This window comes from Lissotriton vulgaris, chromosome 5 (genome assembly GCF_964263255.1).
Source record: "Lissotriton vulgaris chromosome 5, aLisVul1.2, whole genome shotgun sequence".
NCBI lineage: Eukaryota > Metazoa > Chordata > Amphibia > Caudata > Salamandridae > Lissotriton > Lissotriton vulgaris.
In genome coordinates this window covers 330,343,424-330,415,512 of record NC_141693.1, presented here as the reverse complement: position 1 = coordinate 330,415,512, position 72,089 = coordinate 330,343,424, and the positions used below count along the sequence as shown (strand labels likewise).

At 47.6% G+C, this 72,089-nt stretch overlaps 1 protein-coding gene across 1 annotated transcript; it reads left to right on the top strand.

The window, feature by feature from the left end:
- Positions 1–18,725: 18,725 nt before the first annotated feature.
- LOC147710832 (mRNA turnover protein 4 homolog) lies at positions 18,726–69,098 on the top strand. The gene is made up of 8 exons (XM_086921576.1): positions 18,726–18,917; positions 44,111–44,169; positions 44,275–44,378; positions 66,114–66,195; positions 66,983–67,050; positions 67,706–67,857; positions 68,174–68,250; positions 68,600–69,098. The coding sequence occupies exons 1-8, from the start codon at positions 18,890–18,892 to the stop codon at positions 68,741–68,743; spliced, it is 714 nt and encodes a 237-aa protein (XP_086777702.1). The 5' UTR covers positions 18,726–18,889; the 3' UTR covers positions 68,744–69,098.
- The last annotated feature ends 2,991 nt before the right edge of the window (positions 69,099–72,089 follow it).

Here is a 72,089-nt window from a genome sequence, read left to right as displayed (position 1 = left end):
AATTTAGTAAGAAGGAATCGGGATCCTCTCCGGGCTGATATTTCTGGAGAGAAATAGCGGGTGTTCCTTGAGTTATCGGCCTTTCAGTTGTCGCTGACCTAACGGTTGGGTCTACCCATATCTGTTCAGTCTTTCCTTCCAAGGCTTTCTTCAAAATTTCTCTATCAGCTTGTGCTGACGTTAGGTGCTGTTCGATTACCCATTCGAGTATCTCCTGGCCTTTCTCTAATTGATCAATTACGGTTTCCATCTTTTTTTCAGAGATGGTCAGACTGCCCGCATTCTCCACCACTGTGACGGGCTCAGGAGGAATAGGCAACCAGCGAGTCTTTGTTACCGTAGGATTTATTGATTTAAACAACAAGTCAGTACAAGTTTTCTTCCTGGGCAAAGTCCGGCGTGGTGAACGGCTCCTATCTGACCTCAGAGGACAGGACTTGGGGAGTTCGTCTCGACGAGTTCTCTCCCGGCTCCGTCGTCGCAGCACTTTTTCCGGTTCCGTCTTGGCTCTCGGGATAAACAAGACAAGAGAGCACTTGGTGAGTGTACTATTCTTTTAGCATTAGCGATACCAAGGAAAAGGGAGTGAGGAATTCGTAACCCGTGCTCTATTTCTCAAACAACGATCAAGTGATGGTAAGTGCTCGGGACGGGGAAAACACAGGGGTACGGGAATACCAAACTCATACACGGGAACCGCCCTTATGTCCGACCCAACCCCTGATTCGTTTGCGTACCTGGGCGAGCCATACACCTCCCCCGGGTGTATGGCGGGGCGACTCGTGGGACCATTGGCCTCCTGGCTTTCTCTCCTCGTCCTCCGCTGGTCGTCCTCTGGGCTTGGCTTCTTCCAAGATCTCCTCGTCCGTAACTCTCCTTCGCTCCTCTCCACTCCACTCGCCAACTCTCTCCCTCCTGGTGAACAAGCACACCTGTGGGTCGCGTTCGTCCGTATAAGACGTCTTCACGTCTTGTTGTAGGCCCGCCCCTTCATCAGCCGACTCAAAGTTAAAGGGCCAGTTCATCTGATCGTGCTCTTGATCCTGCGATTCCACATTAACGTTCTGTAGGGAGCAGAAAGAAGGGGAGGATGTAGGTGACAGCTGCGGGACAGTCTCAGTGTTGCACACCGGGGTATACGGCAGACCCACGCCGTTACACTAGGTTACTCGAAACTCTCCATGCTAGTAATACCATCTGGTTGAACAGTACCAGAGGATGAGGAAATCCTGCGGGATCCATGAGAAGGTCATGGAAACTGGGAATCCAAACCGAAGCTTGATAAGACATCTCCAGCAACAAAGAGAACCAAGACTGAGCTCTCCATAGAGAGGAGATGAGAATCAATTCCACCATCTGCCGTCTCACTTGTGATACCACTCTGGAAATCATGATGAAAGGGGGGCATGTGTAATCGAGATTTCCCTGCCAGAGCTGCAGAAAAGCATCCAAGTTCGCCACCAGGGGATATGGTCTCTGTCTAAAGAATGTCGGAAGTTGGGCATTCGGACGTGACACAAAAAGATCCACTAAATAGGGGCCTCAAATCAGTTTGAGTTGGTGGAAAATCTGTGGATGTAGTTTCCAATCCTTCGAATCCCTGAGGAATCAAGAGTTCCAGTCCGCTATTACATTCTTCCACCCCGAAATGTACTTTGCAATGACTGAAATCTTGTTCTGGAGAAATAAGTTCCAGAAATCTTTAGCAATCTGCGCCAGGGGACAAGACCCTCGTCTTGTGATATAATGACCCACTGACAAATTGACCATCTGCAGAGGAATACAGCATTGTGACCTGCGAGGGGACAGGGTCTTGAACGCAAACGATTCTACTTACAGTTCTAGGCAATTGATGTAGACCACGGACCCCCGCCATTATCAGACTACACCTCGCTCCCCAGCACCAAAGGCTGGCATATAATTCCATCATCATATCTGGAACACTGCCAAAATGTCCCTGCTATTTCATGCCTCCATATGATCCAACCACCAAGATATTTCCAGTCTGACCTCGTCAGACAGAAAAATCATCTATAAGTGTTACAACTCTTTCTGAAGATGGTGAATCTTCAATCGCTGAAAGGGCGTGACAGTGAAGGGGGCTTGGGAAATTGCCTGAATAGAGGACGCTAATAAACCTACAATCCTGGCCAGTGATCTCAAAGATACCATCGAAGATATACAACAAGATGTACCCCGGCACTCCTAAAGTTTAGAATTCAAATCTGACATTATTTAGTCAGGACTACTGTAGCATAAAGTGTACTTTAGCACAGGAAAACACCAGGGTTACTGCTTATCAAAAGAATATTCATCGATTTATTCGATACAAAACCCAAGTTTGGCTAAAAGCATTTTTAACAATATTTTACAGGACTGAGAAAACTCATGATTCTGACAGATGGTTACAAAATAAGGTATCTTATGTTGTAGTAGCGTGATCCAGTCCTTGTAGAAAAATGTGAAAACAGCCAAAACGTGTTTCGTCACATAGATTTAAATTCTAAACTTTAGGAGTGCAGGGGTACATCTTGTTGTAAATTGTTAGAAATGGGATCCCTGGCTGGCCAAAGCTTGCGCCAAAGTCAGAGACCACCATTCCCACGTCAGGGCAAGGGAGTTACACGCCAAGATAACTCCTGCTCACCCCCTTGGTAACGTGACATGAGCAGTAAGGCTAAACTCGGAGGCAATGTGAGTTAAGTGTTTGCACACACACCCCCAGCAACAACACCCAAGGCCCACCACAAAGAAAACTCCACACAAGGTTATATGTAAAATAGCCTTTGTATTATACAAAACACATTAGATAATAAATACACACTTTACAATGTGCCATGGGCACAGGCAGAATTTACAGGTGATTAGGGGCATGGGACAGGGCCACGGGCGCCACTGTCAGGAATAAACACTTTTAGAACTAGCACTTGGTAGAATTAGCACTTTGTAGGGATAACCCTCAACACATAGAACAATTGTAGAACCAGATAGAAAATAAAGCACACAACCAGTAACCACTGTGTGACGGAGTGGGTCAGTGTACAGGGGAACAAGAACACATACAGGACTGGTGGGTAGCTACCCCCCTCTCCCCCACTTATGTCCCTTCTCAACAGCCACCCACTCCGTACCATCAGGAGGAGTGGCATCAACTGGAAAACGAACCTCTCTGGTCTTGCAACGATGTAAATAAACAAGGCTCCTTTAACTGGGGATTCCAGCCTGACGAGGCTCCTCCCTTGGCAGACGTCACTACGCCAGCTACGACAAAAGAAGGCGGAATCAGGGAGAAGGCGGATGGCGTTTCCCCGGAGGACGAGAAAGGCGAAGGAGAGTGAAGAAGAGCGGTGCTGTGTATCAAGGAGGAAGAAGACGAGACGAACCAAGACCGAGACTCCTGCGCTGATTACATCAAGCCAGGAGGCCAACGGCTTCACGAAGCGCCCCACCACGCTCCAGCGGGAGGAGCGTGGCTCAATCAGGTACGGGGCAGAGTAGCGGGTTGGGTGGGGCGACGTAGCCTGCCTACTGAGCCGAATCCCACTTGTAAATAACTGTACAGTATAGTGTATAACCTCCAGAGACCCCTCCCTTTCACGAGCACTATAAGAACAAACTGTACTATATCACCGCCGCACTTGGTTTCCTTCACCCCTGGCCCCTGCGTGTCAAACCCCACGTCAGCCTTCTAATACCCCTCCATCTGTCTTTCCGGCTGCTGGATGGAGCGGAAGAACCTAGCTGCCACCAGATCTCCTCCCCACCCAGTCTGGATCCTAACATCAAGACGGACTCTGCAGCCTTTGCCAGAGAGAGACTGACGAGTCGGAGGCGAAAATCGTATATAAAAATAAAGCCATCTCTAAGATCCTTGTACAAGGCCTCTGACTCACTTCCTTCCACCCCTTCCATTCCATTACACACTGGTTACAGGTAAGTACCACCTACGCAACCCTAACCACCTTAGGAGAATATTACGCAGGGAACCAGGACCTCACTAACAACACCTGCACTAGAAAGAACAACCACCTAAGCATCACCATACATTTAGGGGTATAGGCATGAACACATTACACATGATGCATCACAACATTCAGAGGTGTAGGGAAAGAAACACATGATGCATAAATATACATTCAGAGGTGTAGGGAAAAGCACATGACACATAAAAACACATTCAGAGGTGCAGCAAAGAACAATTGCGCAGAAATTGCATATGCCACAACCTGTGTCTGTCCCAAATGTCAGGGAGGCCTAAACGGAGCAGCTGCCCACTAAGTGCTGGGCAGCTGGAGACAATGGGGCCAACACGTTGGAGCCTCGTGGCCCTAAACAAATGAATGAGCCCTTAGGAGCCTCTGGTGGGCTCTGATTACATTAAATGCGGCTTGGAGCCTCGTGGGCTAAAGAAATACTGCTGGAAACTGGGGGGAGCGGTCCGCTGCCAGCTGGGGCCGCTCTACCACCCTCAATGTCCCCAAGAGCTCTAAAGACAAATGCGGCGGCGTCGGAGCCCCCCTCCCCCTCTGGGGCTCGAGATCACGGAAATGGCCCCGGAGCCCTCGTGGGGTCTAAACAAGAATGCCAGATTCGTTGGAGTCCCGCTCGGGGGACTCGACAATAAAATGCCCCCTGAGCCTCGCAGGGCTCTCATCAATATTGGGCCTTCGTTGGAGTCCCGCTCGGGGGACTCTAAAACAATATGCCCCCAAGGAGCCTCGGGGTTCTAAAGAACAAAGTGCCCAGGACGAAGGTAGCATTCGGCAGGAGGGGGCGGGCACCGGCAATGTGCCCCGATGCCCCCTCTAACGACAATGGCCCCCGGAGCCCCTCGTGGGCTCTTAGGACAGATATGTGCAGCACTCTGGGGGGGAGCGGCCCTCTGCCTTCCGGGGACGCTCTCAATTGACAAACAAACTCGGGGAGCCTCTCAGGCTCTACGGACCTGCCCGGAGCTCTCCACGCACAGGCCCTCGCACTGAAGGAGGGGGGCGGGCACCGGCAATGTGCCCCGACGCCCCCCTCTCCTTCCGCAGTCACTCACTGGGTCTTGCGGTGGCTGCTCTGGTGCCACCGGCGGGGCTCCTCTCACTCTCCGGGGCTCTCCCACGCTCTTGGGAGCCCCGGGGGGTGTGGCGGCAGTAATCTCGGGCAATGCAGGAGCGCGGAGTAGGCTCCCGCCGCTTCCTGCTTCGTCTCTTCCTTGGGCAGCCAATCGCCGCGCAGGTCGCCCGGCGAGCCTCCCGCAGCCTCAACCAATGGCAGCGCGGCTCCCGGGTGACGTCAGCGGCTGCTCCCTCGGCTTCTCCTCGGCCCTGGTGCTGCGGCGGTGATCTCGGGGCTACCACGAGGGGTAGGCTCCCTCTATAAATTACTTACTCAAATTAAAAAGCAGTAAACACGGCAACATGCGGTGTGGGCAGCCGCGGAAGTGGAATAAAAGCGCTACCAAGCGCTTAGGGGCAAAATCAAGCGCGCCCAGGCGCTAGTGTAAAATAAAGTGCTCTCAAGCGCTAGGGGCCGAAATAAAGTGCTCCCAGGCGCTAGTGGCCCAAAAGTCAGCAACAAAGTTCTTCAGGAGATGGGGGGCAAGGCTGGGCCCAGAGCCAGCTCACAGGGTCCTCCTGGGCAGGGAGGCAATCCCCAGTGGCGGTCCTCCTGGCGTCCAGCAGCAGCCCCCCTCAGCAACAGGATCCAAGAAGAAAACCTTTGCAAGGGGACACAGCCCCTTTTTATACAATAAATCCCTTTGTCTCAGGGTGCAGGGTGGGGGAAAAAACAGTCGCAGCTGGTTTTGGGACATTGAAAGCACCACAGGGGGCGGAGCCAGCATTGTGTAGGGAAAACCCAGCCCTATTCAGGTCCCAGGTGCACCCCTCCCTCACATCAGCATGCTAATCTCTCCTCTCACCACCGGGGCAGACCCATTATGACTCATGGAGCCTGGCACACCAGCCAGCTCCAGCCAATCACACGCCAGCACATTCACTGCACAGGCAGGCACACTTCTAGAAGTGGCACTTCCATATTAGACACAAACACGAGTCCACACATACCAGACTCGAGCCTGCACACCCCACGCCTCAGGAACTACCAGGGACACATACATTCCCTATGCATTCCTATGGGAGGGCAGGCTAACCTCACCACACGGACGCAGAGTGCGCATGCACTTTCCACTAGGACACAGTGAAAGTGCGCAGAAACCAAAAATCACCATCACCAGGTCACCGTTAAAAAGCAAAAAGTTCAGGGGTGAACCTGCCAGAAGGGCCAAGTCCAACATAAATCAATTTCACAGGTCACCTACCTGTGTTTTTTTGCACCTGAGGTAGTGGAGTGTTTCCTACCCTGAGTGGCACCACTTCATACTTTTCGGTTTCCTTTGTCTAATTGCTCCATGTACTTAATAGCCCATTTGAGTATGTTCAATCATTGATGTGCGACATGTTTATCCACCACTACCACCTCTTGACCTGTATACCATCAAAGATGATAGGGTTTGTTTCAGTTTCTTCACGATCGAAGAAATCTTTTTGGTAGGAAGCCGAAGTAGAGCTTGAACAGAATCTGTCTGAATCCCTAAGAAATCCATCTGCTGAGATGAGATCAGACAGGACTTGGGAACATTGATGATGAACCCCAAGTCCTGTAACAACTGAAATGTCCATTGCTGGTGTTGGAGCACCACTTTGTAATCTTGTGCCATAATTATGAGATGGTCCAGATAAATAAACATCTGAACACCTCTTAGTATGAGGGACTTTACCCCTGGTCTCATCAGCTTGGTGACGCATCAAGGTGTTGAGGAAATGCAGAAGGGGGGGACTGCAAATTTGCACCATTTGTGATCAAACTGAAATTGAAGAAAATGTCAGTGAGGAGAAAAAATAGGAATTGTCAAATAAGAGTCTTTTAGATCGAGTCTGACAAACCAATCATTATCTTGCAGCAGGTGTCTTAGCAATTGAATGCCCTCCATCTTACAGTTGTGTTAAACTACCTAAAAGTTTAATTGCTTTAGGTTGAGGACCAGGCGTGCAACTCCTCCCATCTTTTGCACCTGAAAAATTGTTCTGATGGACCCCACCTTGGGATGGGTAATCATCTGCCTGATTGCTTCTTTGCCCAACAACTCTGAGATCTCTAAGTTGATAAAAGCTTTCTCTTGTTGGAAAAAAAGATAGGGGAAAGGGCCTGTCTTTTTGGAATAGGGTCCCGTAAAATTCTATTTTGAACCCCTGCAATGAATCCAAAATCCAAGGGGTGTTCGATAAGCACTACCAATATGGTAGGAAGTGTCTTACTCTGCCCCTAAAATCACCCCTGATGGAGGAATAATATGAGCCTCGCAGGAGCTGGATATGTGGGAGCATCAGCGTCCTTGTCTCTGACTGGTAGGATAGAAGCTTCCTTGAATGGAAGCATCATTGTAGCATCTGCCTCTAGGTTGGTAGCCTCGGGAAGAGGTCTGGGCAAATCCTTGACCTGACGCTGACTCCTGCAGCACCCAGCAATGTTTAAAAGGGGTGTGTGAAACACCCTATTAAGCAAAGTTTGAGCTTTGTCTAAGGTGAAAAAAGTGGGCACATATTTGCCTAGTTCCTTTAGGAATCTGTCACCAAAGAGCTGCCTATTAGCCAATGGCCCTGTTCAGAAGTTGCCAGCTCAGCCAATTTCAGATCTAGACTGGCCAGCAAAGCTTCATCTTGCAAAGTATCAGATTTAGAAGATGTAGAGAAAGCCTCACATGGGTCTGCTTAAGAAATCACTCTTGCAGTAGATGCACCAGGAGGGTCAAGAGCCCCATAACCGTAATTGATTAGAGTGTCATTGGCCATATGGTGCAGTGTCTCCTTATGTGGCTGAGGAGGGTGAGAAGTATTGGCAATAGATAGAGGAAGAGTGGTGTCTGATACTCCGTGATGCATTTAATGTGGCGCACAGCTCTTGAAGGGGAGTTGGAACTTATGCAGAGCCACAGCGAATGCTTTATTAACAGACTCCTGGGACAGAGTTATCAATGGATTTTACACGTTGCTCCACCAGCTGATACTCAGAGGTATCATCTTACTCATAGAAAACCACATACTCACAAACTCATCTTGAAGAAAACCTGCAGTTGCAAGTATTGCTGTAAGTGCCTTACAAGCATCCAAATCGCTCACAGGTGGAGGGCGGCAACCCCAGGCAGGCTGCACCACGAGTCAAGAAAGAGCGTTGCCGTCAAGAAATATGCTGAGGTTTGAATCTGGAGGTAGCAGCCTGCAGACCCCTAGAGCAGAGATCTCATGTAATTGTAAGCAGCCCCCAGAGGGTGTAAGGGAGCAAAGGTGTTAAGACTCTGTGTTGCACTTAACAAAACTTTCAGTGCTGATTATGTGCTGACATACTGCATGGCAAATGCTTGTTTGTGACAATGCTCAGCCTGAGTAGTGTACAGCTGTAAGGTGGTCTCACCGCAATCTTACCCACCATGTCTTAACATTATCCATGAGAAAATTCTATATCTTTTCCCTCCAGAAATCTAGAAGGGTGTTCCAGTTTCCACAATTGTACTTTCTCCCCAAATGCACTGGAACAGAACGGTATCCTCCATATAGTAATTGTAACATCACAATGTTAAGTGTCGCAGCCCATTGGCCTGCTGAGTTATTGTATAGGAAACCAACATCGTTTTGGTTCTTCAGGTCGTATCACGGAGCAGTGTACTACCTGACATAATTTTCACAATAATATATGTTGGTAGACTGTTTATTAGCAGTCAAAATTTGGAATCCACATGCCCTTTAATATTTAAAAATAAACCGTTGTTTCTTTTGTTGTTCCCACGCACATTTGGTGCGTGCAGACAACGATTAAGCTTGCAGTGATCAATCACACACGCAAACAAGTAGCCAGTGACACGGCTGCACCCACTTGAAATTAATTTGTCCAATTAAGGTTACAGGAAAAGTATAAAACCTTACCCATCCCACACAGAGCTAACATTTGAGACCAGAGATACCAGCAGCACTTTAAGGTACACAAAAACAAGGTTGCACATGTGAACCACGCAGCGACAATAAACACAAGAGCTAGTGTTCAGGCCAAAATTAAAAGATTTTAAAAAGAGTGCCCGCACTAACAGAAAAGCCCTGAAGCGAAATAACCCATGTAACAGTCACCATGGGCGTAATAAACTCACCAAAAGGAGGGACAAATGGCACCAATGCACCATACCAAAGAAAGACCGCTCAAAAGGTACAGGAAGGAACCTTTGAAAGGGGGTGGGCATGGCCATCGCCCACAAATTGAGACCACTCGCTTTCTCATAGCAGAAAAGGCCACTTTATTCAGGATATGTCTATTCATAAATTTCACAACAGATCATCAACATGTAAATTTAGCAGTTGAACCGAAACCATTTCTTTATTTATTTATTTCATTTCATTATAAATTTAGACTTTATACCGAAACCATCAAATAATCTCTTTTCTAGTATTGAAATCATCATAACTTCCCCAACATTTTCTTTCCATTTTTTCCCCTCCATTGTTCTGTATAATTCCCCCTATCTAACTAATAACTGGAGGAGCCCGCTCTAGACTCCTCCTCCACGGGGATTTTTCGCCACCCAGGAAAACCAAAGAGTTTTCCTGGCCCCACCCAAAGAAAACAAACTCCTTTTACAATTTTGAACTGCACCAAAGATTCACCTGTAGCTCTTGCGCTAGCATGTCTCTGATTTCAACTAAATAATAGGCCCTGCCTAACTGAGACAAGTGGACTCCGTCATCTCGAAAGAGATGACTATCGCTACTCGAGATATTGTCATGTTGTAAAACCCCAATCTTCATCACCTTACAAAACACCCTCATAGCTTTATTTAGTTTCCGTTTGGCCTTCTCAACTGCTGCATGTGACCTGGCCTGTCGCCAAGATTGTCTGTATATGAACTCTGTCCAAAACAAGCGAGTGGTCGACCAATTCCTCCTCAGCACCGTCAAATCAAGTTGCATTTGCTTGATGAGCGCGAGTCCTGACAATCTAACCAAATCATTCTCACCTACATGGACGATAAGGTGGTCCGGACAACCTCGCATGTGAAACATCTGTGTTAATGTTGGAAATAAATCGTCCTACTGCATGCCTCCTTTACCCTTCCAGACTACTTCGTGCTGCGCAATAGGAATACCCAGTGATTGTCCATAGATCTGCTCCTCTGCGAACAGGGCTGCCCACTTTACAAACGCATGGCCTACTATCCAAGTTTGCCGTTTAAACTTCGAATTTGCACCCCGCACAGTACCTGAAATGAAAGAAAAATTAGACCAACGCACCCCATCCAGGTAATCAAACAACAAAGTCATTTTCGCACATAACATTTATAACTGTTAGACTTCCACCTGCCAATGCGTTTTAGCACATCCAAACCCAATCCCAATCTTCCAGCCTCTGTAGCCGCCCCTATACGAAAAGAATGTGTGGCAAAAGATTTTGGATTTTCCCCCAAGCATGTCAGAGCCCTTCGCAATACTGCTAAAAATTGGGAACTAGTAATTTTTTCACCATTTTCATGAATGAAAATATGTCCTGTTGTCATCGGTTCCCTAGAAACAAATCGAACCCACTCCTGCACAGGGCAACAGTCGGCCATCCCACTACCATTTAGAAAAACCCACGTGCCTCGGCCTAGTTGATCTGTTTTAGACTTCCTCACCCATATCCCCAGTCTATTTTCTCTTAATGAAATCTCTGCACTGGACAGACCTCTATCACTTCCCACACCCGAAACCTCAGAAACCCTGAAAGCCCCAAAGAACATCCAAATCATAGCTAACCTAAAACGCCCAATCTCCCAAAGATTATAACAAAACAAACCTAACCTTCCTAACAACCTCTGCAACAACTCAAATGTGATAGGAGCTCTTGGCCGCAGCAAACCAATTGACCCCCTCTGTAAACCTCTCAACATTTTCTTTACCAGCTGATCATCCACCCGGTCAAAACCCCACAACAATTGACCATAAAAGGATAACCCAGACAATTTTCCTGCAATTGTGGTGTGAGACAAACCTTTATCTATTAAAGTCAACACAAAATCGCAAATACCACCTGTAACTTTCCCCACTGACTCTGATCCACCCAAACTCTGTTTGTAATGTAAAAACTCCTGCCATGCTTGCACATAACTTCTTCTAGTCGAAGGGGCAATGGACTGCTCGACTAGCTGAACGATCCTCACTCGCCTAGGGCCCAAATGTTGTGTGGCACTTCTGTTTTGTGGAGATCCGCCCCTGGCGCCAATTCGCGAAGCGTCTGCCACTGAAATCGGGAAAGAGCATCAGCAATGCAATTATTAACCCCTGGTACATGTCGAGCTTTGAACATCATGTTGAATCGTAAACTTAAAAGCATGAACATTCTCAATAATTGTAAAACTCTAACGTCTTTCGCTTTCTGGTTGTTAATCAAGCTCACAACTGTCATGTTATCAACATGAAATAACACCGACCTGTTCTGAAATTCTTGGCCCCACAATAGTAATGCTACAATTAGCGGAAAAAGCTCTAGAAAAGCGATGCTTCTTCCATGGCTCTTCCAATGTTGTGGCCAACCTTCTGCGCACCACCTTCCTTCCCAGAAGATACCAAAGCCACTGGACCCCGCAGCGTCAGAATATATTTGAACTTGCCACATAAAATTGTCATGCACAAATTGTAATGGAATGCCATTGAAATTGTCCAGAAAACACAGCCACACTCGTAAATCTTCTTTGATGTTTTTTGTCACACGAACTCTGTGGTGTGGGAGATATGCACCAGATAAAGCCATGCCTAGACGTCTACAAAACGTCCTACCCGCCCTCACCACTCGACAAGCGAAGTTCAAATAATCCAACAAGCGCTGCACCTGTCTCACCTCGATCTTATTTGTGTCTAAAACTGTGAGGATAAAAGCCTTAATCTCGCAAATCTTATTCCGAGGAAGGCGTGCTGTCATATGCGTGGTGTCTAGTTCAATGCCCAGAAAAGTTATCACTGTCACAGGTCCTTCGGTCTTGTCTGGAGCTAAATGGACCCCCAGAGCCTCTGCAAGCTTCTGGAATTGCGTCAGTGCTGTCTGACATTGTCCCGTGTTTGCCTTTCCTATGAAAAGGAAATCGTCCAAGTAATGACAACACCCACTGTACACGTCTGAGAAAAAATCCATTGTATGAATGTGCTGAACATTTCAAAAAGCGCACAAGAGGCCGCACAGCCCATTGGCAATACCCTGTCAACAAAATAGAGCCCTTGAAAGTACATCCCCAATAGTTCGAAATCGGTAGTATGAATTGGCAGTAAAGAAAAGCAGACTGAATATCGCATTTCGCCATTTCCGCTCCTTTTTCCATCTTTGTCACCAGATCCATTGCCTCATCTACTGTTGTGTAAGATACTGGTGTCCAATTCAGATATAAAGACCTTTATAGATCCCCCTTCTGGCCAGGATAGATGCTGAATCATACGATATTTACTAGCAGTTTTCTTGGGAATGACTCCAATGGGGGACACAATCAAATTCGGCAAAGGGCAAGACCTGAAAGGGCCCGCTATTCTATCTGCTCCAATTTCAACCTTCAGTTTTTTACTTACCACCTCCGGCATCTCTTTAGCCGAACGCAGATTGTCAGCCCACCTCTGTTGTCTAGGCCCTTGATACCCCAATTTGAAACCTTCCCGAAACCCCCAGAACAAACGGGATGCTGCATCAGTATCGTGATATCTATTCAACCAGGGCACCAAGCTATTCAATCTAATTGGAGTAGGCGCCTTTTGGGAAAGTATGGAAAGGGGCGCCCCTACCTCTCGCTGCCCAACCACTCTGCTCTGGAAACCGCTGTTGATCACTGACTCTATGCCCACCGAAACCCACTGCTGAGGAGTTGCATTGTGTGAGCGGATGACGCCCCCCACAATGGGAACAGTCGTGCTTGAAACAGCACAATGGTCTGTTGCACATTCCTCTGTTATAATTCCAACAGGCTCCTGTACCTGATGAAAATCCTCTTCCCCATGTACCCGCTCCAGATTGAGCGGGACGCCATAGAAAGGGCCGGTAGGGAACTGGCAAACCACTTGCTGTGTGTGTCGTAGCCGATGGATGCGATGTGGACATCCATTGAAGCCAAAGCTCCGAGTCTACGTCACCCCAAGGCTTCTCTACGCAAATACTAATACGGGCTCGAAACTCCTCATCGTAATTAAGCCAGGAGTATCCCCCGAAGTGTAACTGAGCCTTCCTAACTATGTCCATGTATTTGTAAAGAGCGACGGACCTTTCGGGTACCGTTCACAATAAATGCTTTCGTAGATCAGAAAGGCTGAAGTCCAGTTCTCAATCGTCCGAGGCACCCTGGGACGTCGCGCTAACTCCCATTCCTCCTCTTTGGAACCCTCTTTGGCCTGTATGTCTCTATGGAGCAACTTGAATATGTCCCCAAACTCGTGATTCCATATCCGCTGCTTAGTTTTGTCTGACAAAAGGGACCCCAGTGGCATTGCCAAACCCATATAAGGAAGCCGCTGTCTAACATTGATAATCTGTTCCGATGCTGCATCCCGAGCCTTCCCACCTGTTATAACGGGCAACTCCTGAAGTAAAGCTCCTGTATTTGATGCCTTCGTTGGATGCAATGTACCAGAAACTGCCAAAGCACCTGGCCTAACCTTCCTCCCGCCTTCCCCTCCTCCAACGACGTGCACCACTGGTAACTCTCGGAAAATCTCCAAGTCATCTCTTCCCTCATCCCACACTGTCCACCATTGATGCTTACCGCATGGTAGCTGTCCTGCACGCTGCTGCAATTCAGTCGAAGACATCCGCTCTTGATAGTCTCTCGGAGCCACGTTCGCCACAGAAGAGTCCGCACTTGACTTCTGAAACAACAAAGAAGAATTTGTTGCGCCCCCCCCAACCCTGACCTCTTTACCCACCATACCCACTACACTCTGTTTGGACTGTAAACTCTTTCTGCCTTTCTTTGAGCTTCCCACCTGACCCTTTGCCGTCTGACAAAACTCACCCCTCGCCTGAAACCCGCCACTAGAACCTGGGCAAGCTCCATCCCCCACTCCCCCATCAAAATTCGACCAAAACAGATCAGAGCTCCGCTCCTGAGTCCTGTCTGATCGCAAAAAATCCGCTCTAGATTCGCTGGTGCATACCTTACCAAGCTCCGCATTATACCGTGACATGGTAGGGGCAGCCGCCTGAACAGATGGCGCATTCCGAACACCAACCATCTGCGCCTCAACTATGTTGCGTGGTACTCGTGAGTTATGAACAACATCCATGGGAGCCTGGAGTATAGCTGGAATTTCAGTGCACACGGGGCGCTCAACCCAATGCGACTGGCCGTCCCCGCTTCCAAATTGTATACTCCTCTTGTGTGGTGCATCATACGGTGAAGGGCGGGCACGTGGAAACATATATTGAGTCTCCCACCGCCTGCTTTCCTGTTCTGCATGCAATATTCCCTGTCCTTGCTCCTGTTCGAAATCTTCATCTGTGTCCGTACCCACAGAATACTCCTCCTCTACCTCAGAATCACTCACATCCCGTGTCCCTTGGAGCGTTTCGGCGTGCTTAAACACCGGAGGACCCACTACTACAGCCAGGGGGAGCCCTCTCGCTTCAGACTCGACAGGTCTATTGAACTTTGAAGTATTCTGAAGTGGCTGTATCGAAATCTTTTGCATAGGGGGGGGCATGCGGGGGTTGCGTATCGTAAACCACTTCATCCTCGCTGTCACTTGAATATGCCACCAACGACCCCGTCCCCCCTCTCACAATGAACCTCTGACTTACGTTATTCTGTCCATTGTCTACCCCTGATGCCTCACTGACAGGAATCCAATTCAAGGGATGAGGAGGAAATGCAAAACCCTGCGCCCCCAACCCGTCCTGCGTAAGGGCTACCTTCTTGACCGCCTTTTCTTTCCCTTTTCTCTTCAGGGCCACCTGCGCACCACTCTTAGCAGCTCTCGAAGGAGTTCCCGCCACCAGCATGTTTACCTCAGGGACGTTTTGGCCGTTGTCGAAGGCACTCGCTGTCTTCTGGCGTTGGAGGGAAGACGCTCTTCGGACTGCCACGACCTTACTCATCTCACCAGGACGCAAAGCCACTTCCGCCCCAGCGCTCAAGGAACGAGCATGCCCATTCTGTTTTCTGACAGAAGCCGGTTGACAGGCTTCAATGGCATACCTCACCCCTTTTGCCGCTTGTCTCTGTGGTGGGCGCTTTGGAGGCAGCATTTCGTCGAGTGCCGCCTGTGTTAGCATGTCTTCTCTGCCCTCCTGCTGTATTACTCTCAGCGCCGCTATCAGCTGGTCACTCATCTCCATTTCGAAAAATACACGTCCTCTGACTAACTATCCGTCGCTACTATATCACTAAAGTGATTAAATTGCCTGAATCTCCGATTCGACTAATTGGGCACATGAAGAGAGCATACACGCCACTTGCCCATAAGCTAGGAAATGTCGTAGAGGGCGCGGTAACAATATATTAATTAAAATAACATACTATAGATTCAATAATCTAATGTGAGAGAGAAAACACTATCTCGTGGCTGCTGAGCAGCAAAGAAAAATTAAGGGCTAAAGGTTCAACACGTCTTATAGGGCTCTCTGGGGTCAGGTTGGTATATGATATTGTGGTGTCAGAAGAAGCGTTCATGGGAAATGACGTTTTTCAATGTAAGATGGCTGTTTTGTTTTGGCTGCTGTGTTTTCCAGTGAAGTAAGAGAAAGCATAATCTGAAGCCTCCAGTCCTGACATAGAATTTATTTAGATTAACTCATCTGAAAATGCCACAACAGAATATAAAAATGCCATTTTCATTTCACTAACAAAAGTTTGACTGTGCATTAACAAAAACGTCATACCTTTAAATGCCATTTGGTTTAGCTGAGCTCCTAATAACTCAGGGCTCGAGTGGAAGGTAGACACAGTTATACGCCATCTCTCTACTATTTTCAGAGGGTAGACACCGTCTACCCTGCCAAGAGGTAGGGGCCCCCAGAAATACGCTGAACTTGCCCGGTCGAATTTTCTGACACCGATATACTTTCAGCAGCACCTGCATGTTGTCTGCTTTTCATTCGAGCAGCAACATGCAGGCAGGGAGAGGGCTTGTCGGGTTCCAGCTGGGCCCTTAACAAAGGTCAAAGTTAAGGTGCTATCATTCCTCCTTTTGTTGGAGTATCCTGGCTAGTAGCTATATAACCTCACACCTAGATGCAATGGAGGGGAAACAAAGGCTCTCATCTGATCACTTCTCAGGTACTTAAAAGAAAAATGCTTTCGACTTTGTTAAGTCCTTGTTTATAAGAGATATGCAAACACTGTAAGAATGTCAGCTGTGTTGATATGCCCCAGCATTTACACAAATAATTTGAATACCAGTGTTTTGTTTTATTTCTTTTAGAGAGCTTAGTACTACTCATCCCAATGCAGGGTGTCAGAGCGCTTTACATCACACATAAGCTTATACATTGACAATAAATCATATGTGTGTACATCAATATAAAGGATGTGTTACATGGGACAGTGAGGGTTACAAGGACCGGTTTCTGGCATTTCAGCCGTTTTCAGCCCGGCTTGCTTGAATCCAGTGGCAAAGTGAGCAAGGGACTCAAGTCTGAGTATACCCTGCCAACTTATGGCGAACAAAGCGGTACAAAAGGGGATGGTGATGGACGCCAGAATGCCAGAAACCGGTCCTAGGAAGCTTGTTTCCGGTCCAGGGAAGGCATGGCATGGCAGTTCGGGCTGGACTGTTCCCATGAGGCACAGGGTCAGACTGATTTGCATATGGCCATGTCTGAACTGTGGTGGTGTGGAGTGCAAAAAAACGATGGATTTGGCCCAGATCTCTGTACTGGGGCGAATGTATGACATTGTTCTGCATTCTGTCCATCAACTGTGGTTTTTGCATTTGTCACCCTGAGTGCGATGGGTATGCTCAGACGTGAGTCCCATGCTCTCCACACCACTGGATTCAAGCAAGCTGGGCTGAAGACGGCCTGAATTCCAGAAACCGGTCCTCGGAAGCTTGTTTCCGGTCCAGGGAAGGCAAGGCGTGGCAGTTCGGGCTGGACTGTTCCCATGAGGCACAGGGTCAGACTGATCTGCATATGGCCAAGTCTGAACTGGGGTGGTGTGGAGTGCAAAAAAACGATGAATTTAGGCCCAGATCTCTGTACTGGGGTGAATGTATGACATTGTTCTACATTCTGTCCATCAACTGTGGTTTTTACAATTCCAATCCAATCCATATAATTCCACTACACACCACATGCATACACTCCATAACACATGGTGAAAAGACATTGCCATTTACAATGCCATTTGCTCTAACTCAAATAAATCCAAGACCTATTGCATTTCCAATGCTTGTTTTATTTACCGTTGGTGAGCACTATTTTCTTAATGCTGTTGCAGGCACAACTCCATGGCCGGAGTACATAGTATCTCTGTGTTTTTCTAAGCAGCACAGCATGCCATTTATTTAATCTTTACAAATGGCAGCCACTTGCCGATTTATTTCTCATGGCTCACACAACTACATTTTATAAATATTAAATGCTTTTTTCTGAAGTGCGTCATGCTGCATTTCATCTTCATCAATAGCTAATCAGCACAGTGTGCCGCACGCTTAATCTTTAATAATGGCGGCTGAGCACCTTTCGAGTATACTTGTAAACCCTCCTGATTTAGGCAGAAGATTCACACTTTTGTACGCTACACATAAAACAATGTTACCTTTGGTCAGCGTTATGCTTTCTATAGCCATAGTGCTTTAAAAGAAATAGTGATATTTAAATTATTACAACCCCTCCTCAAGGGTAGTAAGCGTGTATATATATGCTATTTAGTTTGTGCAAATACGGGAAAAGACCAACACATCTGACATTCAACAGTGCATGCATATCTCCTAAACAGAGCCTGAACAAAGTGAAAAGCTGCCTTTCTTAAGTATGTCGGAAGTGCTAACAAGGAGCGAGCCTTTGTTTCCCCTCTGCTGCATTTGCATCAGGTGTGAGGCTTTAGACTGCTGCCAGCCAGGAAACTCTAACAAAAGGAGGCCTGATAACCCCTGCGACTCGGCCTTTGTTAAGGGCCAGCAGGAGACAGAAATAAGAGAGCCTGTCCCCGCCGGCACGTTGTTGTTGATCGAACGCAGACAACAACGTGCAGGCGCTGTTAAATGTGTCACGGTGTTTGGAAATTACACCGGGAGGAATTCAGCATCTTTTTTAAGTGGGGCCCAACTTCTTGGCATGGTGGACGTCATCCACCCTGTAAAAGAAGTGGGAGGATGCCGTCCACCCGCGTGGACCCCCCGACTCGTGTCCTGGGTGTTCCTATGAAATTTTAAAGGGACCTCTATTAGCCACACAATGTACTGCACCCTTAATGGAATTATTAAAAGATTGCAGCTGGGATATTTTTTCACAAAAAAATTATCTAACAAACTTTTTCATTTGCAACGCCAATAGCTCAAACTGTCACCTATAGCATTGCAAAGGCTTGTTTACGACTTGAGCCCTGAATAAACTCCACCATATGATAAACTGTGATGGCAAAGGACCAGCAACATGGCGCCCACAGGAGGTCTCTATTTCCTACATGTGCGCGCGATCACGCTCTAGTTCCTTCGGCAGTGTTCAGCGGTCTGCTTACAGGCGCTGTCGAGGCAACTATGATTTCCCGGCTTCCCTTGCGTACGGGGTCCTAATCCCGGTGGCAGCGTGTGTGTTTTGCTTCAGTGTGATCTGGAGCTGTGAGAACTTTGCTGACAGTCAGAAGAGGTGATCTAAGTTTTCCTTGCCTTGCTGCAGGCCCCAGAGTCGCACTATGCCAAAGTCAAAGCGGGACAAAAAAGGTGAGTTACTCCAATACGTTCTACCTCGTAGCACATCTCACTCCGCCCGTCCATGCTAACAGTTCCCCCAGTAGCTGCTCACCTCGTCCCTATTTCTTGTCTCCACATTGCAAATCCTTGAAAACCATACACGTAACCCACCACCACACGCGACCATAGAACCCTCATTGATACCGCTGCCTCAAAAACTATGAGCACCAGTCATTCGACCTTCTAGTGTAATACGCAGCCCAATCTTCGTTGCTGAGCTCTTGAACAGTTGTACACCACACTAATCTGGGTAGCGCTCTAATTAAAGATGTGGGCAGTGATTAAATGTTCTTTGTGGTTTGTATTTTTATTATTCAAACTGTAAGTCTTTTCAGTCCTAGTGTAAAAGATTATGATTTAAGCCACGTGTACACACGATTTTATCCACATGGCCTGTTTTGACATAACTGCCCACTGTATTGTAATTGCATTTATATAGCGCTTACTACCCGTGACAAGGCGTCAAAGCACTTTTTCGGCGAGTACGCTACTCCGGGACCCGTAGAGAATTAGTGTTGAATTAGTATAGTGAAACATGCAAGTACATTTTAAGTGGTGGATAGGTTAGTCAGTTATTTGGAATGATAGCAGAAGGATAGAGGAGGACAAAGGTTTGTATTTATGTAGCGCTTGTTGACGCACGCTATTCAGGAAGCCTACAAAGGATTAGTGGTGAATTAATATGGTGAAATGAGGTAATGAAGTAATTTCAGTGGTGGATATTAGTCAGTTACTTGGAGTGAGAAGGATAGCGGAGGGATAAAAGGGGAAGAAAGATTTACATTCATATAGCAGTTGTCACCCCTAATGGGCGTTGAATCGCTTTTCTGGCGAGTAGCACGCCACTCCGGAACCCATAAACGATAAAGGATTACTGTATAAAATTAGTAGAGTAAAAAATAATATGAAGTAATTTGAGTAGCGGATATGTTATTCAGTTATTTGGGTAGTATATTAGTATAGTTTAATATGGAATTTGAGAAGTGAACATGTTAGTCTATTAATTTCGATTGACAAGGATAGTGGAGGGATAAGAGTGAAAGATTTTTTTTGTCTTAGCAATAGGAGGAGGCTTTTGGATGAGTAAAAAGGAGTTTTGGGTATTGCTAAAAGAGAAACGGGGCAGCATTTCTGGCCCTAGTCCTGACCAGTCTTGAACAGGCTCAAACAGGCAACTACCCTTGTCCTCTCCGCCCTTAACAGGCTCAAACAGGCAACTACCCTTGTCCTCTCTGCCCTTAACAGGCTCAAACAGGCAACTACCCTTGCCCTCTCCGCCCTTAACGGGCTCAAACAGGCAACTACCCTTGTCCTCTCCGCCCTTAACAGGCAACTACTTTTGTCCTCTCCGCCCTTAGCTGAGACGCCCTAAGCCTGGCCTTTTTTTATAGCCCTAGTAATCAGGTGACCCCCTTCAGCCAATGGGCACCCTAGCACTATCCAATCACAACACTAGCCCTAAAATCTAGAACCAGTAGGAGACCAGGACCTTACTGCCAATCTTAGCCCTAGTCCAAGCACCCAATCAGTTCAAAAACCCTAATCTCTACGTCCAATAAAGGCCCTAGCCCTAAATCCAAGCAGCCAATGGTACAGGTAGCCCTAGTCCCTTAGTGAAGTAGTGTGGCTCACTGGTTAGAGGCGGCAGACCCGAGAGCAGAGAACGGCCCGGGACCAGGGTTCGATTCCCGGCGCGGCAGGTTTCTGGACCAGGGTCAGCGGACTCGATAATTCGCTCGCCTCGGTGCCCACTCTGATCAGCGATCACACTCGGCAACTCTGGGCATTAGCTTGCCTCATCTTCACTAACGGCCCCACCAGACCGCCGGGGATGCCTGGTCTCACCCTGGAGATACCCATTAAGGGACCATCTCTCAGGGAAGCCAGGAAGGGTTTCGCAGCGGTCGAAGCGCCTTGGGACCCTACGGGTAAGTAGTGCGCTATATAAATGCCAATACATTTACATTTACATTTACTTCCAATAGAAAGCCTAACCCTACTCTTAGTCCCACAACTAGTCCAACAACCAATCACACCAGAAGCCCTAAATAGCTACTTCCAATTAAATGTCTAACCCTAGCCCCACCCTACTCCCAACAACCAATAACATAGGAAGCCCTAGACCCTACTTCCAATAGAAATCCTAACCCTAGCCCCAACCCTACAGTGATTGAATCACAGACCCAGAAACCAATCAGAACCCTCAAATACCCACTCAACCAATGAGGACATTAACTCTAACCCAATAGAAACACCAGATACAACCACCTATCGGTGTACACATGCGCCAACCACTAGCAGACCATATAAGTTCCCAGCGACCTCAGACAAGGTTTACTGGCCAGGGAGCTGGAAGCTGCTTCTCCTGTTCAGAATCTCATAGGAGACAGACAGGCTCAATCCACACTTCTGCAGGTAAAGGCTTCAGTAACTCGAAATGTAACAATACTGTTTGAATAAAACTTTACGCACCCTGCTGTCCAAAAAACGAAGTGCACAGGCCCCAGTAAATACAGTTTAAACAGCTCACAGAAGCACCCTTTGATGTAGAATATCCCTGTTGCGGGGGAGGGGGGGGGGGGAGACAGGGAGGCCTCACTGGCTTGTGAACACAAAATGGTGGCTGGGGTTGCACTGTTTTAACACACAGGTCTTAGCACAGAGCAAAGGAGAAATTTGGAGGGAAAACAGATTTGTCACCAAGGAAACTTAAAAACAGTCCTGCTCCCACCCTGACAACAGTAATGTTCGGCTATGCAAGTGACTTAGGTGATGGACCGATACCACAAAGTGCTATGATGCGGCCAGTGCTGGGTGCATCGTAGCGCTCCCCCCGCCCCCCTCTTAAAGTAGATGGGAACAACACAGACAATACATGGGTGGGAAGTAAGCAACATGGACAATGGGAGGGCGGGAAGTAATAAGCCCAGGCAACTGGGTGAGAGGAAATAAGTCACACAGACATGAGGTTGCACATAGTAGGTTATAAGAAGTAACACGGACAACAGGAAGGTGGGGTGCAGGAGAGAAGAAACAATACAAGGATAAGTGGGGGGAAGCAAAATAGTACCTAATTCACAGTGGCAGCAGCTGAGGACTCTAATCAAGATAACACAATTAGTAGTTGGTCCATGCTCCAAATGAAAGAAAAGGAAGTGAAGCAATTGTGAGACAACAAATAAGAGTGACAATGAATAGTAAACTTGAGCAGGCTCCAAGCCCCTTGTAAAACACAGTATTCCAGAAGCGTGAACACATGCGTTCCTGCAGACGAGACCTAAAAAAAAGGTCCTGGTGAAATAACATATCAAGGATCATTGTTTGGTTAAGCAAGGATTGGTCCCAGATTTTTCTGGTCCCACGTTATGCACTTCAACCAGTAAGGGGGTATCACTTCCTCTTGCCTGTTTTACATCAAAGGTTACTGCTTTATCTTTTATTTTTGTTGCATTTTGTCAAAGCATGGATGGCAGGCAAAAGCCAGATGAAAGCTAGCCTTATATTGAGCTGTGCCAGGTATCCGACTAAAGCTTTCAATGGCTTGCCCCCCTCTAGTCTGTTATCCCAGCTATCGAGAACACATAACTAAAGTACTAGAGTTCCTCTGCTTGAGAAGTGACACTTCTCCTGTTACAAGGTGAGTCTCTTCTATTAAAGTTGCTGGACTGGCCGCAGACTCTTACGTGGTGAAACCTTTTGATGATGATCTGGGAAACCTCGGTGGTTGAGACCCCCTGTCTTTCTCAATAATCCCCATGTCCCCCAAGTTCTGTGGTTCTTGCTGTACCAGTTTCCCGATATGGAAAGGGAAACCTCAGTGTTGGAAAGCAGCCAGATGCATGGTGGGTGTCAAATGTGCAGTTTTAGTTTCTTATTCATCATGCAGTCCACAACTTGGTGAGAATGGCTTTGATGTATGAAATTTGAAGATGATTGAAGTAGTAGTTATTCTACAGATTAGCATCTCAGCTGTGTTCCACTGACACACTAAAAAGTATGTGGCTGCTTTATTCTCATCAGTGAGTAGGTTGTGCACTTCTGTTTGTGAATTATTCTCTCATCTAGTCAGAAATAAAACAGTGTGCAACACCTCAGCAGTTGCTGCCGAGCATGTACCAATAGAACAAGGCCATGACCGAATTTGGCTTGGACAAGGTGTGCACTACTAAGGAGTACTACTACTACCTTGGATATTTAACCTGTGATCACATTCATGAAATATTTCAAAACTGCTTTATTCTCACTGCTACATGTGACTTTGGAAGTCTGATGGATCTGTATTTTGGAGGCAAAGTGGTTTGTTAGTTTGTTTCCATAAGAAGATTCAGTCAAGTCTCAAAGCACCACAAGATTTTAAGATCTTGGTCTGTGAACTCAACAGGTCCAAACAATAGTCCACGAACAAGCTGTAGAATTGAAATTGTACTAAATATTAATCAAAGTCCAAATACAAGAAGCCTTCTGTGTCTCGGGTTACAAATACTTTAATTTTCAAAAATGAACAATCTGGATTTTAGTCCACAGATGAGCTAAGCCAAGGATGAATACACCCGACATATGTTTCATCGTATGATGACTTTTTCAAAGCTTAAAGTATTGTTGATTCCAAATCGAATTTCCTAGAAGTCAATGGACACACCTCTGAGCCCGGAGAACGAGTTAAATGAGTGGTGATAATCCCTAGTCCATAATACCCGTTAAAAATACCCTGCCCCACACTGTACTCGGTGTACACAAACGCCATGTATGTGCGTAGAGAAAATTCGGGCTATGATATGCCCATCAAAACTCCAAAGTCACCGCACAAGGGTGTTGAATCTTCAGTTGAAACATGGAAGCAGTGTAATAAAGTTGACCATGTTGGGGCAAAGGTGATATGAAGTCGTACCCAAAAACAGAACACAGGTGAAACATGCTCCAGCTGTAGATCTAAGTATCATTTAGTTAATTCCACATTGGTTAAGTGACCTTTGCTTCTCTTTCTACCTGGCTGAAAGCAACTTGTCCAATGGAGACGTCTTTCAGCAGGTGGGGGATAGAAACTGACTACCATGCCCATGTTTGAACATCCTGTAAGTTGGCTAAGGGAGTAGGATTGGAACTAGTTGCCTAATATATTTACTGTGGCTTCAGTGTCGATGAGAGCCGCAACTTCAAATCTGTTTTCTTGTTCTCTCATGTCCATTGCTCGTCACACAAAGGAATCCAAATTATCTTCAGGTTTCTTTGTTCTGGACCTGTTCGAGATCTTTTTCTGTGATCTAGAAGGACTCTGTGGCATCTCAGTGCTTCATCATAATTTGTGCTGGTAGCTTTTATCGGTCAGTCTGTCTACTTTTTTCCAATGTACTTTACCAACGTAATTGCGTTTTACATAGGTGAGCCTTCTGTGCTGGGCATTCTTTTTCGTGGCCTGTTTTCCCGGGGCACTAAACTGTTTTGACCTCTTATAGTGCTGGACATCACGGTCACTCACTACGGTCTGGTACTTCAATTTTGTGGGTCCTTCTTCCACTTTAAAAAAATGTGTCCTAATGAACCACTCAAGTTTTTGATAATTGCAGCACTCTGGAACCAAAGGCATGCGTTGATATCGGTATATAAGCTGTCAGTCTGGAGGATTTGCAAGCCTTTAGGATTTGAGCTAACGCCAATTCCGAGTCTCCACCTAACACTAGCTCACCATGTTCCACAACTGTGCATGACGGGGAATTAAATGAATTGGGGATGGTTTGCATGTTGGCTGTAGAGAAGTGCTTGCTTGTAAGATGATTAAATTGCAGTTTGGCCTTTGAAGGAAATGCTTTGGGGACAAACTTGTAGTGAAGTGTGGCTCACTGGTTAGAGGAGGCAGACCTGGAAGCAGAGGTCAGCCCGGGACCAGGGTTCAATTCCCGGCTCGGCGGGGTCTTGAGTCCTAAAATGTCCATGGACTCGACAATTCTCGCTCCGGTGCCTACTCGATTCACTGGTTCACACTCTGCGACTCTGGGCAATAGCTTGCTTAATCTCCACAACGGCCCCTCGCGGCGGGATGCCTGGCTTTCACCTTGCGGATACCTTGCCGGGGTATCTCACAGGGGAATACCAGGACGGGTTCCCTAAGCAAGCGCCTTGATGCCTTTGGGTGATACGTGCGCTATATAAATCGCAATACATACACATACAACTTGATGACCAGAGAGGTGAATTTATCATGACATCCATTGCGTTCCCTAAGTTTTTTTTTTTTTTTTAATTTTTGAAAACCTTTATTTGTGCATCCATAAAAGTACAAATACGGGCCCACAACCCTCAGGCCGGCCACGAATACTGTTTAGGCACTAGCGCATGCAATACGGCGACGCAGTAGCACACCAATATCAATAAGCGAGCATTCAGCAGTTACACTGTAAATCACGTGCTACCACGCCTCAGGAGCATTGAAGGTTAATTTTAAAAGTTTTCTGTAGCAGCTATTAAAGTCCAACTGTTCCGTTTTAATTGAAAATAGAAATTATAAACTAAGAAAGCAGGGTCCATGTAGGCGTGATATGACAGTAGCGACAGAGTCACACATAGCCCAGCAACCCAAATGTCAAATCCCCCCAGGCGGCATGGCGGCCCATAAAGCGTGCAGCAAGGGTATCAGAGCCAACATCCTAACAATTGTCTACCGCCACCCGCCCACCAGCAACATCGACACGGACCCAAGGTAGAAAAGAAAAGAAGAAATAAAATAGAGAAGAAAAACAAGGCACCATAGAAACAGAAAGAAAACTAAAAACCCATCCCCCAACCCCCACCCTACACGCATGCAGAGGCTACGGCCTTACCCCCCCCCCCCCCCCCCCCAGCAGTGTGTCTGTCGCCCAATAAACCCGAAATATAGAAGAAGAAAGTAAGAGAAGGAAAAAAGAGAGAAGTACCATAACACCTAAGATATAGGGAGCAAGAAAAGAGTAACCTAATCTAAAACTCCCATGAAACACCTAACCCCGGAGGAGGGCCATAATCACTGAGTCCCGGACTCCACTGCCCGCATAAAACCTCCACCCCATCCACAAGATCAAAAAGAACACATCAGTTGTAACCGCAAGTGGGGAGGGATAGCACAAATAGAGCCCCTAAGTATATTGAAATAGCGTTCCAATCCGGGTCCCCGCCAGCCGATCAGACAAAAAATACCGAGACCACCAACAGTTCCCTAAGTTTTTAATAGAGTTAAGACGAGCAAAGGATAGAATGCTTGCACTTTGGCCTGTGGTTGGATGAGTGTGGGTTGGGGTTGTAGTGCTTGGAAAGTCTTTTATTGTCCTTATTTATGAATATTGGAAAGCAGACTACTGTAATTGTAGCAATTCTTAAAGGGGCTACAGATACTCAGGACTATACAATCACTTTTCTTGAACTAGGGTAGTCCTCTAGCAACATCTTTGCCCCTTGTGCAACACATCTGAGTGCTCATACGAAGTAAACGGCACCTCACCCCCCACCACCCCACTTCATATATTCTCATCGAGACAGTCTTCTAGAAATGAGGTTCCCAAAAACGAATTTAAGTAGTTCCTTTAATGAGCAAAACTGCTCCCCTCCTAGGGAATATTTAGCCCTGTTGGTAGCTTATAAAACCCAACACATTCAGAGGATGGATTTAGTGAATCTGCCCACCATAAACCCTATTCGGGTATCTATACCAAGATACATTACCATTCAAAAAACCTTAACCAGTTTGAGTTCCACATTTCTTTAAAACTGATAACTGAAAAATTGCTGACCAAATATTTAAAGACTACTTGTCTGATGATACAGTCTGATTAAGAAAGACTACTATTCGCACACATTTGACCATTAACTGTTTTGTTGAAATAGATGAGACTCCCCCTTTCTTCCAAGCATTATTGATTAATACTTTTAGAACATGTTTTTCTTAATCAAGTCAGGCACCACATGCTTGAATCTAGGGACTAAGACTGGTTAACCACCTTAGTTTGGTACATTGTTCAACCAACTCTCCGCACTAATCAGTTCAGTTGATTTTGTCTTTATTTCGAATAAAATTCATAAAAGACGACATACATTACATAATATTAAAAAGCTACTTCAAACATGCCCCCAAATTATAGAAACAGAATGTATCAACAATCAACATACAAACATTTTATGACAATTAATTTAAAAGGGTTTTCAATTTCATTGTACGGATCAGCCACACCCACCCCAGAAATTTGGCTACGCAGATCACAGACGTTTCAGTTCGTATATCACGTAATTTCAACAGGGCTTCACGATGTCCCCCACAATTCAAGGTTATACATATAGGTTTCAGCCATTTCAATCGAGGAGATCGATATGCTGGGCATGCAAAAAACAGATGACCAATGCTTTCTACCTGGTCGGGACAAAAAAAAACATTTATTACTTGCTTTCTTCGCCCACTTGCAGTAAAGGAGTTGATAGGCAATGTACCTACCCGAAACTGATGATACAGTTTACGGTCTAGGGTTTTGCAGATCAAGTCCCAGTAGGGCTCAAGGGACGGTGTTACCTTATGTGTTAAAAAGAGTCCCGTTAAACTATTGTCCGAAGAATGATTGACCAGTGTAGATTTTTTTGTAGCCCAGAAAAGATCCTTAAACTCTTGTTTAGATGGAAACCTAGAGCATTCAGGATGTGACCACAGCTCAGAGAGGCCCATTGAATACAATGTTTGTTTTACTTCCCGGAGCCATGGAATTCTATGAGCACCCCACAATGATTTGACCTCAACCAATTCATGGGCGAAGAGGCTAAGCTCTGGGGTCGTCCAGAGGCGACGCCAGAGTGCCACCAGACGAAATTGCGCCATCTCGTCCAGAGGTCTACAACCTAGATCTAAGAGCAGTGGTTTTATTGGTGATGATTGTGGAAGCCCGACCAGGTTCCGCAAAAACCTATTCTGTGCTGTGGTTAATGCTGACAAGTCCTTATAACCAATGTTCCCTCTAAATATTTTCCTCTGTGTGCGGCAGAGTAAGGTCTCTGTGCGCTGCAGCCAAGGCTATGTGCGCCAAGAACCTGACCGCGCTTGTAGACCAGGGCTTTGAGTGGGATGAAAATACTCGGGGATCTTTCAAAGGGGCGTAACCAATGCAATTAAGGGTGTGGCTTCAAAGCAATTAAGCTAAAAATGAGTGCATCATATAGTGTGCCACCCTACTGATATTTTGCTGCTTCTGTCATTGCCTCCGCTCACTCACCCCTTGGATGCAATTGCATCAGAGAAGCCAGCGCGTGAGCAGCGTTCTGAATGGGCTCCGATCTCACCCCAGAGAGGCCAAAGAGTGAATGTGTGGCTCCATTTGCTCCAGTTATCGAGCTCCCGGCAAAATAAGTGGGGGGATGCCGTCCACCCGCGTGGTACCCCGTCTCGAGCCATGGCCAAGACAATTGGCTTTATCAATAGTTGTTTTTTTAATCAAGTTGTATATATTAATGAAAATGCTTCCGCTCTTGTGGTTGGGGTTGTGGCTTAATGCTTGAGCTGTCGATTTTGGAGATGGGTTTTTAGTCTCAGGTCAGCCTAAAATCCTGTGATTCTGGGCAAATAAATTAATCTCCCCATGCAGACAAAAAAATATATAATAATAAATCATGTAAAGCGCTGCAATACTTTTTCGGTTGAGTTCGCACTATATAAAAACTTGCTGCATTTCTTTTCTCCATGTTGAGTGGTGCAAACAAGACCCAAAACCCCTTCATAAATATACTCCTAAGTATCTCTCATTACTTTTTCACTCGAGGGCTTACTAGCATAAAAAAATTATCTGAGAGACCAGCGAGCACAGCGCAAGTGATTTCTCCCTGCATGCATAACTTACCTAAACTTGAATAATATAACATTTTGAAAACCTTAGTAAATGTTGCACAATGTTGGATGAAAAAACTTCAGACATTTTGGCTGGTCTCAATAAAGTTTCACCCTGGACTACTTTTGTTACATTTTTGATAATAACTGCTGCATCTTCTTTCAAAATAATTACTAGAATTACTTGGAGTATGACAAATACCGCTATCTTTGAGTATGATGAGCTTTGCCTCTAGAATTTGTTAATGGGATATACTGTCTTTTACAAATAAATATAAAACATGTTCCTTAAGTACTCTGATACCAAGAGATGAAATACTTTTCAAGAGAAAACAATACAGTACAAATAAAATGTTTCACATAAAGGGAAACTGCCGATAGTAATTCAATTTGAAAGGACAGCTTCTCTGCCAATGTAATTTGGTAACATGTCTAACGGCAGAACGATTCTTAGCCTTCATGGGGATGACAAAGAAATTTCTGCAAATGACTGCCTTACGGCTTGCATTTACTTATTTCGAGGTGGCCAGTCAGCAATCCTGGCCCGAACTCCCTTCTTAGGAACACCGGGAGTGGCAAAAATATGATGGGAACTTTCACTACATGGCGGCCCAACAGGAGACATTGCTGAAGACTCTAAAAGTGCCATTCTGTGACCTGAAACGTCTCATAAAAATCATCGGAGCGGGCTTTGGAAGATACATCTGCACCAATAGCCTGTGCAACACTTGCAACTGCTCTATCAGTCTGGGACCGCTTTGGGCTGGTCATGATGTGAAAATGTGCTTGGTGCTTGTGTGCTGCAGCAGAAAACTGAGTTATTTTGCCTTCCCCAATGCCCAATCCCCTTTTGGAGAAAAGCCTCCAGCAAACAAAATGGTAGCATGGGAACTCAGAAGTGTTCATCTAGCATAGATTAAAATGTTGCACTCCTGTCTGTGTACGCTAGGTTTGTAAATTGGTACTGCCTAGAAGTCTCTTTAACTTCTTCATGGTTGCTGAAGCGCCACGTTCCAAAGTGCGAGGAAAGGCCTGGCATCACCTGTCCTGTACACATGTTGTTCGATGTATTGCTGGACCTGTTTGGAGATTTAGACAGGAGTCATCCTAGATCTTGTGCAATGGTTGTCCTTCTCTGCAAACTCCTCGAAGTCTCATGTGTGGGCTTTCATATTTATACGCTTGTTGTAACCGTACTGGATGCTCGCCGACGTCTGATGGCAGGCTGCAGATTCCTACACATCATGCCTTGTTTCACTTTGTTTTGTGTGTCAATCCAAACAGTTCCCAGGTGTGACGACGGGTGGCACCGTAGGGCGGGGTTGTTCCTGCGTGTTCCAGTTGGTGTGACGAGGTTGCTCCTGTGTCCCTGAGTTTGGAAGGGTGTGGGTGGTCAGAAGGGGGTTTGGGCTGCAGCTGGAGCCCGTCCAGCGGTAGGGTGTGTTTATGTGTGTGGGGGCTGTAGCATTACTGCTCCATGCATCTCCTCAACACACAGTGGCGGTCCGTCCATTATGGGCGTTGGGGCGTTGCCTCCCTCCCCGCTCAGCCCGTCTTTGAAGTGAATCAGTTCAAAGACGCCGAGGGCTCGGAGAAGAAGGACTCAACTGTCTGCATGACGCCAGATTGCCATGAAGGGGGTGGGCGGTCTGCCGTCCTTTGTCAGACGTCACCAGGCCAGGGGACATGCAGCACCACAAGTGCGCATGAGTGGGGACGGAGGGCGAATTTTCGCACCGTGTCCACTCATGCGCATTTGTGTTTTTGCTTGGTTGCGCATGCCCATTAGGAGCCCTTCTGCCTCCTAATGGGCGTGCTGCGGGCGAGAAGGCCTGTGCCCCAACTGGCGCCAGGATTGGCCTAGAGGGGCTGTGAGCCTGTGACGTGACGTGAGGGGAGCAGAGCAGATCCCAGAGGTGGCGCGGACCGGAGCCGGCAGCAAGGTAAGAGTGTGTGTGTGTTTTTCTTTTCTTTTAAAGTGTTTTGGTGCGTGCGTGCGTGTATGCATGAATGTTTGGTGGAGAGTGTTGTTGTGAATGGATGTGTTTGTGTGTATGCGTGTGTGAAATTGAATACATTTCTTATTCACTGAATTTTGTATGTTGTGTATGTGTGTGTGATTATGCGTCCCACTGCCTGCGGTTACCGTTTCCCAATCAGAGTCGTGTCCTCGATGTGGTCCATTGTAGTGTGCTGAGTGGTGCTGAGCCCGGGCGTGGACTGAAACCAGTGAGGCGGTGCAATCAGTCTTACCCCTGTCTCTCTCCCCTGCTGGGTCAATGGAACCATCTCCTTGCCTAGGTCAGAGTGGTTCCCGGGGTTTCCTACTCTGTCCGAAAGCAGCACAAGAACCGAAACGGAAAAGCCAATAAACATGGTTTAAATTCAAAATATAATTTTATTATTTTCGAGCAGCGCGTTTGGCCCAGAGAAGGTGCACTGGGGGTATAGAGGAGGGATAATGAGAAAATTAGGAGCAGGCGCGCAACACCCATACGGCTCAAAGGGTTTTGTTCCCCCTTTCACCTTTCTGTTTCTCAGCCAGGCTGGGCAAAGGTCTCACTTCGTTTGGACCAGTTGAACACGCAAATGCAGCAATGAACAACTTAAAGCGGGCCTGTCAACTTTTGCAAAGGGCATTCAACTGCGTGGCAACACCTGGCACTGTGTTGAAAATGAAGTAGCCAGAGATATTACACAGCGCCAAGTGGCCGTGCCTGCTACTTCGTTTTCAGCGCTGAATTCAAATTCGGGACGAGAACAATCCGTGCATAGTGTGTATATTGCTCAGATTTTCAGCAGAAAAGGAGAGGTAAACGGCCACAGGCACGGGGTAATGAGAGGTAGGGACCGGTGCCAGTTACAGCAGAGAGGTACTAAGCAGCAATAGGTACAAAAGAAAGCGGCAGGGACAGTGAGATACACGGAAAAAGAGAAGCATGGCTGGATGAGACAGGTGTACAAGCTAGAGCACTAGCTCTGTTCTTGCTACTTTGCATCCCTTAATTTCCCTGCATGAGATCCATGTCTCCTATTTTCCTGCATGCCTGCCCCCCCTCTCACAAACCCCACCAACCGCCACTGTCAACACAGCTGCGGTACCGGGGGTCCTCAGCCCCTCTCTCCCCGATGCTCCAGGCCGGTGAACCGGGCCTTGCTGCCCTCAAGTGCCCCCCTACTTTACAAATGCCCTCAATCAGTCCGCAGCCTCTCTCTATTCAGAAAAGCCACGCATCAATTCCAAAAGCATTACGTGTGCTTTACACGTCATGCTTTTGGACTTGCTGCATTTCTTTTTTAAATAGAGCGCAGCTGGGTGCTGATTGCAGGCCGTTGTGAAAGTATTGCTGTTAAATGCAGCACTCTCATTTCTTTTTTAAATAGAGCGCAGCTGGGTGCTGATTGCAGGCCGTTGTGAAAGTATTGCTGTTAAATGCAGCACATGAGAGTGCTGCATTTAACAGCAATACTTTCACAACGGCCTGCAATCAGCACCCAGCTGCGCTCTATTTAAAAAAGAAATGCAGCAAGTCCAAAAGCATGACGTGTAAAGCACACGTAATGCTTTTGGAATTGATGCGTGGCTTTTCTGAATAGAGAGAGGCTGTGGACTGAATGAGGGCATTTGTAAGGCCTCAGGCAACCAGTAAATTGCCGTTTTTCGCCGGTCGCGTTTTGAAAGCGGGCGGCGGCCAGAACGTGTGCGCGCTTCACAAGAGGCACTGCGCGCTCGGTGCCTTAAAGCTGCGCGGGCGCCCAGCCGCGCGGGTTAGAGGGAACACTGCTTATAACCCCATATGTCCGCTCCATACAGGGTAGCAGCATTAGCCTTGCCTCATAAATTTTTACCGCTGGTATAATGCGTTTGGTCAGGGATTTTTTTTGTTCCTGTAGTAAACATCCCGTAAGACGAACAAATTTAAGTTTTAGAGCCTCCAACTGGGGTTCCAACTAAATTGATGATCAAGGGTCACGCCCAAATGTCATGACCTTGACCTGTTCAATTTGGGCACCGTTCAGGGTAACCAAGCTTTTAATTGGTTTGTTTTTGTTAAAAACCATAAATTTACAAACCTATTCAGGGCTGCCTGTAACCCGCTCCGGGTTTTAGAAAGGAGCAGGGTGTCGTCGGCGAATATTAACATAGGATATTTTGATCCACCCAGGGTAGGTGCGTCAGTTTGTGTATTAGTAAAAAATGCAACTACCTGGTTGATGAACAGGAGAAACAGGGTGGGGGCCAACACGCAGCCCTGGCGCACCCCTCGTTGGACAGGAAAGCCGTTGGTCACCTGACCCCGTCTCCCCCACCTTACCTGGGCAAAATTATCCTTGTGTAAGCGCCTGACTAGTTCCAGGAGTTCAAGGGGGAGACCCATAAGTCTGAGGGCTTCCCATAGTTTTGCCCTAGGAACTAAGTCGAAAGCCGACCTAAGATCAACGAAGGCGGCATAGATAACCCCACCGCCCAAGAAGACCACCTTCCAATACAGAATGGTAAGTCGGAACACCTGATCTAAGGTGCTGGTGCCTGATCTAAACCCTGCCTGCATTGGGGAGAGTATATTATTCTGCTCAATCCACCCCTGAATTCTTGCTAGGGCCATTCTTGATACAATTTTTTGAATAGAGTCGATCAGGCTTATGGGGCGATAGTTGCTAGGTAATGATCGATCCCCTTTCTTATGTACTGGAAGTATCTCAGCACCTTTCCAGGATTGGGGTACCCTTGCCCCTGCTGCAATAGAATTTGCTAGTGTTGTAATATATGGGACCCATAAGTCAAGGTTCAATTTAAAAAGGTCCGCTGGTATGGCATCTAAACCTGGAGCTTTACCAGACTGGACAGAACCTAGGGCATGTACCGTGTCTGAAGTAGAAAATGTGAGCCTATCCCCATGAGATGTTGGTATTATCCTTACTGTGGGCTCGGTTGCCAGTTCCTGTTCGACGTTTGTATCTTTAAATTGGGCGGAAAAGAATTCCACCCAATCCAGAGCTGAAACATGGTTTACGGGGATTTGGGAGTCTGAGTCCCTGCCCCATCTAACTATCTCCCAGAATTTTACTTGGTTAGACGACTCACAGGCTTTAACCGCATGCGCGCTAGCGGAATTCCGCTCGCACGCTGGGTTTTTTAAAAACGCACTTTGCGTGACGAGCTGGGCTCATCAGCGTGCGAGGAGGCTACGCGATGACGAGCCCAGCTCGTCATCAGCGTCGAAGGGGTTAAGGAGATCTAACCAGTAAGAATCGTCCCAGTCTCTCTTAGCTGCCCAAAGGGTGTGTTTATAAAACTGCCTAGCTTTCCTGATATCAGGGGTTATCCTGGTTTTAACAGCTGCTATTAGTTTGCTGTGGGCTTCTCTGCAGTTCTTATTGTACCATCTTTTGCGTGGTTTGTCTTTCTTATTTTTAGATGGCCTAGTAAGAAGATTTTTGAGAGCCGCAAAACATTTCTCATGAAGATCAATGGTAGGGGAATCGGCTCCGCCATAGGGGGATAATAGAGTCATCCTGTTCCTTGTGTCTAGGACCAATTCCTCTATTTTACAAATAAGCTCTGGGTCAGCTATGACCCTAGTCCATTTGACCCGTCTTCTATTGTCACACAGGACTAAATCAGGTGTTATACAGGCTGTTTCTATTTGGAGAGCACCCAGTCCAGGAACCCTGAGCCCCAAAGAGAGGGGGTTATGATCACTCTCTGGCCTGGTCTCTACTACCATATCCATCACATGTGACCAGGATTCTATATTGACCAATATATAGTCAATGCGACTTGCACTAATCCCATTGTCAAAGGTTGGTTTCCCTAGCTTGTCCGACGGGGTGCGGCCATTCACTGCCCGAAGCCCCCACTCCAGGCAGAGTTCCAGCCAGTGGAGGGCAGCCTCCGTGCCCCTGACACCCTTACTTATAGCTAGCGGGGGGATATTCCAGGCAGTATCCTCATCAATCCCCACATCTTCAGCCAGACTAAGGATGGGTTCGAATGAGCAATTCAGATCACCTGCCACTACGACAAGATGATCACCTTTGTACTTGTTCAGGAGATGTTCAAGGTCATTAAGGATAGGTTGCTTCCTCCCACCCTGACAACCACGGGCATAGATGTTGATTAAAACTGTCCTTGCAGTTATCCTTACTCAGGGTAATACAAAGGAGGTCAGCATTCTCCACCAAGATTTCCTTAACACGGAAACCCAGGGAGTTTCTAATCCATACTGTAAGACCTCCCGAAGCCCTACCCCTGGGGCCCTGTGTGGCTGGTTTATGATAGTTCAGGTAGCCTACCCTAAATAGGGGAACGATTGACCAAGTTTCCTGAAAAACGACGATATCATATGTGACAATGAAGTCTACCCAATCGTCGTTATCCAGGCGACCCCTCAATCCTGCTATATTCCATGAGGCCACTTTAATTGCATTTACCGAGCTGTTGAGTGGAATAGTCTCTGATAAACCCAGAGCCCCTGACCCGGTCAAAGTAGGAGTATTAACATGATTCAGGGTTGTGCTAGGACCTTTACGTGAGGTTGAACAATCCATACAGGATACTGGGGAAGTGTGAGGGGCAATCGCTTGAGGGGGAATTGGTTCCATAAAGTGTATTGAGGCATCAATCCCCCCAAGTCAGTCAACCTCATCCAAACAACCAAACATGTTAGTAGTAGGAGCCCCTTGCCACCAGTTATTTTGGTTTTGCCAGCCATCCCTTCGTCCTTTCTGTCTAGGTTTTTGGACTGTTGACCAGGATCCCTCCATCTCAAACTGCTGTCGAGGAGGATAGAAAAAGGTGAGGGGTCTAACAACAATCGAGGGGTCAACATCACGTGAGGCCCATGAACAGAGATGCTGAGCTGTATGGGGGTCTGCGAAAGACACTACTATACAATCGCCAGCAATGGACTTGCGTGTGGGACCTACCCATGGTACTCTGCGCACCATTAATACCAGACTCCTTTGATGATTAGGGAGCTGTCTATTTGTATTAAGCCAGTAGATGACCTTATTTTTTAAGGACCAATGGTTCTCTTGGGTTTGCGGGCCAAGGGCGGGCACACCAGCTAATACTATGACATAAGGCCCAGCCTCAGGTGGCAAGTCAATATACCCACCGCGAAAATTTGATCGACTGGGTTGCTGAGGGAGTGATTTCTTGGTTGCCGACTGGTTAGGCTGGTGCGAGACAGCTTGGGGCCTTGGTTTTAATGGTGCTACACTCTGAGGGGGACGGACGCTGGGGGCGGTAGGTCTTGGATTAGTAGCAACGAGGTTACCAACTTTGGTACGGGGTTTGGGTATGGGTTTAGGTTTTGGGTGGGGGGGGCAAGGCCGGGGATTCTGCCTCCTGAGCCTGAGGGGTACAACCCTCACCCTGGGAAAACCTAGCTTCCATCTGTTTAAGACTAAGGCTAGCCAATGTGACTATAGTCTTATCCATTTCTAGTAGATTGTTTTCTATTCAAGAAAGTCTTAAGTTCCAGGGGAGTAAGTAGCTGTTTTAATGTGTCCCAAACGGTTTTGAGAAATTCTTCATCCCCCCCTCCTATCCCTCTCCAACACACTCAACCCACCCTCTATTGGCCGTTCCTTGATCTTATCTGGAGAGGTACCCGTAGTGGGATCTAGCACAACACTGCCTGGATCAGTGTCGTTATCCTTGCCCAGAGTGGCGGTGTTAATTTTAGATGTTTCTCCCCCTACCCCATGTGCGCCCAATGGTCGTCTACTATTAAAAAACTGGGATCTTGCAATTTTTGCCTTTTTGCGAGCATAAGTGGATCTGGCAAGGCATTTCCTCTTTTGTAAGGCAACTTTTTTAGAATTTACTGCTAGGTTAGACAAGTCGGGTTTGGTGGGGAAGCCTATACCGGCCACGGGGGTAAAGGGTACGGGCTCCTCCAAGGGCTTTAGAGGTGGTAGTGTTGGATTCAAAAGGGGCTCAGGTAGGGATGTGGTTGGAGCATGGTGGATATCTGCCAGCGTTAACAATGGACGGGGGCCTGATGTACGCTCAGGGGTTAGAGCTAAGGCAAGGTTCCCCAAGGATGATTTTTTGGAGGAAGCTAAGTTCAGGGAAAGTTTTCGCGCAGCTTCTAATTCTAAGGAAACCCTAAGTTGCATTTTACTGATTTCCACATCAATGGCCAGATTGGTCTTTGTGAGGAAATCATCTAGGGTTCCATTGGGCTTATTAAGTCCCTTGGCAGTTTTGCTGCGACTACCCCGTGTACACATAGTGGGTGTAAGAATGGACGATGTGGCACAAGTGGAATATATCGCAATAATCAACAAACCAACCAAGGGGGATGGCCCAGCCCAGACCTCTCAGACCTCGAACGGCCTCAAACGGCCCGGTCTTCGCCCCGAGCTGCGTCCCGCGTTGCGGGAGAACAGTTCCTTGATATAGTGGGCGTTCTGGGCGGTGGGCGGGCCAACAGGGAGAGCGGACCGGAAGGTGTCACTCGGTCTCGCAGGGACTCCTGGGAAATGGAGTCCCTGCTACGCTTGCAGCCCTGCTGCAGCCCTCAGCCCAGGTCCTGCTCAGTTCCACTCCCAGCAGTGATTACAAGTTCAGCCCCTCTGGTGTGGCGGCGAGGTCCGTTTTCAGCTCAGGATATACTCCCAACGAGGTAAGCGCCTCCAGGCAATGCGCTCAGTTAGGAAGTGGCGTCCCGATGATACAGGGAAGACAGGAGTTTAAGAAGCCCTCCAGTGGGTGGTGGGCGGGCCAACAGGGAGAGCGGACCGGAAGGTGTCACTCGGTCTCGTAGGGACTCCTGGGAAATGGAGTCCCTGCTACGCTCGCAGCCCTGCTGCAGCCCTCAGCCCAGGTCCTGCTCAGTTCCACTCCCAGCAGTGATTACAAGTTCAGCCCCTCTGGTGTGGCGGCGAAGAGGCACCCGCGTAGCGGGTGTGGCGGCGAAGAGGCACCCGCGTAGCGGGTGCGGCGAGGTCCGTTTTGCAGCTCAGGATATACTCCCAACGAGGTAAGCGCCTCCAGGCAATGCGCTCAGTTAGGAAGTGGCGTCCGCACTAATCTCTTCTGCCCCTTTGTTGTGATGGGAAAAGGGAATGTACTCAGCATACAAAATGGGCTTGTTACCCTTCCTCGAGTGCCTGGCTGTATGTGAAACTGGTATCCTGAACTTTTATTAGGCCCTGGCATCAAGCTAATGTACTGTGTGCCCTGAGGACTAGGCCTGTCTCTGGTAATAGTGGGAGGTCTAAAGCCTGTTTTGTGACCTGGATGGGAGCACAAGCGTGCCCGTATAGTTGGATGGAGGACTACTGTCCATGCCCTGGGCCAATCATGCTGTGATAGCAGTGGACTGAGTTTTTATGTATCGGTGATGTGACTAGATCCTTTTCCTAGTGTCAGGAAAAGGAGAATACTTCCTCCTCTCATGTAAAGTTCCACTGTTATGTGAACCCTAGAATCATGCCCTGACATTCTATGTGCATGTCTTGTTCGGGTTTGAGAAGTCAGTGTGTAGCACATGAAGTAGTAGGACTCGATGTGGTCTGAGTACTGGGGCTAGTAGGATCCATTTTGATGGCCCTTTTTTTAGCGTGTCACATAATGGGGGGTGGTATAGCTTCCTCACACAGTGAAAACTGTGACTGTTCCTGTGGTTGAAGGGTGGTGGATATAGACAAGGTGTATGGATGTAGAGAAGGTGTAGACAAGGCTATCTTTAGAAATTCCATGACAATTTCGTTAACAAGGGGCTACTGTTGAGTTCTTCCCGAACACTGCCATTTGGTGGCTTGTAGGGGTGAGAGTTGCAACTACAGTTTTTGTTGTTCAATATATGGAAGTTTCTAGACAGGGTCCGTCCCTTTATCTGTTCCTGATTACTGCTGCAGGGAAGTAGTCAGCCAGGTGCAGATATCTCAACCATAGTGCCCTTGTTTTGGATGCTCCTGCTTTTAGCGAGCACCATTGTTACCTGCTGCGAGAGCCATCAACCTCACAAAAAGCTTTAGCTGAACAACAAGCAAAAAGTGACATTTGAATGAGAACCAACCCAAATATGTCCAGAGCTGCCACTTTTATAGAATAATTGTGGGGAAATGTATTATTCATTGGGGGTGAGGGATTTGTTTGTTTTACATGTAGTGGCATTTGGAAAGTTTGAAGACAATTGATGTAAACACCTCAGGATTAAAGTTGGAATCATAACTCTATATAGCCCCATGCAGTAGAGTACATTTTGCTCTTATTAAAGTACTTCCTTTTTACTAAGCACTGGGCTGGTTAATGCGTAATTGTCGGTTGTTTGATTGCTAAGTTCTGCACTTTTGAGCTCACACTACCTCCCTGAGAATTCTTTGACTGCTTGCCATCACCACCCTTGATGGACAGTACGAAAGGGTGTATTCGGCAGCTTGCATGGCCGTTGTCGGAAACTTCATGACACCAGTGACTAATCACCTGAAACACCACAGTTTGGTCCGTGTAGCCCTATGCTATTCTACCCTCTGACTTCAGATGTTCCAATAAGCAGGTCTTCTTCTTTTGCCTTTTTAGGTTTCGCCTGGGGCTGGAGCTCCTAGCTCCGCCAAGGAAAAATCTAATGTCCCTACAGTGTGGGGCTTAGTCCCGCCCTCTGTTCCATTGGCTAGCTCCATAAATGGAGGCTAGCCATTGGAACAGAGATCTGTCCGTCATGGCCGGACCAGATTCGTGGGTGTTCCTGCATTTTTTCCCTCTCCACCCTTTTCGCATCGTCATCAAGGCCGTGGGCGGGGTTTATTTTTTTTTTTTTAGTCCGTTTCGTTTGGTCATTGTGCGGCCGATCTCCGCCAGAGGAAGTCCAGGTCCAGGTGAGTGCTGGCCGTTCCCGCCCCGCCTCCCGCTGTCCGTGTGACTCCCCGCCCCCCCTCACGCTGTCCGTGTGCTCGTAGGTGCTTGTGCTTGTTTATTTTGCCTGAAACGGTGAATGCTCTGTCACCTGCTGAGATCTGTTTATTTGAAACATGTTTCCCGCCTCCCGAGCCGCAGCCGGTCCCGATGCCGATGTAACACGGCCTCCGCTCTCCCCGCCTCCCTCTCCCCTCCCACAGCAGATCCCCGCCTCCCCTCTCACAGCAGATCCCCGCCTCCCGAGCCGCAGCCGGTCCCGATGCCGATGTAACACGGCCTCCGCTCTCCCCGCCTCCCTCTCCCCTCCCACAGCAGATCCCCGCCTCCCCTCCCACAGCAGATCCCCGCCTCCCTCGTCTCCGGCCGGGCTCCCGGCTGCTGCTCTGGAGGCCTCCCTGGACATGGCAGCCCACATGGCCGCGCAGGAGGAGGCGATCCGCCTGCTGACCGGGGAGATCGGTCGCCTGACGCGGCAGGAAGAAGCGGCCAGCAGCCCGGGACGCTGAGAAGCTCCGCTACCGGATCCTGCATCTGCAACGTAGCCTGAAAGCGGAGCAGGAGGCGGGGCACGGCACACGGGCCTCACCGGCGGATGCTGCGGTGCTCCCGGCTGGTGAGAAGCAGGTAGGGTGAGAGGCGGAGCCCTGTCCGGGGAGTTCCCTGCACCGGCATGTCACGGAGCAGGTGAAACAGCAGGTCAACTCTTGTAAAGTCATTGAGTGGCAAAGGGTACATGCTGTCAATTCCCACTAGCCCTTGCAACTTCCCAATAACCCTGGCAGTTTGTGGGTTTAACTTCCAAGTACCTTCACAAGCTAAACGTGTTTTAGATCATAGCCAACACAAAATGTGAATATTAAACAAAAGGAGTTGTACTTGAAAATCTACACTAAGGCATCACAAGAGAACGCCTAGGCGATTTCTGCCTAGAGGCTCCACACTACTTCAAGTCTCTAGAGGGCTCTCTTTTTGTAACGTTAGTCTTTCCTCCTTGTTTATTGTCCTGTTCACATTCTGCATTCTGGATCGCTTCTCTATGTGTTCTATGCCACCGGCATGCGTACCTCCAAACCTGTTTATGTTTGAAGGTGCATCGCGTGTGGTACTGTTCTTTGCTGAAGCACTAACAGTTGAACTAGTTATACTTCACTGAAGACAGATGCAGTCCCGTGATAAGTTGATGTGCCAGAATAAATCTTTATTGGAACTTACTTTAAGACGTCTCTTCTTTTCTTGAATATTGTACCTTGGCACACCTTACAAAGTCATATTTCGATCATGTCTCTTCCAATGTGCTTTTGATTTGGCAACCTAAACTGTTTGGTGTCTTTAGACAACACCAGCCCCAAAGGAACAGGCGGCTTGACAAGCTTACTCTTCGACCCCAGTGGCCCCCTCTCTCCCATCCACCCCGCCCCGTCCCCCTCCAGCCCCTAGACACACCTACCTTCAGGAAACTCTTCTTCATGCAAATGATGACTGCGCTGCTATATGATCTGCATCATAACCCGCCGGTGCTTGGCATGTCAGTCACACAACATTGAGTCTGTGCAGCACTTAAATAAATCATAAATATGTTAGCATGCATCCTTCCTGTCACAGACTGCCTTCCCGCACTTGTCCTGTCTCAGGATTGCCCCAGAGACTCCGGGTTTGACGTCTTCATTTCTCCGCAGCATCCTTTAATGGGCACAGTAGGCCTGGCATAGGCTGCGCGGAGCTGACATTAATTTTTTTGACACAATTCCATCGAAACATACTGAAATATGCTGCACGTTATTTGCATACAGGCGCCACTTCCATTGTAAACTTTACCTGGATATATTCCCTTGGAATAATAAAATGTGAAATGTAATGCATCTCATAAAAGGGTCGTTCTGTGAAAAGAGCATCTCTAAAAGGAATGAAAAACGTGTCATTTTCAAAATGTGCAGGGAACTAGGACAGCCATAAACCAATCTGAAAATACAGCTAAGCAATATAATACACCAGTTCTGGTTATCGCTGAATAGATGATATTTGTATTTGCGTTAGCATAACGCATACATTTTTCTTACGGTGCCAAGCAGAACAAAATGCCTTTGTCTGAAATCAAACCCCTTTCCATCGATGATATTTCTTTGCATCTTAAAAATATTTCCATGTGTTATCAAATCTGCTTTAAAGGTTATCTAGGAGTATTAATTAACTCCTAGCATGCAGTTCTTCTGCTGCTTAATAGTACCCTTGCTATCTATCCTATCTATTGTCTATCTATCTATCTATGATTCTATCTATTACCTGGGCATGTGCCTCTGGAAACAAAAGCGGTTTGTAAAGTTATACAGGTAATGCACACTTTAAATTTTATATTTTCACAACGATTCTGGAAAATAATAATCGGCATAATCTCGCTTTTCTGGGTTATTATCCAAAGCAAAGAGGCGGGCTGGATTCCAGACTGTATCATTGTAATCACATAAGCAAGCCACACAAGCTCTTAATATGCAAAAGTTCCTGAGATAATAAAACAGCAAATAAACATGGTTTTGTTCTACTTCAGGTAATGACATTATCAGGCAAACAGAATCTACTTTGGGGGAGAATTCGACGTGAAGGTTGTTTATTACAGCATCTGAATAAGACCAGACCTGGCCTTTTGACTTTGAACCACTACCAAAGTTCAGGTTGTGAGGAAATTTTTCTACATTTCCTGACAAATTGAGTTAAGCAGACATTAAGTGGGCTTTAAGAAAACAAATGGCCATCTTTATCACAGGTGGACACTGATGGGTTAACGGGGCCTGGGCTGATTGTATCACTTCTAGTGGCTTGACGGGAAGCATTAGGGGTTTTTGCATAAAGAACTGGCATGGCGAACCCTGCTAACACAGACCTGTCAAGCGCTCTGTATCCCTTTGTGCACGGAAGCAGGTGTGTGTATGTATACCATGAACTGGCATTAGAGCAAACGACAGATGCCTGTACGGATGCCAGGTTGGAGCATTTTTTACAGCAGGAGCATGTTCCGAGTAAGTGCAACCGTGCCCTCTATCTCAGGTAATTCCCAGCGGGGCTTATTACATCCCAGCTATGTTTCCATTATCTGGCTTTCCCAGCACTGGCTGCGTGCGCGATTTCTCGAATACTCGCAAACCAGCGAAGGAGCAAACAAATCAATGCAGACAGATTTGCATTATCTGGCCATTTGAAAATTCACACAGCCTTTTCTTCTGCACAATCTCTTTTATGATATTTAATAAAACGTGGGCCTATTTCTAAGCGCCAAAGCACTTTACAGCAAACCTGTATTTATTCTCAACGTTAGAAGCAGGTTTGTTTTGGTGGTATGTCAAGTTGTTGGGGGTATTGAGCGGCCCATTTAGGCACGTGTGTGTGTCAGCAGTATTTGAACGTAGTAAAGATGGCAGCGGTATTTGACGTTGTTGTTAAATTGTATGTATTTAAGCCTTCCTTCAGCAAACCAAAACACAACACATGGTGCAACGAGATGCCAGCATTAAGCACAGAGAAATATACTGCTGAAAAATGTAAATACCGCAAACCAGGAGCTAAGCTATCAGTAGTGCAGCAGGTTAAGTGGCACCGGGGCTCAAAGTTTATGAATCAACGGCATCCCATTTACGCTGTCTTTTATTGCCCAACCAAAGAAAAGGGGGGCATTTTCTTTGCTAGCAATAGGGCCCACAAAGTCCTTGCTACACCACTGCCGCCAACATACATTGCCACAAACAACACACATACTACAAACGCAAATCTGTTTCTATTATTTGGCTAGCACAAGTGACATATCTAAATAGCGCTGACACAAAACTGTTTATTTGATGTGGCTTATGATGCAATGGAGTATTGGGGACCGAGCTACATAAACCTACATATTTTCAATTTCAGCCATATTGAACTAAATGAATTTGCCCAGAACACACATTTTGTAGTGCAGTGGCAACGCTGGGATTAGAAATACCACCCCCACCACGTTTCCAGGGTCAGGAATTTAGTTACCGTGACACCTGAACTGAGAGGAATATCAGACTTGCGGGGTCATGCCCAGGCTGCCAGATGTCTCACTATCATGGGGATACAAAAGATCCAGGACGTCCCTGTGTGTGTGTGTGTGTGTGTGTGTGTGTGTGTGTGTGTGTGTGTGGCTCTGGGTGTGTGTGTAGTAGTAATTGCTGTCTGCTGAGCTCGTCCGTAGGGTACAATAGGTCTCACAGTTGCGAAAGATTAAGCTAATGACAATGTAAATGACAATGACATTTATTTATCTGTATTCAGAACCAAATCATTATTACAAATTTTAACATTTACAACGCCAATAGCTCAAACTTTTCCAAAGGCGAAACCATTGCATTGTAAATGCTTGTTAACCTATGTTCCTGCACTGAATAAACAGCTGATGTGCATAGACTGCATTTAAAACTTCCTTTTACCCCAAACCCTTTCTTTTTTTTCTTTTAGTGTCCTTAACTAAAACAACAAAGAAGGGCTTGCAAGTAAAACAGACTTTGATCGAGGAGGTGAGTAGCAGAGCTGCATCTTTTTGAAAAGCTAGATTGATTGTAATTCTTTGGCTTGTTTTCCCTCACATGTGCGTTTAAAAAAAAAAATCTTATTACTTGCAGCTGCGCAAATGTGTGGATACCTACGAGTACCTATTCATTTTGTCAATCGAGAATATGAGAAACAACAAATTAAAGGACGTGAGGAATGCATGGAAGCACAGCCGGTGAGTTAAACATGGAGCAGGCATTAGCCAGTAGGCCAGGCTCTTGTGGGGGCAGGGGAGTCACAGCTAGTAAGGTGAGTTCAGAAGGACTGGTGAAGATGGACATAGTCAAATAACAAACAGGCCTGTGCCAATTGCAACTGTTTGGGAAGCGAAGGAGGAGATTTTCCGGACGGCAGCCCGAATGGGCCAGGCTCTTGTGGGGGCAGGGGCGTCACAGCTAGTAAGGTGAGTTCACAAGGACTGGGGAAGATGGACGTAAGCAAATAACCGACAGGCCTGTGCTGATTGCAAATGTTTGGGAAGCGAAGGAGGAGCTTTTCTGGACTCGCACCCAATTCGGAGTAGAGACTTGAGCTCTGAGTAGGAGGAGTGCCACTGCTGTATATTTGACTTAACAAATTTGTATTGGACCTTTTGGCAATGGATATTTGGGAAAATGCCCCAGTCTCTATGTAGTCATGTCTTGTAGATTGCTGAATTGATTCAAGGAGCTGCCGACTGTCCACTAGTACGATGTACACCCACTTCACTCAGAGACTAGTTCAGAGCTTTTACATGAAATTGTTGATCTCCTCTAAATTGGACATGGTGTCCTCCATATCCCAAATCACCATAAGGTCTGTTACTTATCCTTTAAACATCTATTCATAGCGTGTAGTGCTGCAGATTCACATGCAATGCATACTCCTGCCATCTAGTGTTGGGCCTGGACTCTACAAGTTGTTTTTCCTCTCAGAATTTTTGTGATCTGCATTGTGCAGTCTCTCCTCCCCCTCAAGGCATTGCTCCTGTTCAACAACTCCTTTGTGATTTGCTGTTGAACATGCTGTATTTGCGTGTATATTTGTCACCATCTAATACTCGGCAGGGAGGGTGCATTTGAATCTGCAGCACTACATGGTATGAATAGATACTTACATTGTAAGTAACATACTCCACTCATAGCGTGTTTTGGCTGTAGTAACACATGCAATGCATAGTCTGTAAAGCAGTACCCCTGTCGCGATGGCTTTAGGTATGAAATGGTGCATTTGTTTGAAATAATGATCGAACAACTGTTTGTCCAACTTGAGGCTGTTTTGCTTTTACATCCACATAATAGTATTTTGTAAAAGTGTGTAGATTCATCCATGTTGCTGCTTTGCAAATGTCAATGAGCAGGATATTTCCTAGAAAAGCCAATGTTGCTCCTGTTTTTATTGTTAAATGCACCTTTAGCATGGTTGTTACTGTTCTTTTAGCTTTGGCATAACACATTTGTATTCATTTAACGATCAATCTTGCTATTCCTGTTTTTAACCCCTTGCGTGCGTTCGTCGGCCAACGGCCTTCGCGAGTACTACATCCGTAGTTCTGCGAACGTCTGTTGGCCGGTGCGGCCCGCCCACTCCGCTAAACCGCAGCGGAATTGCCACTGCGGTTAAGATAGCATAACTTTTACGTGGATTTTAGAAAGATGCAAACAGTTAGGTTTTTCTGAGTGTTTTGCTGTCTTCCAAATAGTGCAGAATGCACATTTAACATCAAGAGTATGTAATGCACCTTCTGCTACGGTTGCTGGTTTTGAGAAGACTGGCAACTCCAAAGTTTGATTTAAGTGAAAAGGTGATATAACTTTTGGTAAGAACTTTGAGTTTGTACATAAATGCACTTTATCCGGGAACACTTGAAAATATGGTTCTTCAATTGTGTGCGCATGTATTTAGCTGACCTGTTGTACGGAGGTTCTTGCTACTAGGAAAGCCACCTTCCGTGTTAAAATTGCATTTGACAGTTATTTAATGGTTCAAAAGGTAATCCTGTGAGTCTTGTTAACACAGTGTTTAAGTTCGATGTTGGTACAGGAGGTGTACGAGGTGAAATGATTCTTTGTAGGTTTTGATGACTGGAATGCGAAAAAGGGGTTAATGCTCTGCAATGGCTGCTAAATGTAGGCATATGGAGGTGTATGCTATTTATTTATTTAGTATTTTGTAGAGCGCACAGCTACCTCCGACGGAGGTGTCCCGGCGCTCAAGACATTATCTCAGAAGGGTCTGGGGGGAAGGAAGGAGGGGGTTTAGATCTGGGAGAAGAACCAGGTCTTTAATTTTTTTCGGAAGGGGGGTTCTGAAGTGGTGAATCTTAACTCTGTGGGCAGCTGGTTACAGAGTTTGGAAGTGACAACGGCAAGAGCCCTTCCTCCGTACGTGCAAGACGAAACCGGGGGGATATCATTAGGCGTAGATGATTAGATCTGAGGTTACGTTGTGACTGTGAGAACCTCATTCTGCGCCGTAGGTATGCAGGGCCTCGGTCATTGAGGGCTCTGAAAGCCAAGGTCAAGGCTTTAAATTGGATCCGCATTTTTATAGGGAGCCAGTGGAGTTTGATGAGGTGGGGTGAGATGGAGTGACGGAAAGGGATATTGTTGATTAACCTGGCCGCTGCGTTCTGAACTCTCTGTAGCTGGGTAATGAGGTAGCATGGGGCACCTACATACAGGCTATTCGCGTAGTCTAGATGGGAGGTTATCAGGGCATGGACTACTGTTTTTCGAGAGTCTAGTGGTAAGTAGGGAATGATTTTTTTTAACATACGTAACTTCCCGAAGCAGGCAGAGGTAACTTTGCTGATTTGGGTTTTACAGGAGAGGGAAGTGTTGAATTGAAATCCTAGGTTTCGGGCAGTTAGGACAGGCACTGGGGGAGGGTATAGTTCGGTCGGCCACCAGATATTAGGGGGTAAAGGTGATTTTTGATTAAAAAAGAAGACTTCAGTCTTATCAGTGTTTAGTTTTAAATTGTTCTCAGACATCCATGAGGCGATCTTTAGCATGCAGTGGCGAAAGTTGTCAAAAGATTTTTCAGCGTGGTCTTTGAAGGAGAACACCAGTTGGGTGTCGTCGGTGTAGAAGGTCACTTTGACACCACACGATTCGACAATCTTTGCCAATGGTTTAAGGTACACGTTGAAGAGGAGTGGGCTTAGGGCGAAGCCCTGTGGGACTCCCCAAGTCGGTGGTTTTTTGGCAGAGAGAAAGGATCCCAGCATCACTTGTTGGGTTCTGTTTTTTAGAAATTATTTTACCCACCCGAGGGGAGGGCCGCTGATCCCTATCTCTTGTAAGCGAGTCATTAGTTTGTCGTGCAAGATGGGGTCGAATGCAGCGGACAGGTCGAGGAGGACCAACATGGCCTCCTCTCCCCTGTCCGTGCATTCCCTAATTGACTCGGAGACTTCAAGTAGTGCTGACTCGGTACTAAAGTCCGGTCTGAAGCTATCGCCTCTGTTTGCAAATATGATAAACTAGTTGTTCTGTTGGAGAGGATGGATTCATGTTTTGTGATGCGCAATAGTGAACAAAATGATTCCATTTAGCAGTATAGCATGCTCTTGTGGTTGGTCTTCTGGCCTCTTTTAAAATCAACATGCATCTAGTGTTGGATATAAGTAACCAAACTCTGACTCCAGGAGCCATATTGAGCTGTTAAATATTTGGATGTTTCACCCCCCAATGAGTTTTTGGACAATTGGATAGCTTCTTTTGAGGTACTAGGGATATCTCTAGTAGCGTTGTGTACCGTGGTTGTCGAGTCCATGTGGAAGCGAATATTGGCACTTTAGATGTGGGGTTGATGCACAGCTTAGAAATTCTTAAACCTGTTCTATTCACAGTTAATTCAATTCAAGGTGCTGCTGATGGGTGACGCTTTCCGTCTATGGCGTCCTATATCAGTATAAAAGTGTGTTTCCAATGGGTCATTGGTTACATCCCCTTCAGGCACTCTTATGGTGGTTCCTATTCAATAAGGACTCCAATTCCATTCATTCTCTGGTTTTATCCATTTTTTATTTTTGCTTTTATGCAATTACTTCATTTCTGTTTTTCTTCCTGTATTCATTTATGTAACAATTAAACATGTATGTATAGGCATTTATGTATGTATGTATAGGCATTTATATAGCGCACTACTTACCCGTAGGGTCCCAAGGCGCTTCGACCGCTGCGAAACCCTTCCTGGCTTCCCTGAGAGATGGTCCCTTAATGGGTATCTCCAGGGTGAGACCAGGCATCCCCTGCGGTCTGGTGGGGCCGTTAGTGAAGATGAGGCAAGCTAATGCCCAGAGTTGCCGAGTGTGATCGCTGATCAGAGTGGGCACCGAGGCGAGAGAATTATCGAGTCCGCTGACCCTGGTCCAGAAACCTGCCGCGCTGGGAATCGAACCCTGGTCCCGGGCCGTCCTCTGCTCTCGGGTCTGCCGCCTCTAACCAGTGAGCCACACTACTTCACATAATCTTTTTGTACATGTTTTCTTTGAGCTCTAATGCATTTCGGGCAATACGTGCCCTTCCTCAGGGAGAAAACTGTTGAAAATACAAATGTAGCTATAATCACAAACCAAAGAATTCACATATGTGCAATTTCATCAATCTTGGGGATTCAAACCATGCAGGAATTTCTGGTGAAGTGCTCTTGTTCGTGCGTGTGGATAGTAAACACAGTCGCGAATGTGAAGTGTTATGCCCGTGATCGCTACTGATATGTGTTACGATATAAGTAACAAACGTCAAACCAAACTCACGTGTTTAGTACTAACCGTGTTATGGCAGACACGGTTAGTACTAAAGCCAGGCATTTCAACATATGATTGATCTCACATTAGAACGACTTGTTTATATACTTGTTTTTTCGTGCAGCATTTGAAGTTCGTGAACATCACGACTTGCACGTGAGTTTGGTTTGACGTTTGTTACTTATATCGCGACACATATTGGTAGCGATCACGGGCATAATACTTCACATTCGCGACTGTGTTTACTATCCACGAGCACGACCACTTCACCAGAAATTCCCGCATGGTTTGAATCCCCAAGATTGATGAAATTGCACGTATGTGAATTCTTTAGTTTGTGATTATAGCTATATTTGTATTTTCAACAGTTTTTGTTCTCTGAGGAAGGGCACGTATTGCCCGAAATGCATTGGAGCTCATAAAGAAAACCTGTACAAAAAGATTGTTTAATTGATACAAAAATGAATACAGGAAGAAAAACAGCAATGAAGTAATTGCATAAAAGCAAAAATAAAAAATTGATAAAACCAGAGAATGAATGGAATTGGAGTCCTTATTGAATAGGAAGCAAATATTGCAGCACACACTGGCAATCACCAACAAAGACACCTCCTACCCAGTAGTTAGACACTTTTCTGAGTTGCACAACTCCAGAAGTGACAAACTACGCTACTTCTGCCTAGACCAGATAGTCCTCGCAGAGAGAGGAGGAGACAAAGTAAAACTCCTAAGAGAACTAGAGGCAAAATATATAGTAGAATTAAGAACGCGAACGACCTGGGGCCTCAACAGGGAGGAAGAATTATGGTATTTCATGGGGTTAAAACCTTTTCATCAATGTTTATATTGAGGCATGCGTGTGTGGCCAATAACAAAAGATTGACCAATAAGGATGCCATAGCCCATTATGGGCATGATTGACACAGATTTTAAAGAATAGTTGCTTAATTATTTATATTTAACACGTTTGATGTAGAGACATAATGGGATTTTGTCATATAGAATGGCCCACGAATGGCTTGATTGTTATTAACATATGATTGGTAAAGAAGTAAAATTAACAGGGCACCGAAAGCCCAATCTGACATAATTATGAGATGATCCGTTATGGTATTTGTTAGACCTGGCACCTTGGCGTGAGTCTCCCTTCCACTTTTTGCTGATGTGCCTCCGATGTTTTGCTGGTTTTCCGATACTCAGGGCACTGCGCCACGGCTGACCCGTGCCGCAGTGCAAGTGCTCCCTACTGTAAATTGTACATGCGATTGGTATCCCTGATTGGTGCATTGGATTTACTGTCAGTCCCTAGTAAAGCGCACTAGATAGTGCCGGGGCTTGTAGATGCCAATACTGCTGGTGGGCCTGCAGCGCTGGTTGCGCCACCCACCGAAGCAGCCGTAAAGATGTGTCTGGGAACTGCGACCGCAGAACCCGCGTGCGGTCTCGTACTGTCACGCTAGCTGGGCAAGTGCACCCACTTGCCAGCCTCGACCCTTCCCTTGACTACATATTAGTCACCCCTATGGTAGGCCTGCGGGCAGGGTGCGTTGTAGGTGTAAGGTAGGACCAGCCCTGATGTGCGTGGCATGTCCTAGTAGTGACTTACAACCAAGACCGTATTTCACTATTGAAGGCTACCTGCTCCATTAGGCCAGACTGAGCTGCGAGAATTATTACACCCTATAATTCCCGCAGGCTCAAGGAGCATGGTAGCGAGTCATGTTTAGTATGCCTGAACTCAGGATGATAAAATATTTCTTGTAGTCAAGTTTATTTTAGTATCCTGGGTTTGCAAATGCTACTTTTAGAAAGTTAGCATTTGCTTGCTTAACCATTTCAGCCCGCCTCTGCTGGTAGGTGTATCTGACTGTCTGGGATGTGTGAGTGACAGGGCTGGAGGGATGACAGGGGGTGAATGCGCAGATTACACCTTAGTGGGAGGTAGGAGTGCCTCTTGACTCGAACTGTAGCTGTGCTCGGCCCCCACAATGCTGGCTCCACCCTCCTGGGGAGCGGCGGATGACTCTGCCGGCACCTGGCCCAGGAAGGGCGAAGCCCCATCAACAAGGTACTCTGGCGGCCCCTGTCCGCACAATGCTGGCTCCACCTCCTGTGGGGCGTCTGATGCGCCTGCCCCTCACACTGAAAGCAGAAGCCGGAGTACACCCACCGGGGTACTCAAGGACTGAGAGTGGCTATGCAAAGGCCCCCCTGGCCTGCGAGAACAAAAGAATTGGCCTATAAAAGAAGGAGCCCTGCTCCTTGAAAATTAGATCCGGTTTGGGCCACAGAAGGACTCTGCCCTACGAGAAGGACCGTGAGAGACAAGGAAGGGTGCTGACTCTTGCCTGTGTCTGGTGCCTTGCTGCTGAAGGAGAGGAAGAAGAAAAGATTACGAGAAGACTTTTGCTTTACTTTGTGCCAAACTCTGCTAAAGAGATCTCCAAGGGCTTGCAACTGAACTTGCCCCCTGACCAGCGTCCCAGGACCAGTGGACGCTACCCCCTTGGAAGAAAGCGACTGCGGGTGCTGACCATCGCCGCAGCACCTACGGAGGAATCTCCTCCAAGGCAACGACATCCACCTGACCACCGTGACCGGGGCCCAAAGCAACAGCGAGAGCAAAGTAAGGACCAGCCGCCGCTGGCCCGAACACTGTGACCGCAACTGCACCGGGAGCCCGAGAGCAAAGCGAAGGAGGACCCGTCCGGTCCGAGCTCTCGAGGTGACTGCCTAACGGGCAGCCACTCACCTGCAAAGACGGACAGTTGCCCTGTGAGAATCCGCAAGGTCGGTAGTCTGCCCGACAGCCCAGCTGTGAGTCCACAGCTGCACCGGCACTTGGCTGGGTACGTCCTGCACTTGGGGACCGTACTGCCACTTGCCACCGCCGCACAGCCGCCGCCTCCAGGGTCGGAGCGGACGACGAGGAGAGGACCCTGCCGCCACAGAACACCGCTGCCCCGGATGACGAGTGACCTGCTCGGCTGAAGAGCCGCAACGATCAGCGACCCCGGGAAGGCAACGCGACGTGGACCAGATCCCCTGGAAGCCGCCGGCTCCACAAGAACTTTTGTAAACACCGGCCTACGGGCCCTCAGAGAACTGCTATAAGAACTGTGGTAACCTGAACTGAGTAATTTGCAACCGTTATCGTAAAGTACGTTGACTGTATTCACAAGCCTGCTTAAAATCTATATAAAGATATATATTTTTACAGAATACAGTCTGGTCTCGTTGTGTGGTGGGTTGGTTGTAAAGGTGTACTATTGCAAGTGTTTAACCCTATGTGCCCCAAAGATTAGCCTACGACTGCTTAAGCCACACTACCTAGAGGGTAAACAGAGGTTGTCTGGAAGGTAACCCTCAGCCCTGACGAGGAAGAGAGTCCCTGCTTGTCGCTAGTGTTGCACTGCGCCAACTAGAGCCTCCCCCTTCCTACATTGGACGCAGCGGTGAGGATTTCGAATTTACACTTGCGATATCTATACCTGAGCTTCTGACCACTACACAAGGATTACGGTCCAGTTACTTAGCCACAGACTTTGCTTTTTGAATTTTACCGAAAGAAGATTCCGAGTGCGAAAGCCATGCCGGGCACGAAGAGCCTGGATGGAGCGGAGTCCACGACCTCCGAGGTGTTGGAGGTGGAGTGGGACCCCGCAAAACTGGATAAATATTCCAGGGATGAACTGAAGTTCTTTTGCAAGAAACTCAAGGTTCCGCACGCTGGTTGCAAAAACAAGACCCAGCTCTCCAAGGCCCTGAAAGCCTGGGGTGAGTCCAGAAAGACCCCGGAGGATCAAGACGCCCTCGCCGAGCAGAATGCAACGGAGGAGCAGAATGCACTTGGGGATCTGATCGACCTCGAAAGGCAAGACAGCGTGCACAGCTTTGGTAAAGGCCTGTCGCCAGAGGAGCTGGCGGACAGGAAGGAAACGAGGAATCACGAAAGGAAGCTGGCAGAATTGAAAATCCAGCTGGAGCTTGAAACGAAAAGAATGGCGCTGGAAGAGCGAAAGCACCAAATGGATTATGAAGTAAAAATGAGGGAGATAAGTCTCAAGGAGAGAGACTTGGATCGTCCTCCCTCTGGTGGCAGTGCATCGCCAGTGCAGGTAGTCAAGAGTGCACATCCCGAAGGACGTAGTTAAAGAGTTCTTTAAGGGGGATGACATAGGACAGTGGTTTAGGGCATACGAGGTGGCCATGTCCTCCCACCGGGTCCCTGACGAGGATTGGGGAGCGGGGTTGTGGGGAAGGTTCCTTAGTGAAGGGAGAGATACCTTGCTAGATTTGCCCGTTGAGAATCAGAGATCCTATGCCCACATGAAAGAAGCTTTAATGAACAGGTACGGGCTTACCCCTGAAATGCATAGACAAAAGTTTAGGGGATGTACTAAGCGGCCTGGGAATACGCATGTGGAGTATGTGACTTACTTTTGCAGAGCACTGGATGGTTGGGTGAAGGGTAGCAAAGTTAATGATTTTCAAGGTCTCTTTGATTTAATTGCATGGGAGCACTTGTCTGATCACTGTTTTCCTGAGTTACGCCAACACCTGATCGATAGCAAGCTGTCCAACCCGAGGAAGCTTGCTGAGGAGGCGGACCGCTGGCTCAGCACCAGGGTCCACAAGGGTCCCGTGGGAGACTCCGCCAAGAGTGGGCAGGGTCCCCAGCAGAAGAGTGGGGGGGACAAAGGGGGAAAACAGAAAGGGTTCCAAAAAGGCCCCCAAAGTAGTTCCCAAGGGAGCCCGCAGCAGGGTTCTCAGCCTCCCCCACCTCCGAAGCAGAATGGGGCCCCGACAGGTAAACCTGTTCCAAAGGGGCCCTTCAATTGTTTCAAATGTGGCGAGCCTGGGCACATATCCAGTGACCCCAAGTGTCGCCTGTTTGGAAAACCCGCACCCACTGGTGCTCCGCCCCGACAAGTGACTAGCGTTCACCTGGGAGAAGAAATGATGGTCCCGGGGGGTGGAGATCCCGTTCACATGACCCTAGTCTCGCTAGGAGACAGTGAGATGATCCCTACGAACTACCTGCCCTCTAACACTAAGAAATATGGGCAGGTGGTGATCATCAATGGTAAGGAAGCTGAGGCTCTTAGAGACACAGGAGCCAGTGTGACTGCAGTGAGGCAGCACCTGGTGTCTCAAGAGCAGGTTGTACCCCATGCCTACTGTAGGGTTATCAACGCTGATAATTCAGAGAGTCAGTGTCCGATGGCTCAAGTTCCCTTCGAGTGGGGGGGGGGTCTCTGGTACTCTACAGGTCTGTGTAAGGAAAACCATGCCTGTTGACTGTTTGCTAGGGAATGACTTGGAGCACTCCCCTTGGGAAAAGGTGGAGAAGACGACTCACCTGCGGATGGTGGGTCTGCCTGACTGGGCGTGCGTGACCACCCGGTCAATGGCAGCCAGTAGGGGTGATCAAGAGGTCCTGGGGCCTGAAGGAGAGGCCCAGGAACCGGCCTTAGGGAGAAGGCGCAGGGGGCGCGGGAAACCGGCTCCTGAAGTTCCCACGGTCCAGGAGGAAGCAGACCTTGAGGGGGATGCCCTGGAGCCTACAGGGGAACAGATCGCCGAACTGGGGGACCTGCCTGAGCTGACCCATTGGCAGCAAGAAGGAGGACCCTCCAGGGAGGAATTCTGCAGGGAGCAGAAAGAATGCCCTTCTCTCGTGGGTATGCGGCAGCAGGCTGCAGACCAGGCCAATGGTGTTCAGGCCAAAACACATTACGTGTACTGGGAGAACGACCTCCTGTATTCAGAGCCTAAGGCTGCTGAACCTGGGTCAGCCCGTGTGCTGGTGGTACCCCAGAAGTTCAGAGCCTTCCTACTGGGTCTGGCTCACGATGTGCCTTTAGCAGGACATTTGGGGATGGACAAGACCTATGACAGGCTTGTCACCCACTTTTACTGGCCCCGAATGCATAAGAGTTCAGACGCTCATTGCAGAACCTGTCCGACTTGCCAGGCAAGTGGGAAGACCGGAGGGAAGAACAAGGCTCCCCTCCAACCCTTCCCTGTGGTCGGTACGCCATTCCAGCGAGTGGGTATTGACATCGTTGGGCCTCTGGACCCCAAGACAGCCATGGGCAACAGGTTCATCCTGGTCTTGGTGGATCATGCCACCCGGTACCCTGAAGCCATCCCTCTGAGGACGGTGACGGCCCCCGTGGTGGGACGTGCACTGATGGGAATTTTCTCACGAGTGGGATTCCCTCTAGAGGTGGTGAGCGACAGGGGGACCAATTTCATATCCAAGTATATGAAGTCCCTTTGGCAAGAGTGTGGCGTAACGTATAAGTTCACCACGCCTTACCATCCCCAAGGTAACGGGTTGGTTGAGAGATTCAACCGAACCCTAAAAGGCATGATCATGGGCCTGGAAGGTCCGATGAGGCGTAAGTGGGACGTCCTCTTACCATGCCTACTCTTTGCATATCGCGAGGTGCCACAGAAGTCCCTAGGGTTCAGCCCCTTTGAACTACTGTACGGCCACCCCGTGAGAGGACCGCTGAGTTTGGTAAAGGAAGGCTGGGAGCAATCTCCCAGGAAACCTCCCCAGAATGTATATAGCTACATGCTGGCCTTCAGAAACCAAACCAGACGCTTCAGACAACTTGCCGAGGCAAATCTGGAAGCGAGCCAGGAAGAAATGAAGCGGTGGTACGATCAGAATGCCACTCTGGTCGAGCTTCAGCCTGGACAAGAGGTGTATGTCCTGGCCCCAGTGGAGCCCTGTGCCCTTCAAGATAAGTGGACAGGCCCATTTGAGGTTGTGGAGCGCAAGAGCCCCGTGACATACTTGGTGGACATGAAGACGCCCAGGAACCCTTTGCGGGTCCTACATGTCAACCGCCTCAAGCCCCACTTGCGAAGGTCCGAAGTGGGCATGTTGTTGGCAACCGATGACGGAATGGAGGAGGAGTCGGAGCCTCTTCCTGACCTCTTGGTGGCCTGTGAGAAAGATGGGTCAGTGGATGGAGTTCACCTCTCACCCACCCTGACCGCCGAACAACAGGGGGACTGCCGCCAGTTGCTGGGGCAGTTTCCAGATTTGTTCTCCCTGGTTCCGAGTGTCACAGATTGGTGCGTCCATGATGTGGACACTGGAGACAGCTTACCTGTGAAGCATAAGGCTTACAGGGTGACTGACAGGGTCCGGGCCTGCATCAAGGAGGAGGTCTCCAAGATGCTTGCCCTCGGGGTGGTTGTCTTCCAGCAGTCCTTGGTCCAGCCCCGTGGTCTTGGTTCCGAAGGCTGCTGCGCCGGGAGCCACACCCGAACTCCGGTTCTGTGTGGACTACAGAGGACTCAATTCAGTCACGAAGACTGACGCGCACCCCATCCCCAGAGCTGATGAGCTCATTGATCGGCTGGGGGCTGCTAAGTTCCTTAGTACGTTTGATTTGACGTCTGGGTACTGGCAGATCGCCTTGACCGATGGGGCAAAGGAGAGGTCGGCATTCTCCACACCAGATGGGCATTTCCAGTTCCGGGTTATGCCATTTGGAATGAAGAATGCCCCTGCCACCTTTCAGAGATTGGTCAACCAGGTGTTGGCTGGACTGGACGAGTTCAGTGCCGCCTACCTGGATGACATCGCGGTGTTCAGTGGCACCTGGCCAGAACACCTGCGACACCTCTGGGAAGTGTTGATGGCCCTGCGCAGAGCAGGCCTCACAATCAAGGCAAGCAAGTGCCAGATTGGGCAGGGTTCAGTGGTGTACTTGGGACACCAAGTTGGGAGTGGCAAGGTAGCACCCTTGCAGCCCAAAATTGAGACCATCCTGGCTTGGGAACCCCCCAAGACCCAGACTGCAGTGAGAGCCTTCCTGGGGCTCACTGGGTATTACAGGAGGTTTGTCAAGGGTTATGGCACGATCGTGACCCCCTTGACAGAGCTGACTTCGAAGAAGCAGCCCAGGAATGTGATTTGGACTGACACCTGTCAGAAGGCTTTTGACACCCTGAAGACTGCCATGTGCACGGCGCCCGTGCTCTTGGCCCCGGATTTCTCCAAAGAATTCATAGTGCAAACAGACGCTTCAGAGCATGGTGTAGGGGCTGTTCTTTCACAGATGACTGAGGAGGGCTTTGACCAACCCGTAGCCTTCATAAGTAGGAGGTTACTTCCACGGGAAAGTAGGTGGAGTGCAATAGAGCGTGAAGCATTTGCTGTGGTCTGGGCGCTGAAGAAGCTAAGACCCTACTTGTTTGGGTCTCACTTCCGAGTTCAGACGGACCACAGGCCCCTCAGATGGTTGATGCAAATGAGGGGTGAGAACCCGAAACTGTTGAGGTGGTCCATTTCTCTACAGAGTATGGACTTTACGGTGGAACACCGCCCTGGCACCGATCACGCCAACGCTGACGGTCTGTCCAGATTTTTCCGCCTTAGTGATGTGGAACTCCCTGGGGAAGGGTAGTTCCCCCCACATTTCAGCTGGAGGGGACACATGTTAGACCTGGCACCTTGGCGTGAGTCTCCCTTCCACTTTTTGCTGATGTGCCTCCGATGTTTTGCTGGTTTTCCGATACTCAGGGCACTGCGCCACGGCTGACCCGTGCCGCAGTGCAAGTGCTCCCTACTGTAAATTGTACATGCGATTGGTATCCCTGATTGGTGCATTGGATTTACTGTCAGTCCCTAGTAAAGCGCACTAGAGAGTGCCGGGGCTTGTAGATGCCAATACTGCTGGTGGGCCTGCAGCGCTGGTTGCGCCACCCACCGAAGCAGCCGTAAAGATGTGTCTGGGAACTGCGACCGCAGAACCCGCGTGCGGTCTCGTACTGTCACGCTAGCTGGGCAAGTGCACCCACTTGCCAGCCTCGACCCTTCCCTTGACTACATATTAGTCACCCCTATGGTAGGCCTGCGGGCAGGGTGCGTTGTAGGTGTAAGGTAGGACCAGCCCTGATGTGCGTGGCATGTCCTAGTAGTGACTTACAACCAAGACCGTATTTCACTATTGAAGGCTACCTGCTCCATTAGGCCAGACTGAGCTGCGAGAATTATTACACCCTATAATTCCCGCAGGCTCAAGGAGCATGGTAGCGAGTCATGTTTAGTATGCCTGAACTCAGGATGATAAAATATTTCTTGTAGTCAAGTTTATTTTAGTATCCTGGGTTTGCAAATGCTACTTTTAGAAAGTTAGCATTTGCTTGCTTAACCATTTCAGCCCGCCTCTGCTGGTATGTGTATCTGACTGTCTGGGATGTGTGAGTGACAGGGCTGGAGGGATGACAGGGGGTGAATGCGCAGATTACACCTTAGTGGGAGGTAGGAGTGCCTCTTGACTCGAACTGTAGCTGTGCTCGGCCCCCACAATGCTGGCTCCACCCTCCTGGGGAGCGGCGGATGACTCTGCCGGCACCTGGCCCAGGAAGGGCGAAGCCCCATCAACAAGGTACTCTGGCGGCCCCTGTCCGCACAATGCTGGCTCCACCTCCAGTGGGGCGTCTGATGCGCCTGCCCCTCACACTGAAAGCAGAAGCCGGAGTACACCCACCGGGGTACTCAAGGACTGAGAGTGGCTATGCAAAGGCCCCCCTGGCCTGCGAGAACAAAAGAATTGGCCTATAAAAGAAGGAGCCCTGCTCCTTGAAAATTAGATCCGGTTTGGGCCACAGAAGGACTCTGCCCTACGAGAAGGACCGTGAGAGACAAGGAAGGGTGCTGACTCTTGCCTGTGTCTGGTGCCTTGCTGCTGAAGGAGAGGAAGAAGAAAAGATTACGAGAAGACTTTTGCTTTACTTTGTGCCAAACTCTGCTAAAGAGATCTCCAAGGGCTTGCAACTGAACTTGCCCCCTGACCAGCGTCCCAGGACCAGTGGACGCTACCCCCTTGGAAGAAAGCGACTGCGGGTGCTGACCATCGCCGCAGCACCGACGGAGGAATCTCCTCCAAGGCAACGACATCCACCTGACCACCGTGACCGGGGCCCAAAGCAACAGCGAGAGCAAAGTAAGGACCAGCCGCCGCTGGCCCGAACACCGTGACCGCAACTGCACCGGGAGCCCGAGAGCAAAGCGAAGGAGGACCCGTCCGGTCCGAGCTCTTGAGGTGACTGCCTAACGGGCAGCCACTCACCTGCAAAGACGGACAGTTGCCCTGTGAGAATCCGCAAGGTCGGTAGTCTGCCCGACAGCCCAGCTGTGAGTCCACAGCTGCACCGGCACTTGGCTGGGTACGTCCTGCACTTGGGGACCGTACTGCCACTTGCCACCGCCGCACAGCCCCCGCCTCCAGGGTCGGAGCGGACGACGAGGAGAGGACCTTGCCGCCACAGAACACCGCTGCCCCGGATGACGAGTGACCTGCTCGGCTGAAGAGCCGCAACGATCAGCGACCCCAGGAAGGCAACGCGACGTGGGACAGATCCCCTGGAAGCCGCCGGCTCCACAAGAACTTTTGTTACCACCGGCCTACGGGCCCTCAGAGAACTGCTATAAGGACTGTGGTAACCTGAACTGAGTAATTTGCAACCGTTATCGTAAAGTACGTTGACTGTATTCACAAGCCTGCTTAAAATCTATATAAAGATATATATTTTTACAGAATACAGTCTGGTCTCGTTGTGTGGTGGGTTGGTTGTAAAGGTGTACTATTGCAAGTGTTTAACCCTATGTGCCCCAAAGATTAGCCTACGACTGCTTAAGCCACACTACCTAGAGGGTAAGCAGAGGTTGTCTGGAAGGTAACCCTCAGCCCTGACGAGGAAGAGAGAGTCCCTGCTTGTCGCTAGTGTTGCACTGCGCCAACTAGAGCCTCCCCCTTCCTACAGTATTGTATCAGATAACTCTACAATGAATTAACACTCTTTTCCTATGTTTATATGGACATATCGATAAATTGTGGTATTTATGACCAAATGAATTTTTTTTACATTTCTGTCTGTATTTATCCATATTTATTTTTGGGTCACTTTTTCTGTTTTTATCCACATTTATTTGTGTTGCAAGCAGAAGAAGACGCAGCTAGTATTTTTCCACATTTATTTAATTAGACAATGCACACTGGAACTCGGTTGTTATAGGTTTCGATCTATCTATCTATCTATCTATCTATCTATCTATCTATCTATCTATCTATTTATCTATATATATATATATCAAATTAAATAAACAAACAATACTTAAACTTGAAAACTTTACCATTGAAGTACAAGAAAATGTGTATTTCAAGAGACTTTGAGGACATTGGGGCTCTTTCTGGTTGTATTTTGCCTCTATGCCGTTTGGCCTCCGGACATTAGTTCAGTACAGACTGAGGGAGTCCCTAAGTCCTAGTTATCGATATGGTCTGTAAAGTTTAACCCCGGTTAGGACTTCTGATCTACAACTTTATCAACTCTTAACACCTTCACTTCATAGCAAAAGTAGTCCAGGTAACAGCGTGCAAGTGGCTTCTTGGCGCTTGTACCCGTTACATGAGCCGGCATTTCCCTTTAGGTGATTTCCCCAGAATCACAGGATGGGTAAGTAAACAAGACTCAAATTGTACTTTAATTCCTCCCATTTCTTCATATTTATCATGTTCATCTTGAATGGAGACCTTTTTCTTGGGGAGGGTTTTTTTCTCAAAGAAAATAATGTTTTTGTTTTACATCATTGTGCATTTTTGCCTGTTTTGTATAGCGTGCACCGAAGGCATTGAAGCGCTTGACATGAGCGCCAGTCTGATTACACAAGATCACTCTAATTTCTACATGCACCGGTAAATCGTTATTTGCCCAGGATCACAGGATGGTGAGCAGACGCCGAGATTTGGGCCTGGTTACTCACTTCAAGATAAATAGAAGTGCTGCCCGTGAAGGCCCAGTCTAAGAGACTTAACCAAATGAGAGAGCCCCGCTTGCCTACGATTTTGCCGGGCAAGGAATGGGGGCAAATATATTTTTCTCTGCTCCATACTATATAAATATTTATATAAAAAGAAGAAAATGGTTTTAACAACCTGGAAATACGTGTAAGCATTACATTGCATTTTATTGTAAAAGAGTGACAGATGCATTCAAATGACCATCCTAGTCTTCAAATAACCCTTTAAAGCAAATAGAACAGAATGATTTTCACTCCGGGGGCACTGAGTGCTAAATGAAGGACTGGGCGAACACAAGGTGGTATTTCAGGTTTGGAAGGGGAAAGCATATTTTCCCACTTTCGATCATGTAAACACAGCTATGTAGAACAAATCAATTTTAATTATTTTTTTATTGTGCTGCTGCCGTTTGTACAAGGAGGCGTCCCTCTTGCACAAGCTGCTAGCGTGGTACAAATCCATCCAGTCAATTTCTGAACCAGTGCAACGTTTGTCTACAGTACACCCCTTCTTTTCAAAGGCCTTTCTGAAGATGGGCGCTCTGAAGTTTTCTGTCTCTGGGTGGGGTCTGTTCCAGGCTGGGTTAAGAGGTGCCCCTGAGCCCAGGCTTTGCTCCCCGTCCTTGTATTTGTTACTGCTGAATTTTGATTGGCTTCCTTATGTTGGTATTTTATGCAATGGCGGATGCTTGTATGAAACCCAGTGGGGGCCCATTTCTGTAGAACTCTCGAATTTTCGTTCCAGAAGGCCTTATGCCTCTGGAACGAAGGCCTCCTCGTATCGCTCTGTGCCCCCTACAGTCGACTTTGAGAATTGCCCAGTTTGGAAGTTTCCAAAGTGTCCTTTACTTGGCCGTGACATCATTATGCAGAATGCATAATGCTATGTAAAGCGCCACGTGTCACACTGGAAGCACTTCAGGGCTCTCTACTGTCCTCCTTGGGCAGTGAATTCAACACTTTAAAAAACAATAACCTTTTCTAAAGTGCCTCTCACTTCAGTTTGTGAGGTCTGCAGCATGTGTCGTATAAACCCAAATTTATAACACGCCATTTACCGACCTCGGAAGAATGAAAGGCTGGGTTGTGAAGTTGTGTTGTGCTGATCTCGCCAGATGTCAACAGCGAGCTCTTAACTGGCTGAGCTTCCAGTTGGAACTGTGGGTCAGGGTGATGAGGCAGTCTAAGTCCTGTATGTTTGTGGCTAATAGTAAGCGCAACATGTTTGTGTATTAAAAGCACTACAGGCAAGTATAAATGCCAAGTGTAACAAGGCATTCCTTCACCTCTTGGCGCTTTGTTGTGTGGTGTGTTCATTCTTACACCTGTGCCTGTAGGTGAAGTGGTGTTAGGTGCTGTCTGCAGGTACCTCTGAAGTAGTCACTGTAGTCAGGTTTTCGCTGAACGGAATCCATTTACTCGACTCTTAAAAGAAACTAGGCCATCCAGGTCGAACGAGGAAGAGCATGAGGTGTAACGGCCAGAGCTGCTGGTTTTTGGGCAGGGGGATTTAGTTTTGAATCTCGGCGCCGGCTCAACATACTGTGATTCTGGGCAAATCACTTATTCTCCCTTTGCCTAAATATAAAAAATGTTGATAGTCTTGCTTAATGTAACTGGTGCTCACGTAAAGCATTACAATACCGTTCAGCCGAGTTCACACTATGTAAAACTAAAAAGATAAGCCCTACTACTTAAACATTTTTTAGTGAGTCAGAGCAGCACCCTGCATTAACAATGTTGGCACAGTCACTGTAATAATGACCTTTTCCCTCCTCGTATCACTCCGTGCCCCCTGCACTCGATTTTGCGAATTGCCCCATTTGAAAGTTTCCAAAGTGTCCTTTACTTGGCCATAACATCACTATGCCAGACACTGTGATGGCCAATGCCTACGCTGTGATTTTAGTCTGTCCTCGGGTCCCCTCCCTACTTACCCATGGTGCCCTCTCCTTTTCAGCGATCTCCACAGGCACCGAGTCCAGAGAAAGAGACAGCTAATTACTGCCTAAACAGCCGAGAGTGTGTATTAAAAACCTCTGATAAGCGCTCCTGGACTGCTGCTGTCAGGGTGGTGCTTTAGATGGAAGAATAGTGTGTAGGAGAATCTGTAACTGTTTCAAATTTCTTTCTGCGGCCCCTGTGAACTTCAGACACTGATAGACGGTTTGTCAGTATTTTTCCGTGTCTATTTATAACTACAGACCAAGGAAAAAATGTTTTCCGTCTGTATTTGTGTATAAATCGGTTTAAACGGAAAACCGGGAGTCCTATTTATAATCATAAATGTCTGTCTAAATTTTAATGAGTTACACTGAGCAATGATATAAACTAGATGAGTTTTTTAGTCATTCCAAGATGGCCGACATGTAAATAACGCACGTATTAACTGCATCTGGTCCTTTCACGGTTTCCATTCATTGGCACGAACCAATGAATGTCATTTTTGTTAAAAAGCCCGGAGTTGCGGGCCGTCACTGACACAGACGAAGGCCAGGTGGCTGAAACGCGTTTGTCAGTGCTTCTTCAATTCGAGTGGCATGGAACAATACATTTCTGAAAAGCTAAAGCCTGAGTGCGCTTTGTTGTTTTTGGACTGCTGGTGCGATTTGCTGCATGGGATCGCCCCCGTGAGCTGCGACACCCGCCGTGTTGAGAGCAAGCTACTGGGCGGTAATCGTGTATGACATATAAAAATAATGGGTTGGAGGCATGATGTATAAAATTCTCCTCAAATTGACTGACGTAGATTCATGCCAAGCTAGGCTCATAAGTTGTCCCCATTGAGATGCCGGAGGCCTGGAAGTATAGCTGATTCCGGTGACCAAACAAGTTCCTAGTGGAAGCCAATTCGATGCATTTGAGAACAAAAGATGGAGGTGGCATAGAACCACTGGCGTGCCCCAAGTGCACGTGCTGCTGCCACCAGCGTGGTATCTTGGGTAATGCTGGTGTGTAGTGATTCAATGTCCGTAGTAACCAGGAATTGATTAGATTGATCATGTTCCAAAGATTCTAAAATAGTGAGGATATTGGTGGTATCCTGCACAAAGGACGGTTGATTGATCAGTCTCCTTCAAAAAGAAATCAGCAAACTGTGACGGGTTCCAGCAGTGATTGGGTACCCGACAGAATCGGGCATCCAGGGGGTGGATGTTGGGCCTTATGAATTTTAGTCCGAATGTAAAATGCTGGAGTTCTTGGTTTAGAACTAATAAGGAACTCTGCTACTTTGTGGGTTATCCATTTCTTTTCTTTGGCATCTGCAACCATTGCCCTGATTGCCTTGAAGTTCACCAGTGGTGTCTGTCATAATTGGTGTATAATTAGAATGTATTCAAGAGTCTCAGTACCTCGGTTTCATAGTCTTTACAGTTGAGTACTACAATCGTGTCAGCTTTGTTTTAAAACATTGTATTTGCTTACAAAGATTTAATAGCTTCCCAGTCAGTTCTGCTCTGCTCATGTTCGGGAATGTTTGCTGGCCATGCGACTGTTCCAAACTAGAGATATCCTTATGTACTTGTTGTTCAAACACTGACTTCTGGGCCCAACGATGAGTTGGGGGTGGGCTGACAGAAAACCGAGGGACGGTGTAAATTGGTGGAAAATATTGATGGGGGAATCCTGTGTTTTGTCCTAAAAAAACTTATGTAGACTGAGTTTCCGCATCATTAAAAAAAATTCCATCCTAAATTTCAACGCATAGTGTTTCTGGGTTGGCACATAACTCGGGCCTTTATTGAGAACATGCAGCTCAGCTGGTGTTAGCTAGTGATCAGAGAGGTATACTACTATGTTTACTGGGGTGCCCTCCCCCTGCTGCCTGTTATCCTCGGGGAATAGGACTGCCATGATTGATCCTGACGTCCCCTGCCTTTTGCTCTCTGGCTTCCCCACGGATGCCTCGTTGGTTTTGGCCTAAAAAAGATGTCCCAGGATGCTTGTTTCCGGTCCAGGGAGGGCTTGGCATTTCGTACTGGACTGTTTCCTATCACGAGTAGGGTCAAGACTGATTTGCATATCGTTGGGTCGAAACTGGGTGAAATAGTGAGCAAAAAAAACGATTGATTAAACCCAGATCTGTTGACTGGGGGGTGAGTAGTTGAAAAGTTTTAGCACTCTATCCATCTTGTTTTGTTTGCTATTGTTAACCCTTTCTATGCTGATGACGGAACCGCTCCGTCATCAGCTGCGGTGGCGCTGTGCAGATGACGGAGCGGTTCCGTCATGGCCCTGCCGCCGCGCCTGCGCAGCGCGTTCTATTGAGCGGGCGGGGCCATGACGGAACCGCTCTGTCATGAGCACAGCCCAACCGCGGCTGATGACTGAGCGGTTCCGGCATCAGCATGCAATAGCCGCCGCAGCGATGAGGTTAAAGCGCCTGACCGCACAAACAAAGATGCAGAAGCCCCTCCTGGGCTTTGCAGAGTTCTAAGCTAAATTTGTTAATTTCCTTTGCTGTTAACTGTCATTAACTGACATGAGCTGTCAGGCTAACTCTTCTGACCAACTGGTGTTGTTGAATGAACCTGTTCTACTACCTAACAGACCCTGGATTTGTTATTGTTTCAACACAATCCATGGCAGTGGATGGGGAAAGGAAACTACTGGGGGTGCACACGTGCTTGAGTAAGGATGGGGGCAAATATCACACTCCACTAATTTAAAACTGGGCTTACAAACTCTGATTGTAACAGCGGCAGACAGCTTCCAGTTCAGGGAACTTTACATTTGTAGATGAACTCGACATGGCCTGTTTCCCAAATTCATACCCTGAGGTGCATTAACCTCATAGATGCTATTAAACATTCCTCCCCAGTGCTGCGCTGTCCATTGGAACTAGTGCTGATTGGACGTCCAATGGTCGTGCGCAGCACTGGGGAGGTAGTGCTGCCGTCGGCCAATGCACCGAGGCAGCACTTAAGGGGTTAAGGATCTAGCATCATCCTTATTGGAGGGGATGTTTCTTCCAAGGGGATGTTTCTTCCAACCCATTTGGCTCTAACTTTAAGGAAAGCATCGATCATTAAAAGTGACAGCATTTGCAAAACACAAACGTGTGGAGTTGAATAAAAAGTACTCTTTTAATACCAGCACACCCATGAGCACATCAGATTGTTTCATTCTTTAAATATCCCTATGCCATAGTGAGCGTGTAAACAGTGAAATGGGACAGTATCGCATTGTTAAAGGGTCTTATTTGCTCTAGTAAATCCCTAACCCCCATCTTGCGTCCTCTCGTACACCTACAAATACAATGCAAGTTTATCATGGGCTACAAATACAATGCAAGTTTATCATAGGTGGCCTTCATAACTGGTGTCTTTTCTCCTTTTTAGCATTTTCTTTGGGAAGAACAAAGTGATGATGGTGGCACTGGGAAAGGGTCCGACGGACGAGTACAAAGACAATCTGCACAAAGTGAGTGCTGCATCCCTACCACATAGTGATTGCACTGCTTTCCACACCGCAAGTGTCACCCTTTCCTAGGAGGTTGAGTTAGTTCACCAGCATCACCTGCTAGTGCTCCTGCGGAGTGTGAATGAGTAGTGTGGTCAGATGTATTTCACCTCATCCAACCGTTGCAGCGACAGTGTGTGTTCATATGTTTAGGTCAGTGAGTTCCTTTACCTGTGCATGAGTGTCTGGTCACTGCATCCTCGCTGTTGGGTAGCGGGCGAGGTTGCTGCACAACCCTAGACTATAGGGACAGGGTGGTTTATTCACAAAGCTACCACATGAAGCAATACATAAAAGGAACAACAAGCGTTCAAAGCAAATGTTCTGCTGATTTGGGGGAAAAGGCTAGTGCTTGAACAGCCAGTGGAGAAGTAATTGGGAATCTAACTGTTTTAAGGACCGGGGAGTATAGTACGGAAATCTTAGAAGCCAGCTTTGCAGTCTGTGCTCTTGTAAATGTTGCCTCATATTGGACTGCCAGAGCTTTGACGGATATCTTTGCATGGCTATGCCTATGAAACTCAGTAAAACACTGCAGTGTTTCTTCAAGTACATTTCATATTCTGACTACTAATGAACATCTGCACAGGTGTACACTGGTACAGAGATCATGTGCTAGATAACATGGAGTTAAAAGTTGAGCAGTTTTGGATACCACCGTGCTTTGGGGATCCATTAGAGGTCAACTTGTGTTGGATGGTGCGCCTGCAGGCTGACTTTATTTTTGTTGTTTTTTTTCTCCCTAAAGCTGAGCAAGTGCCTGCGAGGGGAAGTGGGTCTCTTATTCACAAATCGCACAAGGGAAGAAGTGAAAGAGTAAGTACAGCCCTCCCCACCACTTGCAGCCAGCCGCCATCTCCAGTGAGGGAGAATGGCACTGTATCCCTTGGACATTAGCTGCAGGTTCCCTGTTGCCTTGTTTGCTACAGAGGTCCACCATCCCATATAAATTATCTTGTCTGTCAAGAAACTCTTTCTCCCCCCCCCCCCCCCCCCCCCCCCCCCCCCGACCTTGTTTGCCAGTGAGGTAATTTTACTCTACTTCCCATCTCGTTTCCGATGTAGGTCACCAAGCTCCATAGTCCCTCTTTCTTACCACCCCTCAAGCCGTGGCCTTTTCCTGCTGAAGTTCATCCTGTTCCTCCTGTGTATTTGTCTGGAACAGTTGTGTCTGGCTCCGGCCACTTAAGTCTTCCACCAGAAGTTCCTATTTGTTGTCCTTTGGCTTTTTGTGCCTGAGCCTTATCTTCTCCCCATTGGGGCTGTTGCTTAGGCAGCACATTTGTGGCCTCCTCTTCAGAGGAGGACCATATTTCCCACTCTGGCCTTTTCTGTCATTTGTTCTTCTTTCTCTATGGCTTTGACTGTTATACACACCCTTCTTCTGTTGCCTTTGGCATTCTTCTCAATTCCCTGCCCGCCAACCCTTCCTCAATGTACATGATTAAGTATGGTTCCTATTCATTCACAGATGGTTTAATCAATTCAGAGAGACTGACTTTGCTCGAGCCGGGAACAAAGCCATGTTTGATGTGACTCTAGATGAAGGTCCGCTGGAGCAGTTCTCCCACTCCATGGAGCCACAGCTACGGCAGCTAGGTCTGCCAACTGCTTTGAAGAAGGGTGAGTTCAGAGAGCTAGTATGAGGCATCCGGTTGCATGCCGATAGTGAACAGGATGGGAAAGGAGGATTGGTGTGCAAAGGCTGTATGGATTTTTTTTACATTTGTTTTTCCCTCTAAAGGTAAATTCACTTTGGTGCACTTGGTGACCCACTCTCTGCCTCAAAGAACCCTTCTCAAGCTGCAGGTGGTTGGAGGAGGAGGAGGAGGAGGAGGAGGAGGTGGTGGTGGTTGACTATTGATGGGCAGGGTTTGTGGGACCAACCACCAAGACTAGATCTTCCCTCAGTAACTGCAAATCTGTATCTGCCTTCCAGGTGTAATAACACTGCTGTCAGATTATGAAGTATGCAAAGAAGGTGACGTGCTGACCCCTGAACAGGCTCGCATTCTGGTAAGTTGTATGGGGGTGGCATCACTTGACACTGCCAAATATGCTACTTATCTGCAGGGTTATAATGATAACATCTGAGTGCTGTATCTTTTAGGTTGCTGAAATAATGTGAGAGCAGGGTTGATCTGCACATAGGCCAGAGTCGCACTAAGGTGGCTGTAATTTTGTGGAGATGAGGCAAAGGTGTTGAGGCCAATAAAGCTGTAGGAGCAGTGGGAAAGTGGGAAATTGTATGTAGGCCAGCTGATTGGGGTGGTTGGAGTCTCTGGTGACAATGGGACTGCAAGTGTTGCAAATGGAGAGGTCCGATTGAGACCCTGTTAAAACCAGTTTATATTTCTCTGTGCAGAAGCTCTTGGGCTACGAGATGGCAGAGTTCAATGTTTCCATCAAGTGCATGTGGAGCTCTGAAAGCGGGGAGTTTCAGCAGTTAGAGGAAGAGTCAAAGGAGAAGGCAGCAACAGATGAAGAGGACATGGCGGATGAAGACTGAACAGTTCTAGCGACATCCGAGCTGCAGAACTTTCTTAAATGCTGTCGATACCACTGGCCTGAAGGCGGTGAACAGATAGGACTGATGGTGTATCGAGGTTGTTCTGTCGCAGAGACAGAACATGTTTGTTTCGGACACCCAAAAAAGCCTATTTCCATCTCTGGAAGTGCTGCTGCTGAATAAACAGTCTGCTACATGTCCACAGTTACCAGTCTCATTCCCGGTGTTGTGAGTACCAAGCAGTGTCCACAGGAGCTGCAGAATCAACTTTCAGAGGAGGAGAGAACTTTTGTGCAGTTAAGGAATTCCTGCAGGAGTTTGGCCTTGCTCAGCAATAAATTTTATATATAAAGAATCCTGTTCTCTTTTTGTGAATTCAAGTCATGTGCTTGGGGTGATCTGGGGTCTTGGAGGCGCTGCATCATCTGAAGGTACATTTGCATTTAAAGTTTGTCGCACAGACAGTGTGATTCTTGCAAAACGACTCCTGCGTGTGCTCCATCTGATTAGAGGTAGGAGGAACCTACTAGATTCCACCTGTAGGGTTCTCCTTCTCCTAGAGCTATGGAAGGCAGCATCTCAAGTGCTGTCCTAGCTGAGGCATTGGTTAACTGCCAGAGGAGGCTTGGCTCTATTGGCAGCTATGCAATGGGAACAACAAAACAGTTTTACATGCACCCACTGTTCACTGAATCCTGCAGAGTACTGTCCTTTTCTACACCCACCAGTCTTTCTCTGTGAAGGTTTTTGATCCTGGAATCCTGCTGCTGCCAAAACACCACAAGCAGTCTGTCCCCTAGCTGCTTAAAAAGGCATACACTTTGCTACGGTATTTCTTGGTGTAGAGATTCCAGAGTATGGAAACTGTAAAGATGAGTAGTCTACAGAAGCTCTTCATGCCGTTATTTCATCGAGGTGTAAACAGGAGAATAACACTTGCGTGATGGTTTGAGGCTTTGGACTGCTTCTAGTGGGATTAAAAAGAATTGCGTAATAACACACCCTGAATTAAAAAAACTGTTTCAAACGGTAAAATGCAAGTTGCTTATACACAATTTAAATGGTTTATAATTTGCTGCATTATTCCAGTATATTGAAAGTGAACTTGGCCTCTTCCCCACTTAGTGCCACACCTCCTCTAATCAGGCCCAATGAGAATACATCCCTCTCCTGCTCTGAACAGTATGCTAGCACAGGCGGTGCTTAAGATGTGAGTGGAGATCCCTCGAGGAATGGTGCTATCGTTGTAGGAGAGTAGGTCCTATGGTCACCTCACTTCTTGCTTTTTGCTTCACTGGTTTTCGACTTGGATGTGACTGTGGACCTGCTAATCAGAACCACAGCCCTGCTGTTCTCTCTCTAAATTCACACCATGTACTTTAGGTACATCACCAATTATGATTTGGGTCACTCTTGTGAGTCCCTGTACAGTGTACTATAGGTACCCAGGGTATAGGTGCACCCAAGGCCTACCAGGGGCTGCAGCATATCTTTTGCCACCCCTGGCTGGCCATCCAAACTGACACAACTGGCTGATCACTCAGCTGGGGCAAGGTCGTGTAATCACCCTTTGCTTAGATATAGTATACCTAACATTATATCTAGACACATATACACCTATAAGTCACTCCTATGGCAGGCCTTAACAATCCTGGAGGCAGAGTGCTTGGTTTTATGTGAGATGGTGCTCTACCATGAGCTGAGCCTGTCTGCAGCTTTCGGAACCATGTCCTTGTAGCTGTTCTAGGACATTGCCATACCATATACTCTTAAGTGCATTATGAACCTCGCGGTTAAATGCTAACTCTGGTTTTGCAGCGTGAATCTTTCTGGATTCACTATGCTGTGCATATTCCGCGGTCTTGTGGTTGGGTCCGGATTCGTAGTCTTTTCTCTCTTTTTTTTTTTTTTTTTTTTTTTTGTGGCCCAGGTGGGCGTCGGCGTCACCCTTCCTTGGGTGTATTTCCGGTGACGTCGGCATGCTTCCTGCGGAAGCTCCCATCCCTGGGCGCCATCTTCAGATTCTTTTTTCCGCGGTCGGGTCTGGATCGTTCCCGTTGGGCTCCAGACATTTTTGGAGAAAGTACTGCAAAGCGAGAAGTTCGAGAAGAAATTAAAAGAAGAAGACCAAGGAAGACTTCGCAGACCATTGGCGAAGAGAGAAGGAGGAGAGAACGTCGAACTTCGACGATCATCGACGGCCACGCGGTCAGGGAAGCCTGAAACGCTCGAGGATGGACAACACGCCGTTCAAGTTCTGCCCGAATTGCAGACACAAGTACGCGCAGAAAGATCAGCACCCGGTGTGCAACCTTTGCCTACCGGTGGACCACAGAACCGAAGACTGCAACGCCTGCTCCGTCTTCGCCGCGAAGACCCTTCGTGTGAGGAAGAGCCAGAGGGTAGCACACGCCACCCTCGGAGGAAAAGCCCCGACGCCTTCGCTGTACGACCTGGGGATGTCCTCAGAGGAAGAGGACAACGCTGCCGCCGAACACGACAGCTACACGGTCGTATACGCTTTGGAATACTACCCCCTTGCCAGTTCTGGCGACGGGGGTAGCATTCTACCCTCTTAGAGGGAGAAGAGGTGTTACTTCCATTAATCCCAGTTAAAGTTAACTAAAGTCTCAGCATCACAAAATGGATACTGCTGCCACTGACACAAGTCTGACCTCCTGCTGCTGTGAGTCCTTCCATCGAGGGAGGCTTGGACAATAGGTTTCCTGTCTTGGGAGGTGCTAGCACCAACCCAGATAGGCTATAGTGTATTGGGGCAGGGAGGGCTGAATCAAATGAGACACTGCCTGGGGCACACAAGGTGTAACATGCATATCCCATGCATAGTCCAGTTCAAACCGGTGCTGGGGCACTCCAGCCCCAGTGCAAAACTGGACCAAGGGAAAGGGGTGTAACCACCCCCTTCCTGGGTCCCACCCATAGGAGGGACCTAGCAGGTAATCCAGCCCCTAAATTTGGTATATAGGTAGGAGCTGAGTCCCAAGACTTTAGATTTATCCTGACAAACTCTGACATGAAACTCTGGACCTTCGACATCCTACTCGACGTAGAAGACTGAAGAATCTCCCTTGTGGTCATGGAGTGACCACCCTGCACAAGCAGGCACCATCAAGCGATCAACGGTTTGCTTTGCCGACGCTCCTGCCAGAGCCTGACAAGTCCTGGACTTCAAGACATCCAACAGCCCGATCCACAGTCACAATAAATTGTGCTTTATATACAATAAATTCAGAAAGCAAAGCTATTGGATGCAAATGAATTTAATTCGGATTTGCATGCATATCATTTTCATTGATTGTAAATCATAATACATTTTGTTATAAAC

Coding starts and splice junctions, on each gene's coding strand:
- LOC147710832 (XM_086921576.1), top strand. CDS start 18,890: ATGCCAAAGTCAAAGCGGGACAAAAAAG. Junction 44,379..66,113: donor AATGCATGGAAGCACAGCCG/GTGAGTTAAACA, acceptor TCTCCTTTTTAG/CATTTTCTTTGGGAAGAACA. Junction 67,858..68,173: donor GCCAACTGCTTTGAAGAAGG/GTGAGTTCAGAG, acceptor TCTGCCTTCCAG/GTGTAATAACACTGCTGTCA.